The following is a 68379-nucleotide window of genomic DNA, read 5'->3' as shown; positions in this document are numbered from 1 at the left end:
AACCGCTTGTCCACAAACTAAAGAGCCAACGCCAGAACCTCGGAGGAATGATCCGGACATAAAACCAATTGAGCCGTCCTTGATCATGCAGAGTAAAGATGATAACATGGGAACTCACACACCGGCCGAGCGCGGTGAAGTGGACGACACACAATTAGATGAGCCGGTCGAGCAAAACAACGAAGCGCCTACGGACGTCACGTCATCTCCGAACCATGTCATACGGACGGAGCCGAACATCCTGGACATTTTGAACGACGAGTAGAGGGATGGGTCCGACATGCCATGGCACTGTCCCACATGCGTGTCAGGTGTTGTCCACCGGAATGGTAACCACCGGACCCAACGCTTAAACGAATAGAATATTATTAGAAGCGTTAAAGAAACGCATGTAACGGCTCACACAAGGAGCGTAACAGACTAAAAAACTTGTGTATATAAAGGGCGGAAATCCTCTATAAAACGGAGCGTGTATTTTGAGAGCTACCTTCTGTAATACAATACTATCTTCTCTGATTTCCTTGTCTATGCAAGTCATCTACTGATTTAGTGTAGTACTTTGTTGGTAACTGTGGGCTAGTAAGCGTAGGGTAAGTGTGTATATGAGATCACGCACTGGTGAGATTTGGTTGTAGTCGTCTCCCTTCACGCACATACAGATCTATTCCTTGTACCGCAATCACCTTGAAGTTTACCTCGGAGGACTGAGAGTAGACAATGTTCCTAATATGTAACACTTCCGAATATCCGAAGGTGTCTCAAATTCGGCTTCCGCCAGAAATACAACTCATGTGCTGACACCTTGTCACCGATCCGGTTTTGGATGTAGACGACCATCCAGACCGCCTCAGCCCAGTAGAATTTGGGCATGCTCTTCTCCTCTAGCATTTCCCTTACCGCGTCAACAATCGACTGGTTCTTTCTCTCGGCCACACCGTTTTGTTCCGGTGTGTATCGGCAACTGAATTCTCTCCGAATTCCGTTCTGCTCCAGATAACGGTTTGTTGAGAATCAAGCTCAACCTAGTCTAGCGTGTGAACACACCCTTGAGAGTGTGCACTCAAAGGTCACACATTTACTATGTGTCATAGAATCATATTCTATGACACATTACTAATGAGTTTTCACATTCCCCATGATCCGTGAGCTTTGATAGTTAATGAAGAGAGAGAATGACTATATTAGTTCGGTTAATTTCCTTTGTAATATACATTGTCTTGAGTATTCTATTCTTGTTCAAATCTATCTATCTTGTGTTTCTTTGTCTCTCTCTCTCTCTCTCTCATACACACACACTCACAACACATATCTCTAGTCTATTCCGTTGCACAAGAATCACCATTGATTATTTACATGGTATCAGAGCGGTTTGGTAGCTTGATCTAGCCCATCCACATGTGTTGTGCTCCACGCCGACGTTCAAGAAGAACCGGCTCATCGCTATCGTAGTGCAGCTACATAGCTCGTATTCAAGAGAGAAGAAGAAGAAGAAAATCTACATCAAACACCATGAATACTCAAATGGGGAGCTCTCTCCCTAGTGAGAAGTTGGATCGAAACAACTTCGCATCTTGGGAGTACAAGATGCACCAATGCCTTGTTGGTCAAGGCTATTGGGGTTACATCAAGGGAGCACAAGAAAACCGACCCGGCCCGGAAGATGCCGACTACTCAACATGGGAGCAAGCGGCAAGTCGAGTAATGTGTTGCTTGGCGATATGTGTTCAAACACCGGGACATTTGAAACAGGTAATATGTTGCATTTTGAGAACTGTCCATCAAAAAATGACACAAGTTAGGGTGATTCACAAAAAGGGGTGCCGCATGCGTAAAGGAATTTTAAAAATGACCCAAAAATATATTGATTTTTAACATGTACGGAAATTTAGGTGTTCAAAAAAATGCCTAAATAATGGACATGCCAAACTTACAAATGAATGTCCAAAATGACTAACCCCAATATTTATAGAAATTCTGAATCCAAATCTTGATGTGCAATACAATATTTATAGTTAACATATCAGGACAATCATTTTTCAAGTTTATGTCATCATCTTCATACCCATTAGATGAACTAGTACGAGTTTATGAGGTCTCATCCTCATCATCAATGGCAACTAATGCATTGTGTTGATCCAATTGCAATCCAACCTCATCGACTTTATGAGTCATGCTTCTTGTTTGTCTTTGTGTTGTGTCTGAAGCCACATTCCAGATCCTCTTTTAGTATCTTCATTGTGGTCTGTCACAGATAACTTGTTTTGGTCAAAGATAAGTCATACACTAATATATAAACATTATCCAATGTAAGAGTAGATGTGCTTGATGCATCTTTCCTCCTCACTTTTTGGTTATGATATTTCATTATGTACTTTCCATTTACAAGATTAGATTATGTGAGAGAAGCTTTCTACCAAAATCATTAGAATCTAAAAAATGTCTTAAAGATGTTTTCCATTTTTCTTAGATTCTCATAGTAAGCCTTTGATGTCGTACAAAAATCTGATTCATTCCATCTAGATTTGACACAACATGTCGAATTTTACTCTATACATCTAGAATCGGATATAATGCATCAGATTCCTGTAAGTCTTGGAATTTTTTTAAAAATTTCCATTAAAAAAATACTCTTGCATTTTAATGCATTGCATTGAATTCTAGCTACATAGACTAAAATATGATACATTGCATGGATTTCCCGAAAATACATAAATAAATACAAATTGAAAAAATAAAACATTTTCCCATAAATAAATAAATAAACATTTTTTATTTTACTCATAAATAAATAAATAAAAATTGAAAAATTAGATTTCAATGGAAATCCAATTCCGTGCATCGGATTCAATTGAAAATCCAATTTCTCTTATTTTTTTGAAAATTTTCTTATTTTTTGAATTGTTTTTGAATTTGTTTTTATTTTTCCAAAAAAAAAATAAATAAAAATTGAAAAAATGGATTTTCAACGGAAATCCGATGCACTGCATCGGATTTTGGTTGAAAGTCCACTTTTACGTCTTTTTTTCCAAATTTACTTTTTTTTTTGAATTTTTTTGAATTTTTTCTATAAAAAATAAATAAATACTGAAAAACTAGATTTTCAATGGAAATCCACTTTTTCTTATTTTTTTCCAAATTTTTATAGTTTTTAGATTTTTTTTGGTATTTTGTTTGTCTATTTTCTCATAAATAACTATATAGAAATTGAAAAAATGAATTTTCAAAGGAAATCCGATGCATTGCATCGGATTTCTATTGAAAGTTCACTTTTTGCTATTTGTTACCAAATTTTCATATTTTAAAATAATTTTTTGTATTTTTTTAATTTTTTGTATTTTTTTCCCATAAATAAATAAATAAAAATTGCAAAAAATGGGTTTTCAACAGAAATCCGATGCACTACATCGGATTTCTATTGAAAATCCATTTTGTCTTATTTGTTTCCAATTTTTCAGATATTTTGAATTTGTTTTTGTATTTGTTTTGAATTGTTTTTGTTTTTATCATAAATAAATATATAGGAATTGAAAAAAATGGATTTTCAATGGAAATCCGATGCACTGCATCGGATTTCCATTGAAGGTCCACTTTTTCTTGTTTGTTTACAAATTTTCTTATTTGTTTATATTTTTCTCTAAAAAAGCGTTAAAAATAAACAAATTGTGATTTTCTCCATTTAAAATGATGTGTTTTCAACGGGAATCCGATGCACTGCATCGGATTCCCGTTGAAAACACATCATTTCAACAGGATTTTCAATGGAAATCCGATGCACTGCATCGGATTTCCGTTCAAAATCACTGAGTTTCAACAGAAATCCGATGCAGTGCATCGGATTTCCGTTGAAACTCCAATATTTTTCTTATGTTTTTTCATAAAACATTAATTTGCAATTGAAATCCGACTCAATGGTTCAGATTTTGTTGAAAATGTAATATTTTTTTATTATCTCATTGTTTTATGAAAAACCTAAAAGAAATTTGGATTTTTAATTGAAATTCAATGTAGTGCATTAGATTTTAGTTGGAAATCCACTTTTTTAATATAGTTTTATTTATTTTTTGAGAAAATGAAAAACAATTGAAAAGAAAGAGGATTGCCAGCTAAAATGTGATGCAATGCATCAATGTCTAGCTGTATAGACTACGATCTGATGTAGTGTATCGGATTTCAGTTGAAAAGCCGTTTATTATTATTTTATATGGAAAATAAATAAATAAATAACATTGGAAAAAGAAAAAAGAAAAATGGATTTTCGACTCTAATCCAACGCATTGCATTAGATTCTAGCTATATATACTAAAATATAATGTAGTGCATAGTAGTTTAGCTGAAAATCCATTTTTTATTTTTTAATGGAAATTTTTTTAAAAATTACAAAAAAAAAAACTTGGATTTTCAACTGAAATCTAGTGCATCGCATTGGATTCCAATTAAAAATCCAAGATTTTTTATTTTTTCAAATTTTATTGTTTCAAAATTTCAATGGGTTTTAGATTAGTTTTCTGACACAGGTATATAATATAAAACTTACATCAATTTAGATTAACGTTATATTCTATTCTTCAGTTTGATGTTACCTGTGCAATTTCATTCTACTGTCATGTACTACTAAAACATACGCCTTAAAGATTATCAGGAACTCTGTTGCATTAGAGAAGGACCTTGAGCAAGTTAATGTCATCAAAATGAGGATCCAAGGTATCTGGGGTTGTCCTGATCAAGACCAAGAAGTTGGGGCAAATCATATCAATAAAACTTAGATGTTCCAGATGACTTTTAGAAAACTTGTGGAACTATAGATGAAGACGCAGGGCAACTTGTTGAATTAGAAGACGTTTCAGAGTCTGAACATACTAACAATTCAACTTATTGTACTGACGAAGCCAATGAGGACAATCCTGATGAAAAAGCTAATCTTGAGTAGACGGCTTTACCAGACTTATTATTCGATTGAATGGTTATGGCTTATTGTAAATTTTGAACAATATGAATTGTTAAATTTTGACATAATATATAAGTTGAGCTTACTTATAATTTTCGTGTAACAATCATTGAACTTAGAAATTAAGTATACTTGTATGTGTACATGTTATCTAAACTCTCCTTTATCATTTGGGGTATATCGGAGATAAGTTTATACTCTATCATTTACTCGTATGATTGGAATGTTATTGTAGACTAGTTTATTTATACATTGACAGTGTCATGTATCACGTGTCAATGGAAATTCTCTCTTGACATAGTAGTATCTCTTAATTGCAAGGTTCACAATTTGCTTTAAGATGTATTATATTTAAATATACACACATAATTAGAAGAAGTCACTTATTCAATGGGGCATGCTTTTTAGAATATGCACAAGGACCCGTGTTACTATTATACTTGTGTTGACAAATACACCCCTGTCTAAGATTTGGACAAAAACATGGTAGATAGAATATACGTCGGATGATTTTGTTGACGTGATATTAGTTAGTTCTTTTTTTCGCTATGTTTTCATAAACCACATACACATGCGTCATGCCTTGTTGAAATTCTGCTTAAATAAGGCATTTTTTAACATCTCACTAAGATATGAAAAAGAGAATGCGACATATTACCTGTTTCAAATGACCTGGTGTTTTCATGATTACATGCTCGGCTACATTCAAGAAACCACGACACCAAAGGAAGCATGGGAGAATCTAAGGAAGATATTCGCCGCCAATACAACGGCACGAAAGCTTCAACTCCGCCAAGAGTTGAACAACATCCAACAACGGGATATGTCCATCACAAGGTACACCTTGAAGATCAAGGAGCTTTGTGATGCACTCGGCTCAATAAGCGTCAATGTGGAGGATGAAGAAATGGTGCAAATATGCCTCGGTGGCCTTGCACCACGGTTTGGCGCGATGCGGACCACCGTACTAGCACGAGAGAATCCACCCTCCTTCTTCGATCTTCAATCCATGTTGTTGGTCGAAGAAAATCATGTTCAAACAAGGAGCAATGCCTCGGAAGGCCACATGCTCTACACGCATTCAGACGGAGGAAGGGACGCGGTCGTGCAAGAAGAGGCCGATTCGGCCAAGGACGAGGCGGACGAGGCTCGACTTACGAAAACAACTCGCAATTTCAGCATCAAGACAGAAGCCATTGAGGAACCTTCGGAAGAATGGGGAGCTTCCATTCCGGTCCAAGCCAACAAACCTCGATCGAATGCGATTATTGCGGAAAAATCGGCCACCATGAAGAAGAGTGCCAAAAGAAGAAGCGCGAGTCGGCTTCCACAAGCCGACAACTCACCAATTACGCCACGAACTCCTACTATGAAGATCATGGCGGAATGTTTATAATGTGACATAGAGCAAATTCTATGTTGGTCTCTACTTCGACTAATGCCTCCAATCCGGAAGATGTATGGTTCGTTGACTCCGGTGCTTGGAACCATATGACGTCCCATCAAGAATGTTTCAAAGACCTTCGAGAGCCGGATCGACCCGGTTATGTCGAGACTGGAGACGACACCACTCATCCAATTCGGCATGTCGGCAATGTCCCATTTGGGAAAGAAGATGAACAAACTTGCATAAAAAATGTCTTACATGTACCCACCATAACGAAGAATTTGGTCTCGGTTGGCCAAATTGTAGAGCAAGGGATGCAAGTTCGATTCAACCAAGGAGGTTGCTTCATCGAGAAGGAAGGCCAACTAATTGCTCGTGGTCAAAGGGAAGGCCGAATGTTTATCCTCGAAACGAACAAGGTAAAATCGGTCATGCTTGCAAAGGGCCTCAAATTCAACACCGACATAGAGCTATGGCATAAAAGAATCGTCCATATCAATCTCAACAAACTCAAGGTGATGCAATCGAAAGGAGTTGTCATCGGGCTCCTGACCTTCAAAGAGAAAGAGATTGAAGGAGTATGTGAAGCATGCCAATTCGGCAAGCAACATCGGCACCCGTTCCTGAAGGAGAGGAACGTGAGCAAAGGCCTATTGGACGCAGTCCACTCGGATGTGTGGGGACTGGCACAAACAACTATGTTCGGAGGATGTCGGTACTATGTTAGCTTCATCGATGACTTCTCTAGGTACACATGGATCTTTCCCACGAGGATGAAGAGGAAGTATTTACACACTTCCAAAAATTCAAAAGTGAAGTCGAAAAGACAACTGGGCGTCATGAACGATGTCTTTGGTCAGACGGAGGAAATGAATACTTCTCCGATGCATTCACGGCATACCTTCGACAAGAAGGAATTCGGTGAGAATTCACTCGCTGACACACACCGCAACAGAACGGTGTAGCCGAACGCAAGAATCGGCACATCCTCGAAGTAGCAAGGGCCATACTAAATGAGAAGTGTTGAGCGGCAAGCTCAACCGGATCCAGATCGGCATCTAGACGGATGAGCCGGTGAGCAAGTGAGCTAGTGAGCTGGGGAGCCGGTTAGCTGAATCAAGCAGTAACCGGAAGCCAAGTAGCAGCTAGTCTACTAGGGAGTTAATATCTTGTAGTTAGTGTCAGGCGCTCGTGTGAGCATTGAAGTACACCGTACTTCTGTAAGTCCGGATGGACTTGTATAAAAGTGTTCACTGAACACATACGATGTACAGACTGAGTAGTTTTTTTGAATTGAGTTTCTGTGTGCTCTCTCTCTGTCTCTCCCGTGTACTGTTAAGCTCTCCATTAAACCTGTTTTCTATTTTCTATTTTCTATTGCTTCCGCATGCTATTTTTTTCTACAAGAAGCATGTGCCCAAGTCATATTGGGCAGAAGCTACAAATACCGCCGTCTACCTCATGAACCGGTGGACAACATCCGGAGTGCACGAGGTCACCCCGCACGAGAAATACTATGGGAAGAAGCCGGATCTATCCCATGTAAGGATATTCAGCTCCATTGCATGCGTACACATTCCCGATGAGAAGCGGCAGAAGCTTGATCCAAAATAAGAGAAGTGCATCCTCATGGGGTACTCACTAGAGCAAAAGGGGTACAAGTTCTTCAACCCCTCTACTCGGAAGACTCGTGTAAGTTGGGATGTTGTCTTTGACGAATCAACATTGTAAAGAATCAAGAGATGGATTCTTGTGAAGCAGAAGAGATATGAGTTATGTGTGTGTGTAAGAGAGAGAGAGAGAGAGAGTGAAACACAAAGAATATGCAAGGTAAAAGTATATTGACAAAGGAGAAAGACTCAACATTATACAAGGTGGGAGGAGGGTGCTTTATGTAGTCACCCTCTCTCTTCATTAACTACAAGCCTCATGGAGTATGGGGAATGTGAAAGCTCATAAGTTATGTGTCATAGAATATGATTCTATGACTCATACTAAATGCTAGAATACAAAGTGGTGACATAATGGTGACTCTTGACCGTTGGAGTGTCTCTTCACTCTCAAGGTGAGTTCGCACACTAGACCAAGTTGAGCTTGATTCTCAACACGCCCCCTCAAGCTCAAGTCGGGTCGGTTTCAGACGGTATCCGAAATCCGCTTCAACTCGCGTTCTGGAGTCTGTGTCGACTCGCGTCGGCTTGCTTTATGCGGAGTTGTGGAATCCATGCTCCAGCTTGCGTTGTGCGTAGTTACGAAGTCTGTGCTTCGGCTTGCGTGTGTAGTTGTGAAGTCTGTGCTTCGGCTTGCGTCTTTCTTCGCAGCTTTGCGCGGTAGATCGGCTCTTCGTTGCTTTGTTGCGTGGTTGCGGAATCCACACGTTATTGCGTAGTGTCTTCAGTACTCCCCCTCAAGCTTGGCAGGTCAGGGATCGTCAATCCGAGATCGGTCATGAATTGCCATAGCTTGTCGGCTCTTAAAGCTTTAGTGAAGATGTTGGTCGTTTGAAGATTGGTGCTAATGTGTTGTAGGTCGACATCGCCAGCCAGAATGCGCTCTCGGATGTGCTTTGTCTGCACGTGGAACACTGGGTTCCGAGCTAGATAGATACTGCTCATGTTGTCGCAGTAAAGGGAAGTCGGATCCTTGATGGGTACGCCCAAATCCTTCAAAATCCTCTTGAGCCATACAACTTCACATGCAGCTATGGTTGCACCCTTGTATTCCGCCTTCGTACTCGAAAGAGCGACGGTAGGATGCTTCTTGCTACTCCAGGATATTGCTCCACTGCCGAGGGAGAAAACAAATCCGGAGGTTGATCTTCTATCAGCTTTATGGCCGGCCCAATTGGCGTCTGTGTACCCCTCGAGTCGTATTGGCATCACGGTCATGTAGAGGATGCCGCAATCCATTGTGCCGCTCACATAGCGTAGAACTCGCTTGGCACAATCCAAGTGAGTATCACGTGGTGTTTGCATGAATTGGCTAAGGAGACCGACCGGATAATTGAGATCGGGTCGTGTGATCGTGAGGTAGATGAGAATCCCGATGAGTTGCTGATACTGAGTCGGCTCACACGCTTTGGTACCGGAGTTCGCATCTAGTTTGAGATTACGATCGAGTGGGGTTGCCACGGATTTGCACTAAGCCATCCCGAACTTGTATAACAAGTTGAGGATGTAGTGCCATTGAGAGATCATGATTCCGACCGGAGTCCGAATTACCTCGATGCCGAGGAAGTAGTGGAGCTCCTTCATGTATGTCATCTCGAACTTGTCGGAAAGGAGGGATTTGACCTTAGTGATTTCAACGAGATGCTCACCTCCAATGACTAGGTCATCCACATATAAGATGAGGACGATCAGACTTGCGGAATCGCTTCGTATGTAGAGGGAGTTGTCCGATTTAGACATACAGAAGCCGATTTGATGAAGATATTGTGTTATCTTCGAATGCCAAGCACGCGGTGCTTGCTTGAGGCCGTAGAGTGGCTTCTTGAGTCGGCATACGGCTTTTGGATGAGTGCTCGAGTTGAAGCCGGGTGGTTGGATCATGTACACCTCTTCTAATTCGCCTTGTAGAAAGGCGTTCTTGACGTCCATTTGATGGAGGTGCCACCCTTTCGCCGCGGAAATTGCAATTACAGTCCGCACCGTCGTCATCTTTGCTACCGGGGCAAAGGTCTCTTCGTAGTCGACACCATGTGTCTGAGCGTTGTCGTGAAGATCCGTCACTACACGCGGATCGTGAGGCGGAACCGCCGGGGTTCTGGACCGGAAGGATTCAAAGTCGGTACAAGCTTTGGCGCAAGCTTTAGCAAGAAAGTACTTAAGATAGATTGGGAAAGAGAGAAGTTGAGATTACACGATTGAGAGAGATTGATTGAACTTTTAACTTTAGATTTAAGAAACAAGTTACACGATCAATTTGATAACGAATTTCTTCTTCTTAATTTCATAAAAAAAATGCGTTTTTTCTCCTCCCCCTTCCTTCTTTTATAGATGCTCTCATGCATATGATGCATGTGAGGGTACAAGACATGCATAAAATGCATGCTTGCCATTTGGTGCTTATGTATTACATGTGGTGCATGATAACCATGTCACTCATTTTAGCTCTCATGTATGAGAATTTACACATAAAAGTACAATGATAGAAATATAAATTCAACTAAATGGCATGGCTTAATGGTAAGCCAATTGACTCTTAACTCGGAGGTGCAAGGTTCGAATCCTTACTTGCCCTCCTTGTATATGTATATATGTATATATATTTATATATTTATTTATCTAGTCACCGGATGCCGGTTACCGGTGCCTCGCCGGTTACCGTCGTCTCCATCGTCGGTCCGGTTTTGGTTGGCCAAAACCCTTTACAAGTAGCTAGCCCACCTCCACTCTTAGTTCAAGTTACCTTGAACTCTCTATGCTCCACACAAAGATAATATCTTTTGCTCTAACTTATGCGCAACGCTCGGCCACAACCGAGCTTAGGATCATACACAGAAAACGGGAAAGAAATGCACGACACGAAGAAGAGAAAGGTACGCAGGATGTTTACATGGAAAACCCAAACTAAGGGAAAAAACCACGGCAGCCCACAGGCTGCAAACTATCACTATGTTAGAATGTACAACTGTGAGTTCACGGAGGCAACGACCTCGTGCTCACGACCTTCGCCACAGGCGACGGTTACAACAGAGGCAACGACCTCTTCCTCTCTCTCTCTCTCTCTCTCTCTCTCTCTCTCTCTCTCTCTCTCTCTGTACACAGTTACGCGCTCTGATCTCGCGCAGACAAGAAATAACAACAACCACTAAAAGTTTGCCCTAAGTCATATTTATACTAATATTACTTTTCGGCTATTTACAAATATAGCCACGATGAACTCTCAGAAACATATTTACGAATTTGTCTCTTCATCCAGTGAGCACTTCTCACCGGGCCTGCACCATCCAGCTCTCCGTAGCCAAGTACTCCTCATCCGGTTCTTCACCGGGTATGCACCATCCGGCTCTCCGTAGTTGGGTACTCCTCATCTGGTTCTCACCGGGCCTGCACCATCCGGCTCTCCGTAGCCGGGTACTCCTCATCCGGTTCTTCACCGGGTCTGCACCATCTGGCTCTCCGTAGTCGGGTACTCCTCATCCGGTTCTCACCGGGTCTGCACCATCCGGCTCTCCGTAGCCGGGTACTCCTCATCCGGTTCTTCACCGGGTCTGCACCATCTGGAGGGACCTGTCTCCCAACATAACCCTCAAACAAAGGAAGTACGTGTAAGCCGTGACGTCGTGTTCGACGAGTCCGCTTCGTGGTACTTGCCTTCACCTCCAATACCTCAAGACTCCATTCCGATTTCTAAAGAAGAGATCAGCGAGGCTGAAATGCCTCCGCATGATGAAATCGGAGCTCTGAGAGAGAGTCCGATCTCATTTCGGCTCTGTGGGCCAACTGAAGGGTTGAGCCGAAATGACCAACCTATTCAAGAGACGGCGAGTAGTGGAGACTCGGCCGTGATGTCCCCGCATAAAGAACCGAGGAGACGGTTTATGCGTAAAGAGAAGGGCAAGAAGAAAATGCCAGAATACGACTTCGGCAGCGCCGAGTCAGATCGGAGTGAGTCTGACTATGGGCAAACTGAAAAGGAACCTCCACAGAAGAGGTCGCCAGTAGCCGGAAAGGTCATGAAATCGGGGAATCACGAATTAGGCCGATCTACCCACCTCAAGAACCCCGTAAAGAGATACAGGTATAATGAGTACATGGCGCACCATTACGCGTACATGACACAAGTGGCAGAAGTGCGTGAGCCGGAGAGCTACGCAGAAGCGGCAAAGGACGCAAATTGACGTGCCGCAATGGAGGAAGAGATACGCGCCTTAATGCAGAATGAGACATGGGACCTGGTTGACGCACTGAAGGGTGTGAAGTCGATCAACTGTCGGTGGGTGTATAAAGTGAAACACAACACGAACGGCTCCGTCAACCACTACAAGGCCCGTTTAGTAGCAAAAGGCTACGCGCAGAAGCACGGCGTGGACTATGACGAGACCTTTGCGCTTGTCTCGAAGATGACTATCGTGCGAGTCTTGGTAGCCGTAGCAGCAGCAAAGGGGTGGCACTTACATCAGATGGATGTAAAGAATGAGTTCCTACAAGGTGATCTTAAGGAACAGGTGTACATGGTACAACCCCCCGGATTTCTATCCGAACAAAACACCTCGGCAGTTTGCCGATTGAAAAAATCCTTATATGGACTAAACCAAACCCTGCGAGCTTGGAACGCAAAGATTACGCAACAGTTGCGTAGGATGGGGTTTGCGTCATCGAAATCAGACTCTTCTCTATTTGTTCAGCACGGACAATATGGACCGGTCAGCCTGCTCTTGTACGTTGATGATTTAGTCATCGTCGGTGCCGACCTTGACGAAATCCGCCACGTGAAGTTTCAGCTTGTGGCATCGTTTGAAATGAAGGATCTCGGAGACCTTCATTACTTCCTCGGGATCGAAGTGATCCGTACCCCCAAAGGCATATTGATCAGCCAACGTCATTACGTGTTGAATATGCTCTTCAAGTTCGCGATGGAAAACTGTAAGCCCATCTCGACCCCTATGGATAGAAACGTAAAGCTTCGCCCAGATTCGGGAAAAGCGTGCGACCCGACACGGTTCCGACAGATTGTCGGAAGCCTCATCTATTTGACTATTACTCGGCCGAACCTCAATTACCCGGTTGGCATGATCAGTCAATTCATGTCACAGCCTACGGCTGAACACTTTCAATGAGCGCAAAGGATACTGCGTTATGTCAGCAGCACGAAAGACATGGGGTTGTTTTATCAGGCAAGCATAGCCAAACTGTTAGTCGGTGACACGGATGCCGATTGGGCCGGAAACGCCAGTGATCGTAGATCCACATCCGGATATGCCTTTTCATTAGGAAGTGCAGCGATTGCGTGGAGCAGCAAAAAGCAGCCGATAGTGGAACTGTCGAGCACGAAGGCCGAATATCGAGGGGTGACTGTCGCTACGAGCGAAGTCATTTGGCTGAAACGGCTATTGCGGGATCTGCATGAAGAGGTGTCTGATTCGACGACAATCTATTGCGACAACCTCAGCAGTATCCACCTTGTGAAAAACCCCGTCTTCCACGCCCTGACCAAGCACATTGAGATGCATTACCATTTTGTCCACGAGCGGGTCCTTTCAGGTGAAGTCGAACTAGTGCATGTTCCGACTGTTCGGCAGGTTGCCGACATCTTCACCAAGCCTCTTGGTCTCGACAAGTTACGGCATTTCTCGGGTGAGCTTGGGTTGCGTCACCTCGACACGCCAAACTTGAGGGGGAGAAAGGAAGACAAACAAGAACAAGAGCGTGAAAGGAGCGGAGGTGGTCATCGCGACAGAAGTGACCGTGACGCGGAATCAGATGAAGAATTCAATTTCGAGCCAGCTGAAGAAGCCAAAGAAAAGAGCAAGGGCCATAACTGTAGGGAAGAGCCGAGGATAGCCGAATCAAGGGGAGATACAACCAATTCGAATGAGGGTGGAATTGAATCGGAAGTGTTTGATTCAATCAGAATGTTTGATTTGGATACGTCGAATCAACTGAAGGCCATGCGGAAAAAAGGCCAGCGAAGGACATGTCGACACTGCGACAGCATGGGAGCTGAGAAGGGCTGGATGAGCAGACAAGCCTACCGGAAGGGTCAAGGCGCACGGAATCGAACGGGCGAGGAGCGCGAGCGAGGCGTGAAGCCAGAAGGAACTGGAGCGTAGATCTGGAAGAGCGGACAGAACCTCAAGTTGAGCTTGAGGGAGAGTGTTGAGAGACAAGCTCAACATTCGATGCGTAATCGGGTGCGTAACCCAGTGCGTAAACTGGGTGCATACAACCATGCGCACAATAGGCCATAGCGGTGCGTAAACCATGAGGCCGTTGGAAAGATATTCCTCGAAAGGAATAATTTTGGGAGTGAGTGTAGCGGCTCATTTATGAGTGTCAAGTACTGTCAGTACTTGTGTCAGCCCGATTGTCAGGGCTTGTATAAAAGATGCTCACTAAGCACGGTGTATGTACAGAGAGTCATTATTGTGAATAGATCTGAGTTTTTTGTTGTCTGCTCTCTCTCTATCTCTATCTCTCCCTCTCCATCTCCATCACTGCATTTTCTGTGTTTTACCAAACTGTCTTATTCCTCTGAATTGTGTACTCTGTGTTTACGCACACACTTCCGCACAACGTATTCTTTTATAGAGGCCCAACAAACAATAGTGGCCAAAGCAAAGAAAGCAACGGCGTTGGCGGAAACGGAGATCAAGTGGCTCCGGTCAGAACTTCTAAAGTCCTCGGATCACGAGAAAGGTGTTCAGGCCACAACCCGGAAAAATGCGAAAACACTCTAGGACAAGCTTGACACGTTTATGATCACACACAATCGGACCCTCGCAACCCTAGACAAGCAAACAGTGGCTACCTCACACGCCGAACAGACGATCGCAGAACTTCGTGAGGCGAAGCCCAAGCAGAAGGAGTGGTATGAGGAGAAGATGGCAGTCAAACCCTACAAGTCCCTCCGAATGGGAAATGGAGCTCAAATCGAGGAAAAGAGAATAAAAATGAGTATTTCGGCCGATAGGCCTCAGTTGAAATCGGGAAACCATATATGTAAATAGTCTAAATGTGCCCCTTGTATGTATGTAAATAGCCAGAAAGTTGTATATGTATAAATACAACTAGCGCAAACTTAAAGGTTGAATCATTATAGTCGTAATAAGTTACACAATGGGTAGTTGCCTCTGTAACTAGACGTGAGTGTTAGTAGGAGAGAGTGAACAGAGTCGTAACTCTATAGCCATCTATTGACAAAGAAGAACTCGAGGTTGTTGCCTTCGAGTTTCTTATTCTACAATCCGCTTACCATATAGTGATTTAGTTCGGAGCTCGAGGACTCCTGTGGTTTTTCCATTACGGGTTTTCCACCTAAAACATCTGTTGTTCTCTGTGGCACTGTATTTTCTGTTTCCTGTTGTCTGTGCACTATTGAAAAGAGATATGATGATAGAAAAGAGAGAGAAGGAAGATATAGAAACCCAAATCTACAAAGATATATTAATAAGGAGTGATGATCATAGAAACAAGAGAAAGAAGATACATAAACTCAAGCCTACAAGGATCAATTGATCACTAGAAAAACGCACTACATGAATAGGCAAGAAAAACACCACAAGAAAAAAAACTCTCTTCACCACCTCACTCTTCTTGCTTTATATGATGTTCTCCTCTAGTAGATAAGTTTCGCTTGCTTTCTTTTCCACGCTTTTTTTAGAGCTTTTCCATCTCCTATTCTTAGTTATGACACAACGATCTTCTAATCGTCATATCTCCCTCATCCATGCTCCAAATTTAGAGTTTTAAAAAGCTACGGATAGCTCTCGTCATAAACTTTCTAACCCATATTTACACGTGATATTTGGGTGTCAAACGAGAGAGTTATGAGCGTTGGTTTCTGACTGCTTTTTGGTGGTCTGCTTTTTCCTTCTTTTACTTTTCTCCATCTTTCTTGTTTTTAGTTTGACTTATACTTGAAACCTTAGCTCGTGTTCTTGGCCTTCGGGTGTGAATGCTCCATACCTTATATTTTTGTAGACTTCAATACCTTGAATTCTAAAAACACTTTCACAACTATCATTTTCGTTTTTGCACCCGAACATACGTACAAGCAATTGGTTGTGGCCGGTTCCGATCCCAACATAAACTGGCAGAGGAAATTCAATCCTAGATACGGCACGAAATGGCTCAGATGGAGGAAATTTACATGAAGGAGTTAGACATCCTGCGGACGAATATGGACATCATCCAGGATAGGTATGCATTACAATCGGGACACGCTGCAAGCAAAATAACACAACTCGAAACCACCATCGAGCACATGCGAGCAAAGACTAAAATGTCGGAGAAATGAATCCAAACATGGCTCGATACGCAGAAAGAGAACGTTATCCAAATGATAGCCAACAGACTGCAATAAGGGTGGGACAATTGGGCCACACAAGCTGCCGAGCTCCAAATATATCAAGCGGGCCAGGAAAATAACAGGAAAGAAGGCCGAGGATTCTATAAGTCTATTAAGAGAGTTTCAGCACCGTTCTGACAGATCTCGCAGAGGACCACAAGGCGCTCACAGCACGACACTCCAGGGAAATAGTGCAACTTCTAGAAGAATTTGTCGAATATCAAATCGACTTCGCACTCGAAATGAAAGCATACGAGATCGAACGCGTGGAGGCGGAAAAGGAGCAGGACACTACAAAAGAGCTAGAAATCATTCCACTCCCCGACAATGGATCAGACGAACAATCGTTGAACGTCCTTCATCCCACCAAGCTCACACCAACACTCAATGTAGAAATTGGAGCAGCGGTTGGACGAAGAATTGTCGTAGATGACGATGCAACCGCCACAGCCTACACCCCCCCCCCCCCTCTGAGCCATAACCCTACGAACCCCTACCAGAAAATGAACAGAAGAAACACGTCGATGAGACGGATCTAACCCTAACCCCAAACCAACAATGCGAACCCGAATCGACACAAACAGAGCTGAGCATTTTGCACATTTTTTATGACGCCTGAGTGGCCCGTGGGTTCGATTGCGTATGCATTGTCCCACAGGTTTGCCATGTGTTGACCGGTTCGGACGACCAAGTGTAAAAAGAACGGATAATGGTTACGAATCAAAATAGGAATGGGTAGGGCTAAGCAATAAAGAAGTAGGAATTAGAGACTCGAAAAATAGTAAAGATATTGAATAGGGAGTAACAGTTCACGCACAGTCGTAACCATACATGAGCCCTATAAAAATGGCCATGGGAAGAATGTAAAATCTAATCGATCACTTTTATCTTTTTGCGTTGATAATAGATTTCTGCTTGCCCCTGATACTCTAAGTCTAAAATTGTGTCCTAATTTCCCTGTGTTGAGTCTCAACGTTCTGTGTAAATGTTGTGTTTTCGGTCGGTTGTAGCCGGCTCGTTCATCTCCACAGTCACACAACCTCAGTTCAAATCATCCGTAAACCCTTATAATTCGAAATCCTGAATGAGTTCAAAGCGAAAGGCACTCCCTTCCTTGAACACAAGACCTTGAGTCGAATACCCAAAGGACCGGATATTTGACACTGTGTTATCGTAGGCCGATAACAGTGGTGAATATTACATCAATCCGAATAGTGTTGAGCATAGCGGCCAACATGGATCTCGAAGTCGAGCAGCTAGATGTCAAGACTGCCTTCCTTCATGGAGATTTGGAGGAAGAGATTTACATGCACCAGCCAGAAGGATTCGTGGAGAAAGGTAAAGAAAACCTAGTATGTTGATTGAGAAAGAGCTTGTATGGGTTGAAGCAGGCACCTTGACAATGGTAACGAAAATTTGAATCCTCCATGGCAGATCAAGAGTACCACAAAACGCAGACTGATCACTCCGTGTTTGTGAAGAAGTTCAATAGAGGAGATTTCCTCATTCTCCTGCTATACGTGGACGACATGTTGATTGTCGAACGAGACCCAAAGAAAATTGAAAGCTTGAAGAAGGCCTTGAGTAGGTCATTCTCAATGAAGGATATGGGTCAAGCAAAGATAATCCTGGGAATGCACATTGTTCGGGACCGGACAAAGAAGCTATTGTGCTTGTCACAAGAGAAGTACGTGACAAAGGTGGTCTAAAGATTGGACATGGAAAGCGCGAAAACGGTCGGCTAGACACTGCCGACAAACTACAAGCTGAGCAAAAACCAATGTCCGAAAATGAAAATGGAGAAGGCTGAGATGAATAAGGTGCCCTATGCCTCAGCAGTCGGAAGCCTGATGTACGCGATGGTTTGTACCAGGCCTGACATTGGATACACAGTCGGAGTGGTTAGCCAATTCATGAGCAATCCCGGCAAGGAACATTAGACGACAATCAAATGGATACTTCAGTACCTAAGAGGCACTGGAGCGTGTGTCTTCGATTCGGCTCAAGTAACCCCACATTGGAAGGTTATACCAATTCGGACATGACGACTTATGCGGATACTAGCCGATCCACGTCCACATCAAGAACATTAGACTTATGGAAGGGGAGCTATTTTGTGGCAGTGGAGGTTGTAGAAGGTCGTGGCGCTGTCAACCACAGAAGCCGAGTACATGGCTACAACGGAAGTCGGCAAGGAAATAATATGGATGAAGGAGTTCATCGGAGAGTTGAGAATTCGGCAAGATGAATTCTGACTCTACTTCGACAACGAGAGTGCCATCCACCTTGCGAAGAACGTCGAGTACCACTTGAGGAGCAAGCACATCCAAAGGAGATACCATTGGCTCCAAGACAGAGTAGAAGAAAGGGAATTTTCTCTAGTAAAGGTGCACACAACAGAGAACGAGTTGGACATGCGTACGAAGTTGATGTCGGCCGAAAAGTTGGACGAGTGCCGAAAAAGGGTTGGATTGGTAAAGTAACCCATACCGGAGTGAAGGGGAGTTTGTTAGATAACAAGTCCCTCGAGATGGGAAGAGAACGAACTTGAATTGGGTGGAGTAAGTGGGTAATTGGCGGAGGCCGAAATCGAATAGTCGATTTTATGACGGATTCAGGAGACTATATTTGTAAATAGCCTAAATGTGCCCCTTGTGGGCTATATATGTAGATAGCCAAAAATTTGTATAAGTATAAATACAACTAGGGCAAACCTTATGGGTGAGATAAATCATTAGTAGTTGGTTATTGTTGTATAGTTGGAGAAGGTAGTTGCCTTTGTAACTAGATAGGAGTGAATGTGTGAGAGTGTGTAACTCTATCGCTGTCAGTCGACGAAGAAGAGTTCAAGGTCATTGCCTTTGAATCCTCTTGTTGTACTCCTGCCCTTATAATGATTGGTTTTGGTGTTTGTGAACTCCACGTGGTTTTTCCCATTTGGGTTTTCCACGTTAAAAATACTTGTGTCTCTATCTTTCGTTTTTCTCTTTGTCAACATATTGCCATTCATGTTCTTTGCACCCGAATATACAAGGGGGAGAAATTGGTTGTTGTCGGTCACGATCCTAACATATGTGCGCTTTCTGTACAGTTCTAGTAAAGACTACTAAGCATTGTTTGTGGAATTGTGGTTTTTAAATGGAAATATGTAAATGAATCATAACACTGTCAATACCAATATATCCTCGAGCAGTGTATACATGGGGATCGGTATTATAAGCAATGGTACAAGATAAACCTGTGGTATATGAACAAGAGGAGGTTGTTGATGCTATTGCTATGAGACATGGCCTAATGCAAAAAACATTGATACCTTTGAATCCACAAATAAAGACTGATAAACCTCAAATATGACAATTGGTAAGTAGTATCACAATTTGGTATATTTGGAAAGCTCGATGTTTGAAGATATTTCAAAATGTGATTGAAAGACCTAGCCAAATAATTTCTAGGATTTGAACAGAGATTGTACATAACCTCAGAAGTTCTTTGGATCACATAAAAGGTAATACGCAACAGATGAAGTTCAAGCGATTAGAGTTTCACGCCACCTAGGACAAAAGCATATTTTATAGACAGATTTGTGATAAGGTGGAGTGGTTTTACTCTACACCGAAGTATATATTAAATACCGAAGTATTTATTTAATATGACAGTTAGAATTTAGAAATAAGAGGCTCATTACTGAAAGGTACATCTTATAGGTATAGCCTTAGGATGTTTTCTTAATACTAATGTAGTTTGTTTTTAAGAATAAAAGGAAAAAGAAAAAGAAAAAGAAAGCTTATAAACAAGGACACTAGTTCGTTTTTTATATAATTCCATGGCCTTAGCAGCCTAAAACCCTTTAGTTTGATGATTTTATTCATTGGTCCATTTTTAGTATCATAGACTTCATCATGATGTTTGTGATATTGTTAGCATTGCTGTCCTCGTTGTCAAAGGCATAAACAATTTAAAACAAAAGTGTACATGCACATTTTTGTTGCTGTTGGTTGGTTGGTTGGTTGGTCGGCTGCTTGCTTGCTTTTGTTCATGAAGCCTGACCAAGATATTAAGTTTATCATAGCTTCTCATTCATCATTGGGAGTACTGGTTGTGGGAGTGGGTAGGAGATGGTGTTGATGATGTCTCTCTCATCAGAAGCTGACGCGGATACTCAATTGCAGTCAGATTAATATGGGGCATTGACAGGAGAATCTCTTCAACTGAGAAGGGTATGCTACCGTAATATGCACACAAAGAAATGAATAAACAGAAAAAATCTTAGTCATGTCTTTCTTTCTTTGCAAAAACTTGTAAAGCTGATTAGTCGAATGGATGAATAGGAAAACTGCATTCATATACAAAAAGAAGAAGAAAAACTGACTGAAAAAGAACAGTTGGCTGCCATACACACGAAGGTGACTGAGAATAATGTTTTTTTTTCTTCTCTTTCTTTCCTTGTTGCAAACCATTATAAGATGTTGTATGAATGAGTCAAACAAAGAATATATATGAATGGATTTGTTTGTGGTCTCTTACAACACATGATTAGCTGATGAATGAGTGGAATGATGGAAAAACACTTTGCTGCAATATACGCAGAGAAAAAATATGAGTAGATCAATTTGTTTTTATTTTCTTTACTTGAAAAATATTTTTAGCTTATGAGTCAATTAAAGAGAAATTTTGGTTTCTTTGCAAAGCATAGTAAGTTTTTTGTTTCTTTATTACGCTCCATGGCCAGAAATGTTTACCTCGAGTCATCATCGAGCAGAAATGAGCTTCCTGATGACTTCTTTGATTCTTCTGCCATGTGTTTCTTCATGCAAGCAATCACCTGATAAAAGGTATTCTTGTCTTTCATGCGAGAATAAAATTTGTGGAAGAAATATGTACCAGACTTGTTTTATTTCCTTCTTACTTACTTCGTAAGAGACACTGTGTGTGCCATATTTGTCATCCCAGTACATTGTGCTGATCCGATATAGCTGTTGTACACTCAAGCCCTGAAACAAATACAATTAAAATGTTGAGAAACATGTTTAATTAGCTAGAAAAGGATCAGAAAAATGGGTACATTATCTTGAAAATGATGGGAAAGAAGTGCTTAAAAGAATCAGATAAATATATAGGTTATCTTGAAAAGGATCTGAAAAATGATTAGATTATCTTGAAAAGGACTGGGAAGATTGCGTTGAAAGAAATGATTAGATTATCTTGAAAACGATTGGGCTTATGTGTAGAATATATTGCAATGGACTGGAAAAAATGTTTAGAATAATATCCTGAAAAGGATCCAGAAAATGTTTAGATTAGTTTGAAAAGGGCGGTCAGAAAAATGCTTAAGAGTATCTTAAGAAGCATCAAAAAATGTTTCAGATTAACCTTAAAAAGGATCAAATACATACTTCTATCATCTTAAAAAGGATTGGCAAAATATTCAGATTATCTTTGGGTTTGGAAGCTAAAACTATGGCTTTAGATAATCACCATACCGGGCATAGTTCTTGTCTTATTTCTCCAAACGTTCTTTGAGGTTTTTGATGTATAACCTGAAGCCAAGAAAATACAAGATGAATTTGTTAAGAGGGAAGAAATGAAATGTTAGGATAATGTCTTCAAAACGACAAAGTGACCTATTGGACCAAAAGTCATTTTGAATCTTATAGAAGTATGGAAAATTAAATCAAAATTAAATTGTACACTAAAATAAAGTGGCTGCCCTGTAATGTGAACAAAGTATAGTAAGGTAGGGACCATGCGTCAAAGAGATATGAAGGATATAATGTACAAAATAAATACACATCTGGGAGTGGATCAGCTCATGGACACTCAGAGGTGGATGCCATATGACATCAATGCCCTTCATTTGAGAGCTGCCTGGCGGGCTCATGCTCCACCTTGGGCAATGATGATATGTATCCTCCAATGGAGGCAATGTCTTTGATATGATGATAAGCAAATCCTAGGGCATCTAGAGTGAGCCAAATGAACAGATTGGTCAAGCAATATCTCTCTAAGTGGAGCTGATTGTGCTTTCCCTGAGGTCTCTTGGTAGGGTCTTCTGAAGAACTCAGACATTTAGCTTTATACATGGCCTACTGCCTGTCTACTTCTCACAAGTGACTCCTAAATATACAGATATCTAATAAGAGAAGCCCCAAACATCTCTGATCATGGAAGTCCATGACCTGAGAGAAGGGTCCGAATTCCTCCCTAAAGAGGTACTAGAAGTATGCCCTGGAGAAAAATGAAAGAAAGCTATATTAATGTCTTTTAAGAGACCAAAATGACCTATAAAATCAAACAAGAGATTATATCTTAAAATGTAGTCTCATCTTTGAGGGCGACAAATCAAAATAAATATAAGTAAACATAGGGAAATAAAGAATTTAGGTATCTAAGCATTAAAGATTCTGGAAGTCAGTTAGGCTCAAACTTATGCCCTCAAAACATATCCAAGATGGGCAGGTCCAGTATTTCGAATTATTCCTGCTTCTTTTGTATTACAGCCAAGTGGACTTATCAGTGTAGGTTTATTTCTTGCAAAGTAGTGTGATGCATATGATCTCTATTATCTCAGGTGTGATATTCTTTTGCTGGGGGAATCACGCATTCACACAATTCGCAAAGTGAAACTAGCAGGCCCAATGCAAAACTACGTGTTGGTTGTCTTCAAATTTCTGCATTTTTGAGGCGGTCAGCATAATTAGACTATCAGGGATATATTCATCTCTGAGTCCCATGTTTTAGTGCATGGTCATATCATCCATTTGACAGATTTTCTTCACTACCAGTTCAGATTTACTAAGGATGATTTTGGAGCGTTCAATTCAGTTTCTTCTTTTAGACATGTGATTGTTTCGTTTTTCGTTTCACGTAATAACTAAAAGCGAAACAAAATAACTGCATCTCTAACAAAGAAACCAAATATATGGCCCCATACGAAGGAACCAAATCATCATTCATAATTAGAATTGCATTGGGTACGTAGCAATTGATAAATTACATGATATGAAAAAAGAAGAAGAGTCCAACCAGAAAAGCAACTGCTTGCCTAATAAGTCGAAGTTCCTCCCATGAATCTCCAGCATACTGCAACGTTTTTAAGATTAGATATGATCACTTTCATGAATCTAATCGAGATTTGAGACAATTTAATGGCCATTTCCTCTTACAATTCCAGTTTGCAAGTGTTTTTACCTCCTGAGAAATTTTACAAATCCATGTTTCCAGCTCTGCTAGACCAGCTCTAAGATATTCACCATTGCTGAATGAACAGCATTCTCGCCTCAACAATAAACTGTCCAGTTAAGAAAATATATTTTTATTTTCCCAAGTAAAAACTCTTCCCTGACACAATGATTTTAAATGAAAAATACCTGTTGAATAGTTGAGCGTTGATGAAAGAGAATATTTGTGTGAAAATTTTGCAAACAAAGAAAGGAGGTACCTATATACAATGGCAACACTACACAATTAATTTCATGAAAATGCTTAAAAAGAATTTGAATCAAGGATGTTTAAAAAGGTTGAATGCATTGCTTACGTGGTTGGCATGTAGTTTGATGAAAAGTGAATTGAGGCAATCTGTAATCCGACTCCAATGAGTGGTTGCTAAGCTATGTGCCAAGGATGAGATGGTATATGGACCAAGTGGTTGCACTTTTAATTGCGACGCCCTTGGTGCCTAAATCAAACATGCTTTAAATAAGCAATGAAATTATTTTACTTCTCATATGAAGTTAATTTCACATTCACAGATGCATTTTGATGTTGCAATTGCACAATGAACACCCAGAAACATCTATGCATGCCCCAAATATATCTATAAATATTGATTATACATGATAGGTAATGGTGAGACACCGAAGAAAGGTTGTCTGTCATTAGCCCCATTTGACAATTTCATGAACAGCATACGCAAATCAGAAGACATGCAATGATGCATAAAAAAGGGCATGGCTCTGGTACCTCATATAAATAATATAAACATATTTACAATTCATGAGAATCATGCTATAGTCCCCTAAAAATTTGAACTTACAAAATTTACAGCATGTGATTCTGGGAACATTACCTGAATGCATGCTGTAAGCAGAGGAGAAATATCCTTTTTAAGATTGTCCCTAAGTAATCCGTACAGCTTTTCAACAAAAATAATCAGTTGCTGTTTAAAAACTACTGCTGGTGTCTTTATTTCAACTTGACGCAAACTATCCAAACTACTAAGTCCACGTTTCACATGAAAACGTTTGAAACGTGATGGTGACCTGAAGCTCTGTGGAAACATACTAAAATAGAATATTAAGACAGTGAAATCAAAGACAATTAAATAGCCGTTTTAGGTGTCTTACATTAGTCATTCTGCTTAACAGGCCAAGTCGACGTGGAGTATTCGGGGTTATCGGAGTGCTAGGAGCTTCACGTGGCTTCATATAATGATGCCCTAGGTGAAGTAAAGTGGATACATTGGACAACCAATATGATAAAACATCATTGCGTTCCTGAGCCTGTAAAAGGAGAAAACTATTGTGTGGAATAAGTAAAAAAATAGTAACTTCAACATGTTTTTCATTTTTCTCCAATGTATTAGGATTTCATTGAGGCTTGAAGTTGCTTCATACATCTTGAACCTAAATTACGTTCATGTAATAAGATATATGGATGATTGAGGATCCAGATAACTTTACCTCGATGCAAGCTCCAATAGTCTGTGCTAGACGATCAAATATGTTTGTCCTCTCAGACTGAAATGCGTTCCAGTGAGATAGACATTTGTAAATAGTACAGGCAACAATGGGAATCCCATTGCTAAAACCTACATCTTGTGTAATCCAATCCACAAGGATGTCTTGATTTTCCTGCATTTTTTCATGATATAGTTATAGTGCTACTTACATATAATGAAAAAAATTCTTAACCACTGACTTACTAGTCGATTTTCCGGAAACAATCTTTGTTGCCTATGCTCAGAATGTTGGATAACATGAGGTACAGTGCTGAAACTCTACATAAAATACAAATATATTAGAGTTATAGCCCTTGTTGGAACATTCTGGATTGCGTGAATGGAAGGACCAGTCACCTGTGCAGGACTTGTAAACAAAGATCTCTGATCCCCATTTGCAGCACATTGTCTCTCAGGAGTATCTTGCATGTAATTTGTGCCACAATATCTCTCTGGAGAAATCTGCAGGGGCTCTTTCCGTTTCAGCATATTTTCTGTTTATGAATGTTCTAAAACAAAGAAATGTATGTTCAAAGTGTATTCCTACCTTAATTATTAGTTGCTCATCTGCACTAATGGACTCGGAGTCAAAACTACGATTACTTCTTGTTCTCTGTAAATTACCAATGTATGGACAGAGAAATCTCTCATATAAGGTTATAATATACACACTAGGAAATGCAAGAATGTCGTGATAGGATTAGACTTTTTATTTCATATCATGAGTCAAGATATAAAACTACCTGGTGAAGAGGCATCACATGATCTTTACGGCCATTTGGAGAGAATACTTGTGCTTGTCTTCGAAGAGCTTGATTTTCTAACTCCATATATGCTATTTTCTCTTCCAACCTGCACAACCGTAAGTTTTTAGTGATTCTATACATGAAATGCATAGAGGGTAATGACACATGTTATTCGTCCAAATTTTCTTCTCTAAAGCTTGGTGCTTGCTAGCTTTTTCCTAAAAAAATAAGTTATATTTATCCATTCCTAAGATTTATTTATCATAGCTTTACATAATCATATTGATAAAAAACTTGAGAATGATGACATATGGTTTCTTTTCAAAAACTATTAAAGATCCTGTCTTTCACTTTTTCGAAAACATCTGTGCATCTTGTACAGATTTTGTATCACTTACCGACACCGTGACCCTAAAACATTACCTGAAAAACAATGCCTGTTAGTGTAATTCTGTGTCAGCCATAGTCAATAAACATCTGTTTGCTTTGTTGAAAGATATTATCTAATCAATTCTAAAAAAGTAATGGAATTTGGACCTGTCCAAAGTTTCCTGTACTTTATCCATTCTTGAATCAGCTTCATTGCTCCTTTGAACCTTGTGCTCACTGTCTTTTCTTGCATTAAGCAATTCTTTTTCAGCTTCTAGTAACTTATTTTCATGGATGTCTTTGAGTATCTATAAGTATATTGTATTATCAGCACCATCTATCAAGGGCACTTAAAAGAAAATGCATGCAAAAGAGAGGGAGATCATACTCTTAAATGCCCGTTCTCTTTTGCAAGCTGGTATGCTTTAGCTTCAGTGACTTCAAGCAATGGCCTTATTTTAATCAAACTGGCCAGTTGGATGGATAACATTTTATTTGTCTCACGTTCTTTTAGAATAAGGATGCCCATTGACTCTGCCTGTTGTTGCATTTCAAAAAGTGCATTTCGTAGCTGTGCTAGCTCTGCCTCCTTTTTCTCTTCTATGTCATGAATTGTGCTTTGCAGCCTTGCTAGTTCTGCACTGTGTGTTTCTTCCATTTGAAGGAATGCACTTTCCATCCTTGATATCTCTTCTCTTTTCAATTCTTCCATTTCAAGTAGTGCTGCCTGCAACTCTGCCACCGCTGCATCTTTTGATTCTTCCATGCGAAGGAGTGCAGCCTCCAGCCTTGCCACCTCTTCTCCTTTAGACTTTTCCATCTCAATAAGTGCACTCTGTAGCCTAGTGAGCTCTGCTCCTTTCGACTTTTCCATTTCAATAAGCGTGGCCTCCACCCCTGCGAGCTCTTTTTGTTTTGACTTTTCCATTTCAAATAACGCCAACTCTTGACATTCTGCTGTTTCTCTTGTTTTATCCTGTAGAAAGATGGGAAGATTATTTATAAATAAATTCTTACAATAAAGTGATCAATGGGTTAGCCTGCATGATTGGTGTAACCAAATTAGAAAAAGTATCCACGGAACTGAGGACTCTAAACTTTTAAAATCCTATGTCTGATTAATGCAAAGACACATACACACAAAGCATGAGGAGCCTTGCCAGCTCTGTTTGAAGAACTGCCATTTCCATCCTTCCCAATTCTGCTTCCTTGATATGAAGTTTACGTTGCAGCCTGGTTATCTCTGATATTTTTCGTTGTTCCATTTCAAGAAGTGCAGTCTGCAACATTTCCAATTCTGCTTTTTTGGATGCTTCCGCCTCAACTAGTTTATTCTGCAGCATTTTTAGCTCAATGTCTTTTGATTGTTCCATTTCAGTAAATGCATTCTGAAGCCTTTCTAGCTCTGCTCCTTTTGACTCTTCAATTTCAGTAAGTGCACCCTGCAGCCTTGCCAAATCTGCTTGTTTCGACTCTTTCATGTCAATAAGTGCGATCTGCAGTCCTTTGAGCTCTGCTCCTTTTGGCTTGTCCATTTCAGTAAGAGTTCTCTCCCTTGTTGCTAATTCTGCTTGCTTATACTTTTCAATTTTAAGGAAGTGATGTTGCAGCCCAGCTGTCTTAACTTCTTCTGATTCTGATTCTGCAGTTTTAACCTGTGGAAAAATACTTGTAATATCTACTTATGAACGGATAAAGTGAAGGGGCTAGCTCCCATTATTGCTGAAAGCAAGGAGAAATCCGCATCAATGCAATGACTGTTTTATGACTAGCTTGTATAATTCTGAGATGCATGAGACATACACACAATCTCACACTCATTGCATGAAGAGTTACGATCTCTCCTGCTCCCCGAGACAGTTTCAATTATTTTTTTATAAAAATAGTAAGAAATCACTAAAGACTATAAACCCCATAATCTAGAAGGAAACTTTTCTCCTAAATATTTTTGGTCAATCTATGACTTGGTTTCAGGTAAAATTAAAGATCAACAAGGATTCCTAGACAGCTATAGGTTTTGCCCAGTACTCAATCTCAGTTGTCTACGGTTCTGTCTCAGCTCAGGCAACCACAACTAGAATGTTGTGTGTATACAGGAAATCCAATGTATCATTGCCATGCCCTCACTGTCGTTTTATGCCCAACAGTGTGACCAGAATGTTGTCTATATACGGGATCCAACGCTGTGATAACTTGACATGGCATGAGTATAAATGCACTACCCCCGTTCCAATATAGCTTGGACTGTCCCCATCTCAATATGACCAAAGTGGAAAAGAATAGAGTGATCCGAACTGATATTATTAACTTAGAAAACAAGATAACATGGATCAGCCCCAAAATAGCACTTGGTACAAAGATGGCCCACTATAAGACACACTTCTTACATACATCGGAGGATGGATTTGTCATAAGGCCACCTTATATGGACATACATCTATCCTATGCGTTGCGTAGTGTGATAGGGCAGCTGCGAACCTCATCACATCAGCTACAGATTGAGGTGGGCAGATATACACGACTACCTCTAGAAGAGAGAATTTGCCAATTGTGTCATCAAGGAGTGGAATCTGAAGAACACTACGTTTGTCATTGTAGTGTCTTTTATGAAATCAGAGGGAGATACCATTGCCTCTTTAAACAAGGCTTTGGCCCACTACGCAAGGTAATGGATTATGAGGACCAAAGATGCCTAGGACTTTTCTTGCTCGAGCTCAAGAGACATCGGGAAAAGTTGTTGAAGAATATAGCCACACAAGCTCATCCACAAAGAACAATCACAACTTTCTTTAGCTCCATCACTCCTAATGCTAGAAATCAACCCCAGGATACAGAAATGGGATCCAAACCAGGATATAACAAAGGGGTTACGATTGATCGGGCAATGGCAATTTGTCGTGCACGTAGGCCCCGGCCCCATGGACCACGACCCCGACACCCTTGTCATCGACAAATAAAAGCCATTATCTCCCGCCATCGTAGGTGCTTCCCTCGCTTTGGAGACATTTCCATTCTAGATCGACCTATGATAGAGATCTTTCAGAGACAAAGGCTACAATACACCTAACTTGAGAATCTCGCATGTGCCAAAAACCAGATTCTCTTGTCTCTTTTCTCTTCATCTTATTTACTTTTATATTTATTGTGTAATATTTACTTTATTTTGATTTGTTCTCAAAGACGAGAAAATATTTAAGATGTAATCTCTTATTCGGTCTTATAGGCCATTTTGGCCTCTTAAAAGACGTTAATATATCTTTCTTTCTTTCTTTCTTTTCTTCAAAACATAACTTTGAGCACCCAGAGCAAGCCTTGTGCAGTACTGTATTATATACTTTCTTCATGTCAATATAATAAACACATTTCAATTTCCTAGTGGGCACTGTCTTACCAAAATTTATGAGCCATTCAAATATGTGTTGAAAAACCAAAGAGGGTCCAGACATGAATGTAAAAAGTGTTTGTAGAGCAGTCTTATGTCAGTGAGTACTCCTAGTCAAATGTTTAGAAAATGGGATTGGCAATATTCATTTTCACTGCTTCAAGTGTACAAAATCTATAAAATGAGTGTTGTGCAGGTATATCTTATGCAGTCCAATGTACACCGTGACACATGTCCCCTTGTCCTTTGTCTGAAAATATTAAAGGGGATCATTAACGTCACATGTTTTGATAGTAGGTACTGAGTTTCAGAAAGAAAGAGAGAAATGTGATAATTTGTTGGGATGTTCTTGATTTAGCAGGAATTACAAGGAGACGAATCATTTTAGCTCTCAGTGGGGAATCTAGCAGTGGGGAATCTAGCAGAAGGTATTTATTTGCACGGGTAACTTCCAAACCTCAGTCAAAGGCCAATGTCCTAAGACATGTTCACTATTATGTTCTTTGAAACATAGCAGATCAAATTTGCATTGGGACTGTTGCAAACATGTGCTTTTTTCAAAATAATACAAAGCTTCTTTGTACGAATCTTAGGGCAATGATGGTTTAGCAACAAAATCCAGGCCTTCCAAGGAATTTGAGAAAATAAATAGGTGGTGACAAATAGAATCAATCTTTCAAGTTTGTGAACGAAGTATTCGCTTCTTGGTCATTTGAACACCAAAAGATGATGTTTCCATCTCTTCAACACCTACTTGAAAAAGAAAAAGAAAAATAGAAAATTTTATGCTAAGAAGCATTGTGGTTATGTTATTAGGAAGTGTGTGAGGATAGAAAAGCATAACCAAAACACAGATGCCTATGAGACTAGAATTTGAAATATTCATCATATTGTTTTAAATATAGATATTAAGATCTATATATGAAAAGATCAGGATTGAGATTTAAGATATTGAATCAGATCATGATCCAAGATAGAAAATCAAGATCAGTGTTAAAATAAAAATTCCATAAACGAACTTCAGTTTTGCATTAAAGCTAATTCAAGTCCTTGGGAACCATTAAGCCATATACAAAGAAAAAGTTGGAAATGTTCATAGGATGCATGTGCATCACTATGCCTTGAAAATGTTTCACTTGAATTATGCTATCTATAAAACCATCTCACTGTAACGCTGGCATTTTGGGTCTACCACACACAACTAGAAAAAAACCCTAGATTGTCTATAGTGGTGTGTTGATCTACTTGGACTCTCAAAAAACAAATGTATATGCGGGTGTTCCACTTAGAATGTGTGATGAATTTCAATGGTGGCCAATCATACTCCACTGCCAAAGTAGAGATCCTGGCGTAGTGTATTTAAATTGTGATAATATAATGAAATATACCAACATGTTCGTCTTTGAAACTTTAACATAGATTGTATTTCACCTGCTCTTTTCAAAACGCTTATAAATACAGGCAAGATTCTACATCTTATATAATATAGATAGTGATATAGTGCAAAGATTCTATATCCAGATGATATTGTTCTTACGTCTGACCCATTGTTCATGCATTATAATGGAAAATTTAAGTTCATGAATTCTCATGCATCAAAGTAATGGTTATTGAAGAGCCATCTAGGTGATAATCTCATATTCCTATATATACTGAGGTTTCAGGAATAAGCACATTTTTAAATAACCATAGCTTGGTTTAAGGTTTGAAGTTTGAGCAAACCACACACATTCTCTTGCAGAAGAAGTATACTCTCAAAACAATAAAATACAGAAAAATTCACGAGACCATAAATAATAATCAAAATGCACCTGCATAGTTACTGCAGCGCTTGTTTTTAGGTAACTAATTCCCCGCTTTTGTTCTAGAAAGATGCGAGCATGCTTTTGAATCCTTATGGCTGCTCTGCATAAAGAGAGGTAGGTCTTTCGGGCAAGCCACATTCGCGCAAAGCATTGAATCAAGATAGTGGCAGCCTCCTTACGTTTAGCTTTATACACAATACGATCAAGATGTCCTGGATGTAACATGATATATAATGAACCTATAAAATACAAATGGTATATTAAAATTGAGAGTTTCAATCTTTACCCCTCCAATGTGCCTGTATACACAAAGTTGCACTCCGAATCAACAAGAACTTCTTCCTCAATAAGTAGCTCTTAGTTTTCTGTTGTATGATTTTAATAGCTTTACTCAGAGCTTCTGCTCGGTGAGCTTCTAAATCTGCCATCTGTCCTGTCCTCAGGAACACTTTTGTCATTCCCAACTATAACATAACCCAATTTCAAGTATAAATCATTATATACTGGGAGCATGTGTCAAATTTAAAGAATGGATGTGTTCATAAGAATGAGTTCAAATTTGCCAATATAAAAAGGTTACTATATTACTTACTCTATAATCAGTGATTTTCATATGCTCGAGCAGCTTCTCGGTTGCTGTTCTCCTATCAGCACTGTGTATTGTTCAATGATAAGTTAAACATCTTGTGATAACTCAACGAAATATCACCTAGACCTGTATATTAATGGTACTTACTATCCGCTGATTATATTTGAAGCCAGGAAACCAAACCGATTGAGAAATTCATTATATGGTGTTCGTGTCGGGTGTCCTGCACAACTTATTCGCACAGCCTCGAGCACTCCCTGCAGTTGCACTTAAATTAAGAATTGATGTATGCAAACAGTCTTTTGAATAAGAAAGCACTTACCGCACATTTCAGTTGATGGAGGACACTCTGATTCTCGAACTTTCCAGGTTTGTTGTCACTGTTTGGTTTCACACAGCGAATGTAATGTGGCTCTGATGAACTCAAAGTTTCCATGAGTAATTGAAGTTGTTGCTGAAGGTCATAGAAAAACCTCAATCCACAATTCTTTTGTTCTTTCATAAATAAAAATATGTGAAATAACTTATCTACTCTGATTATTTACACTTAACCTTGAAACGTGTTGCAACAGAAGAAAACTTGTATGAGGGCTTCATTTTATGATCTGTTCTGGATGTGAACAGTTCACACACAAAAGGATCTTTTGAAGATTCTAATAAAGCTTGATGCTCCACAATCACAAAATCTTTATTTTTATCAATAAACAAATCTGTTTGGTATATAACCTGTAAACAAATTGAATCTCTGCATCAATGCAACAAAATTTGAAAGTCTCACCACCATGAAAATCTGCATATATACCTCTCCAGCATAATGAGAAATAATAAAGTCTGTGGGAGATAGCTTTGGTTTTCTGAAGCGCTCATTGTTTTTGAAAGCATGGAACAATTTTGAAGCAAATGTTTCATTGGTTGATTTTGGGAACATACTGCAAATGATCATACTGAGAGTTATATGCATGGAATTATTGGTATAACGCATAAAGAAGACTCAGCCATGAATGCTTGCATGTGATACTCAGGTTGACTGTAGTGGTGCCAATAACTGGAATCAAGATTTGGCAAACTAATATCAGACGTAGACCATTAATTGGCATGAGTTGGATCATATTTTGAAGAATCTATGGGATAAATCCACTGGTTCTTCTAAGGTGGCTGGGGAATGAAGGTGGGAACTCCTCAAAACTTGAGAATGCTGTTACCTCTTCATGAATTTCAGTATCAATTACTAGGAAGTATGCACCACTACTATGGTTTATTTGTCATGGTATCTCTTGGTTACATAGTTAAAATTTCCTGCCTACAGCTGTTGTTTGTCTATTGTACTTCCATCAGAATTAGGAAATATGAAAATTTATAGCACATTATGGCGTTTTAGAGATGATAATCCCCCCTAAAGAAAAGCAACTATACAAAAAATGTGGAACATAATGTAATGGATTTAGCCGTATTTTAAAATCATCATTTTGAGAAAACCAAAGTGAAATCAAAGGAAATTACCATGCTTCATCCAAGAGTGCAATTATTCCCATTGGTCTCTGCAATGGAGAGTTTATGACGTTAATATATGAACATATCTATAAAAATGTTACATGCAAAGAAATGTGTGGGGTATATATACATAGGACCTTCCATGGCATGTCTTATAACATGTATCTTGTCTTCAAGAGGTATTTCCTTACCTTGCTGTTATTATATGTATGTGTGTCCATTGAATACTTGCTAGTTAAAAACATTCCTATTGACATATTCTGAAGCTACTTCTGAATCAATTAATATACCAATGGCTGTGTTCAAATTGACATAGTTATGATAGAGTGAAGTAGCAAGGAAAACATAAATCCATTTACTAATTTAAAACTTGAGTATGCAGCCATAAACACTCCTAAGGAAGATTGAGATCTAAATCAGGGGTTAGTTATCTATAATGGTAGATGTATAAATCAGGGTTCATTACCGCTACTGATAAATGTATTTATTTTAAGTAAATAACTGAAGTAGATAGGAGTTCATCCATTATAGCTATCGCTCAATCTATACCAAAATTAAAGGGAAATTTGGGAATCATTCATGTGGTGGATTTTTTAACAAGCCATTTGCATAAGGCATTACAACAAGCAGTCAGAGGATCAACAACACATACGTTTACTGCACACAGTTAACTAGTCACCTGAATTGTGTAAAAGCATTCATACAAAAATCTCTATTAGTATTGCTTGAGTGTGGGAGATGTGATCATGAACAGAATATGTATGTATTATTATAGCAATTTCTCACATTTTTCCTCATTTCATCTACACGGTTCAGGATTTATCACTTCCTCAAGATGTTGTCTCATAATTGTTCCTTGAAAACATTAACATCATGAATTTCTACCAACCAGTAAGTTGATATCTCTTTTCAAAACAATCGTAGTAAAAAAAACAATTATTTTCACCTTCTCAATCAGCTCCAAGACATCTTGATTATCAATATACTCGATGTAATTCCAATCGATACCTTCATTACTATACTCTTCTTGTTCCAGTTTTAATGCATGCTGCAGCAAGTTAACGTTATCTGTTATTAAATTTCAGTGATCATCATCATGACTTAAAAGTAAACTAATCATCTAATATTTAAATGTAAGGAGTAATACAATTCAGACTAGAGCTCACCTCGTTGAAATGTTGTTGCAGCTTCTCATTCGCCAAATTTATGCAAAATTGCTCAAAGCTGGGTATATTGCCATATCAGTGTCTTATTTATGGTATCATCAATAAACCAAGTCATAAAAAGCGTAAAAGTTGAAGCACATCGGGTTACCTGTTATTTGGAAAACTCTCAAAGCCATATATATCTAGAAGTCCAATTTGAGCTTGTGATTCCATGTCCTGACCAATCGACTTGTTGATTTTGTCAACTAGCCTACAAGATTAACAAATGAAATCTCTAGATCTCTAGCGTATATTAGAAAAATTTAGAAACACACTTCCCCATTTATGTAGGAGTTTTTGCAGCTTTAATGAATTTCTCAATAATAGACCTGGACATATTTCAGTAGCAATGTATCTTGGATAGAAGCTTAAACTGTGAAAATATGCAATCTTAGTGCTTTTTAACAAAGCTAGATGTTAGATGCAATGCATGCCCTGGAAACTCTTCTCACATAGATACATGACCCTTTGTATGCATTAGTTTTTTATTAATCAACCTACAATCCACCACCTCATATGCTAGAACCAATGGCTGGGATGCGTTCATTTGTATCATGTGCCAAATTTTTGTAGGTTATCTTGCATGCATAATACATTCATGTTCAGGCTGTTAAGCCTTTCTGGACAAGTCACAAGTCACAAAACAACATAGCTCCCTCATAGGAAGAGCCCTCATGTAATCTAAACAAACACATGTATGTGTGATGTGTAAAAGAATAGAATCAGTTCTAATACCAAGAAGAGTAGTCTCACCAGTCAAATAAATGAGAATATATTGTTTTTGACAATGCATCCCTGTTAGTTATAGCTGTCTCAGGATCCAACATTTTTTTTATCACTTCCCCATGAGCAATAATGACCCGTGTACATAAGGTATCCTTCAAGTTCTCAGCATTGCACCTGAATTTTGATCAAGAAGCATATTCATAAGTCAGGATGAATAAAAAGAAGCTTTTTAAGTTTTATGCCATCACAACTTGTTCTATTAAATATCTTTGCATTACGACCCACAAATAGCAGTCTTACACTTGATGAACATAATTCTCATTTCGTAAATAATACCTTTGACATGGGTTGTAGGAAAGGTGTAAACCAACAAACGGGAGACAGACATATACTAGATTGAATTGCTGCAGTAGATCAGAAGCATTTTTCTCAAGAACACAATCAAGATGAGAGTTTGGTGAATATCCTCCAATGCATGGCAATCATATGGATACTCTTAACCCATGCCACACAACCCTAGTGTGGATGGATCTAGAAAACTCTACATTTTCATTATTATAACCCATACACAGCCTACCTCAAACCTTGAAGTGAATAGAAGACAGTTTTCCTTAGATACAAAATCGATTTCCAAGGAGCCTGCATTATTCCATTGACTACTCACAGAGTGGAAGCCATTGTGCCTGACAATCACTATAAGCTCAATTTGCGAAGCTGCATGATTGCTGTGCAACATTTTCATTTTCTTTGCATTAGATACCAGGAAGCATTTTCTAGAGTATAGTGGCATCCATCAGAAAATGCAATGGCCAGCTTGATCCCTTTGACATTTTGTAGCATGAGAGATGGTCTAAGGTACTGTCCTGAAATATTAGGCTAAAAAGGGCTGACCTGAATTGTAAAGTTCGTATGTAAATTCTTTTTTAAATTCTTCAGGTCTTCATTGTGCACCTATAAATATATATATATATATATATATTATCATATGTGTGTCCAATTTGAATTCCTTAACTTGTATAGCATTGTAATATGCTACAGAAATTTCAAAAAACTCTGGTAGAAATTATAAGGGGATATAGGAGAAGCATAATAATGCTATTCTTCAGTTTTTCATGAACCTAAGGTCTCCTAAGAACCATAAGTCTCCCTCTGTAAGCATGGAATGAATAGCACAGACACAGGGAGGAAGATATTTTTCATTATATGTCAATCATGCTATAGAATGCAATCATCTACATATGCTTTTGTGACACATAAATCGAAATGCAGAAATGCAGGTAGTGAAGTAAGGTATGTAGTTGTTACAAACATTAGTAATTCAGCCGCCGTTTGTAAATGGAAGTACGATTGATCATGCTTTGGTAATGATGAATCATGCTCTTTTCCAGGTTCAAAATCGATATTTCCCAAATGCAGTATTGCAGCCAATATTCTGAAGATGGCATCCTAGAAAAAAGTCAATCAAAAATTATGTCCAAATTAGTAAAAAAACAAGAGTCATATATACATGAATCATATATTTTACACAACCTGCTCTTCTGAACTTATTCCAACTATGGTCATAGCTCTTCTTGTTCTAGTGTACTCCAATCCATCATCCACACCACTTAGAAAAAAGCATTTGCTTTGATTCAAATAGTGAAATTTTCTTGGATCAATAAGCTTGTACTTTTTAGCATCCTGTGCAGTCGATAAATATATAAACCAATTATGTATATGATACAAATCATTGAAGTAAAAAAATAGATGTGCTTACTATAGCTGATGAGCAGAGTTGGTAAAAGCAATGGTAGTTCCTCTCTTCATTGTTTAATTTTACAACTCGAGATCTCTCAAGCAGATAAGTTCTGATGGCTGCACCAGAAATCCTTCCGATGGAATTGAATTGGATTTCAACAAATTTGCCAAATCGGCTGTGTAAATATAAGATTGAAACTTAACCACAGAAATGACGCTTGAAAGTAAAAGCAGAATATACATTTTCTGATCCAAATACAAGCGTAGATTTCTCAATATTTATATAAAAGGAAAATCTGTCTGTACAATTAAACATATCTGTCTGTACACATCTATGTATAAGATTAGGGAGAAACTAAGGCACGAATAATAACAATAGATTACGATGTAAAATCCAATGATAAAAGAGAAGAGGATACGTGGTAAAATAAAAAAATAGCATCACACTCAGGCCAAGGATACAGCACGAGCAATATTTTACATGTTTGCAGTTTGTTATTATTCGTTACTGAGTTTGAGCATGCAGTGTGCAGTGTGGATAGTGACAACCATTTTTCATTTATGATTAGATTATAGTGTAGTTACATTTATGATGGCTGGTTGAGAAGCATTGAAGATAATGTGCTTATTGTTATCATAGAAGTACACCATTGGCTATCCTACAGCCTAGGGAGGTGGGCACTGTATCCTTTAGGACACATACATATCCTAATAACAATGATTTGAACATGAAATGGTGAAATGCAGCCAGGGGAACATGAGAAAAAAAACTCAGATCAGTAGTGTTTGTGCCTCAGAATGGAAAATATTCCACTTTATCTTGTCCAATATGGAATTTCTTCATAACATCACTACTATTATGGAATCCATAGACCATTTACATGAAAATTGTAGGTCCGCTGGACGTTGACATTTATAAGGAGGTGAAGACTGCGCGCCAAAACAAAAACAAAATTGCATGATGCAGCTACTCAGCAGGCAAAAATGTCTTTCCCATATAAATTAGATCTCTTTTCCGTTATTTATAAGAAACATTCGTGAGGTACCCAAACAGGACTAGCGATAATGGCTTTTTATTTATTCCATCAGGTTCTACCTGGAACTGTGCTAGAAGACAAATCGTGAAATTTTAGGGTCTTTCTTTGTGGTGGGGTCAGGAAGAGTGTTAGCTTAAAACTTGCAAGCAATAAGGGGAATGCACACCTGTTCCAGCTCACCTCGAATTATCATTCCGAACTGTTTTAGCATTGCCAAATGCTTCAAGAAGAGGATTTGACTGATTCGTAGCCAACGCATAGAAGCAATCAAACACAAATCATTATATGAGATGTGCTTATATTTAGAAAGGTGAATCTATAACCATGCTTTCCTGCCTATACTCAATCCTTTGAAGAAACGAACTAACTCCTGACCTCAAGGACTTGTTGTTCCACTGTTCTTCCATCGTTGCCAGGTCTACCAGCTCTCCCACCCACAAAAGCTAGATATCGCATGATTAGTTTTGTCGTCTCTGTCTTTCCAGCTCCACTTTCACCACTTACAAGGATCACTTGATTCTGATTCTTATAAATCATAGCTCTATAAATTTAAAAATGAAATCAGACAATTGATTCAGAAAAAGTAATAACGTAGTACAAATCATAGTACCTGTACGCAGAATCAGCAATAGCAAAAACATGAGGACTCAATTCTCCAAATATAGCCCCCCTATATTGGTCCATCATATGTAAATCATACAAGTGCGGTAGCTTCATGAATGGGTTCACTGCAATTAAAATATTTCCTGTGTATGTCTAGAAAATAGTATAAAAAAAATTTAAGAAATTAAAAAAGAGATATAAAAAAGTCTACAATTAGAAATAAAATCAAAATATTTATAAGTGAATGAATAAACAAGAAAGAGATTATAACACTTGATCACTACTTCATGGGAGGGGATATTATGACGTGTGTGTTAGAAACCAATGAAGAATAGAACAAATGTGGACCCATTAGATATTGATCTATTGGCAACATCTAGTCTTTTGGACTGGGATGTTAAGCATTCCTTCATTTCTCAATTTAACCACATGGAAAGTTTGGGGATGGTCAGAGTCCAAGATATGGTCTTCCATACTCACGAGAGGAAAATGGCTAACCTGTTTGGAAGGGAGCAGCTTCAAGGACTTTGCTACCTTGTCCTTCCCCTATCTACTTGCACATCAGAGGTAGCATTGGTGGATTAGTCTTTTCTAGGCAGAAGAGTAGAAAAATGCTTGTCTCGAGTGGGAACACATAATGTTTATCATACATAATTAATTTGGAGCCTGCTTGACTACATGGAAAACTGTGCAAAGTAGTAAATAAGTTTCAGATATTTCAAGATGTATCAAAATTCTTCAATGTCATTGCTAGAAAATTGCAGGTTTGACAATATTGTCGATGCCCATCTAAAGTAATCATTAAGGAGGTTACTCACTACTATGAACGAGACAAATGCACCACCACCATAGGCCAAAAGTAAGCTTAAGATTAATCTCGGCCATTGAATTGAGTAAGGTTATTTTTAGGAATAAACACTTACATTTAAAAAGAGCATGCCAATCAGCTGCTAGAATTTTAATGAGCAACTTTGAATCGCATCACAATATACCAACTGACAGTTTTTATTTTAGTTTTTAAACTCATGATGACACATCAGCAGCTGGAATTGTGATGACTTATTCCTACGGTAGTCACATTCAGGATTTGTAGTTTTCATTCTCTGTATTTGTTTATCTGCCTTTTCTTGATTGCAGTTTATATATCTATTGTGAGATCTGGCCTAAACAGCTTAGTTTCAGGTTCTCATGATAGAACCACATCATCCATAGGCCACTGGAAACCAACAAAAGTATGGTGACCTCAAAAACATGTGCACAACAAGAAAATATACACTGTTTTGCTTTGAGAAAAGATATTTCCACTAATTAAATTAGTTCTAAGGAGAATATAGAACTTGCACATCTAGTTTCAAGTCGAGCAGGGTACATCCACCCAGAAAGACTGGGTGAAGAGATAATGAAGTCAAGTGATCTATGAACACAAGATACTACAAGATTTTGTTTTCTTGTTCAAGAATTAGACGCAATCCCAACATCCTTAGTCATGTGAGTTAAATTTACACATCTGCTAATATATAGAATATCAATGCTTAAAAACAATACCAAGAGAGAAAGATATGTTAGCTTACTTTAAAAGGCCAAACAGATTACAAAAATATTATATTACTGTGTTTTAATCTATGTTTAAAGAAATATATCTTGGTGTGTTTTAGGAGAGCAAACAAGAAATGACAAAGAGAGCATATTAGTGTGCTTTGATCTATCTTTACGAAATATAAGTTGGCGTGTTTAAGGAGACCAAACAAGTGATGACAAAGAGAGTATATTAACACAATTACTCACATAGATTTCATTCAACTCATAACGACTTGCAAGGTTATACAGAACCCCTGGCTCATGCAAGTAAGCTAATTTCGTCATATCATCTTGGCCTCTAGGAGAAACGTTCACATCCCTTAGATATACTCTAGAAATTGGTACAAAGACCTGCAACAAAATTGGAGTACATTCTCAAGTATGGTTCACATAAATTTTCAGCAAAATCTAAACATTACCATTGTTTTCCCCTTCTCAGTTCTAGCTATCACATGTTGGTTTTGGATATCCACTGCTTCAGCTGCAACCCATGCTAATTGTTCATCCTCGACCCATATCTTAGATCCTCGGCCAACATTTATGACAGCAGAAGGCTGCAAATATTTTTAACAAAATCGAAGTTGGATAAACAGAAACTCAGATAGTGTTAGAGATTGTGGAAGTCATCTATCATACAATATGCACAAAGGGTTATATTTTTTCAAATTTCTGTTTGTTTGTTAGACATTGATAGTTTCCATTGTTGTTGATATATCATTGTCTTCAATTCATCTTATTCAAATGTCATCCTGTTCAGCCTCAGAAATATATTAAAAGTCTGGATTAGCTCTTGAATATTTACCTTTTCTTTGACAAATGTGTAGAGAAAATTACAGGTAGTTTTAATCTATCTCAATCATAATGGCAGATATACTGTTTCATAAACTCTATGGCAAGAACATTCCATATTTTTAGTTAGTAAAGATTACACAAACAAGTGTATCATGTGCACACATTAACACACGTTGAACATACCAATGCCAGGATATCAAAAAATATGTACCATGACTTACTTAATTGTAAAATGTGTAGCCTTGAATCTACAGTACAGCACCCATCAGTTTGACAAGTCGTGTTCGTGGTTGAACTTTGAGGATAACATTGTTCGAATCATCAATGTTCTAATTCGAACCGCCACATTTTTACTATACTATACACATAATTATAGCCTGATGTTTCTTTGATTTGGTAATTTTAGAGTCACAGAGCAGGGGACTGATGACACCAAAGGCTGTATATTGCAAGTGAAGTTTAAGACAACTGTACATTCTTTGTGATGGAACTACAACACATCACGCAACTCATCTTTGAAGATGCATGCATTAACAGGTTCCCTTGCTACAGCAACACATTTGTTGGGATTATCAGCCGAAAGAATGAATGCATAATCCCTCATTGCCATTGCCAAGATACGGTTGGGTTGGGAAGGTCTTGGGATGTCTTGCCGCATATTAGCCATCAATAATCCAATCCACGAGGCAGTGGAAGACCATCATCTTCATCCACTGCCTTCACAATCAACATTTTACATTTCCACAAAATATTTGACTGATGATTTGATGTTCCGGTCATCATGTCATAACTACATCCTCTACGTACCCATGGCTAATTTTGGGGGTTTTTTTGGTTTCTTTCTTTCCCAATTTGGGGTTCAATAGGTCTCACTCACACACACACACATACACACAAAGAGAGCTTGCTCCCCGGATTTGTGCCCCTGTATTTAACTCTTTATTCTGAATATCATAGCTTTTACCAAAAAACAGAAATATAGATTTGCACGATTCGTCGCCGATAAAAAGGAGAACAATGTTGAGTAATTGAGTACTCCAATGGAACAGAAGAGGTGTGTGTGCATGGTGTGAAGCTTTGTCCCAGTTTATATAGAAACATGCTATCTATTTCGACTTACCAATAACTAGTCGATTGAGAGATTTTATTACTCAAGACATCTAGTAGATTGAATATTTACTTTGTTGTATTGAATTGAGTTATTCTAATGCATTTTTATCATCATAATGAGATTGGTAAGAAGTCAAAATCTCTCCCATTGAACAACATATTAACAGAACATGGCATTTCGTAGTTAGTCCTATTTTGAGTATTTGTCGAAATTTCTTGAGAAAATGAAAATCGGTGGCATTATTATTTGCATTGAGATACACTTATAAAGTAGTGAAGCCTTGAAGCTTTTGCCTTATACAATGATGTTGTCTATGTAGTAGATGCTTAAATCTCTTATATTATCTAGGTTTCTTGCTACACTACTCAAACCCATGGTGTCATGTGTGTGAATACATAACATGGGGTGTATTAATGTTAAAGTTTGTTCCATTACAAAGTTTCGAATCCATTTAGATTCTTTTAATGCTTCAATCATGGTTGTCTCTTGTTTTTGAAGAGAGCGCACCATTTGCAATCTTAAAAACACGTTGTATAGATATACTTATGGTTAAACCTAATGGCATAGGCTTCCAATTGTTCCATTATTATAAATCCCTCAATTGTTTATAAGCAATAGAAGTCTTTATAGTATGTCAAAGGTGATGGAGTGTTTTATTTGGATTATTAGTGTGTATTTCTTTAGTGTTATGCATAAAACTCTACAAACTCTTGAATGTAAAAGTTGGATCGCATCTCTCATACATGGAAACCAAGAATCATACACATGCAAGCATGCTTCAATGCTCATCTATCATTAAGGTATTTACCTATTTTTACAATCTTCTATTTCTTTCGCAAGTACCATCCTCAACATAGGGTGCCAAGTCTATGAAATTTTCTACAAAGGTAATCAATGTCATTGCAAACCAGATTTGACAATAAAGGAATTGAAAGGAGAATTTCATTTGTGCATATAGGAATTCTATTAAGAGTAGGTAGATCTTTTAAGATTATGTGTAAGATCACGATGTTCTCAACTCACAAGTGTAGAGGTTGTTGTACACCAATGTCCTATTTATGAGCAACATTAAGAAATTTGATTGGCTGTGAAATTCAAGTTGATGTTGCTTCGAGTCTTATACAATTGCAAAGCTAAAATAACCCTCAAAGATGGGAGACTAAGAGTCGGAGAGGAAGTGATAACGTAGTTGGAACCAGGTTGTTAGAAAACTATAGATGTTATGTGAGATTTATACCTTATTGGGGTTCCAAGTACACTTGGTTTCTTCAAGAACCCACTTATAAGAGATTATTCAGTTTGAGTGTAAGTCGAGGAATTAATGTACAAGTGCCATTTGTTTGAAGTGAGGTAAAATCTTGCATATGCAAAGAATAGTGGTATAAACCCTTCGTTATTGAATATCATTGTAATATCTTCATTTCTTGGATGTGAGGGTGTCTTTGTAATGTTATTTTAGCGTTTCATCAATTGTCATGTTTGTCGAAACGACAACGTGTAATTGTATCCAACATAGTTGGAATGTAACTCCCAAGAAAGAAAACATCACTCCTTGTTTGTATACAACATTCAAATTTGTTTGGCCATCAAATTTGACTTTGATTGTCAAGTATTTATTATGGAATTCTATGGCGGAACTATTTTGTGTCACCTCAATTGCCTATATAAGGTTCTTGGCAAGAACATGAATGTAATAACATTGAATACTTTTGTCATTGCCCCAATGAGTGGTTTCAACTTCAACTTTCAAGCATATCCCCAAGCCCAAACACCATCATCTCTAAGTTAAAATTCCATGTGGATAATTAAGGGCAATGATTGTCTAGAGTCTCAAAATGGAAATACATCATATTCCAGAATTTTAGATATATTCTCTTGGTGTCATGGTCTTTGAATGATCTTTGTGTCCTTTGTTTAGTGTGATACTCTAGTTCTAATTCTCCTTAATGTTAGTAGAAATTGCAAGTTAGGCACATGATCAAAGGATATAATGTCGAAAAAACCTCAATTATTATTTGTTGGTATATTAGTTAAAAAGATGCAAAACACATGGAAAAGAGAATGCATCACTAGATGAGCCCACTAGAGGCATTTCATCGCCTTCTAGAAATGATAGGAAACTCGAATGCATTACTAGATGAATCCCCTAGAGACATTTCATTAACTTTTAGAAATGATAGCCATTCTGAATTCAACTTATAGAAATGATAGGAAAAGATAATGCAACACTAGGTGAGCCCGCTAGAGACATTTCATCAACTTCTAGAAATGATAGGAAAAGATAATGCAACACTAGGTGAGCCCACTAGAGACATTTCATCAACTTCTAGAAAATGATAACAATCTAGGAGTTGCTATGTAGTTCTTCGTCTTTGTGAATTAATGGCGTAAACTCATTGATAGTAGGACTTGGATTACTAGAATGGGTCGTAATTTTATTGGTACCAATTTCCAAATATCAAGCAGTACAACAAGTAAGGTAGCCACTTGAATTACTTTAGGAAAAATGACATTTTCTACTAGCAAATTGGAAAGATGAGAACTATTTCAATTGAAGGAAAAAATCCAATTAATAGTTTTAGGAGAGCTCATACTATAGATGTTTGTGGACATTTTTGTTTGAGCATACTTTACATGTTTTGCACCGTTTAGATTGGGGAACTAATTACACATGTTGTCACCAAGATGTGGCAAGTTTTCAATAAGTGTCTATAGCATTTCATTGTTCCAGCATCGATGTTGACTTGATTCATGGGAGGTCCAATAGGTTATCCTCAAAACACATTGATTGTTACAAGAACTTGTCTCATTTTGGTCCCATCAATGATACCAAGATTTCATGCTTTCTTAAGAATCATCAAATAATTTAAAATTCATGGTATGTATTATTTCCAATTCACTTTTTTATTTTATTTTTGTATTTAGAAGGTAAATATGTTGACTTGTCTAGCTTAGTTGCTTGTCCAAACTAATGTCAAAATGTGTGTGACATTAAGGTTGACGTTAGCGTTGATTTTTTGCTTTCGGTGATGACTTAAAATGATGCCAAATGTGAATGGCCATAATAGATTCCATAGCTACAAGATTGTTAACCATTAAGGTTGATGTTAGTGTTAACTTTTTGCCTTTGGTGATGACCTAAAATGATACCAAATGTGAATGACCATAATAGCTTACATAACCACAAGATTGTTAATCTTCATTTAACAATTATTAATTATTAATCATTGCCCCTTGTAAATTGAAGTTTAATGTTGTTGAATTTAATTTAATTATTTTAATGCATTGTTATTAATGGAATGAGCTAAATTTTAGAAGTGATCGCCTTATGTTATATTTTGAGGAAGAAAAGGAAGGAATGAAAAGTAAACCTCAACTCATAATGATTACAATTATGTTATATATGGAATGAACTAACTTTAGAAAATATGTTGCCATATTTGCACCAATATGCATCATTCATTTTCCAACGTAATTTTGTCGTTTATGCTAAATAGAAGCAGCATAAAACACTTTAGAAATCCATGAAATGTTTTCTCAAGTGTAATACATATCGTCGTAGTTTATAATGATGCCAAGCTCATATGGATAGCTTATAATTATGTCAAATTCATGTGTCCTTCCATCTCAAAGGCTTCCCTCTTATTTCTTATATCAAGTGGTTTGAGGATGGTCACTCATTAACATGATCTTAAGTGAAGTTATAAAGATTATTGTCATGCAACCTCTTGTAAACTGTCAATCCATTAGAGAGAAAATCCATATTGTACCTCGGTATACCTATTTCTCACATGAATGAAGAATGTTTCTCACAAGAGAAACAAGTCTTAAATGTTTTTATAGGTTGATTTTGAGTAATATATGTGATTGCAATAAGTGATGAAGGAAACCTAGATTGTGGCTTGAGTTAGGATAATTTTAGACTCAATCTTGGGCCATTTCAAATGTTTTTCTCTTGGGATTGTTTTTTATAAAAGGTTATACCTTTCACATGACAACTCCAAACCAAGCAATCCTTGGTCTTCTTTAATCCTCTCATAAAGAATTTTCTTGTTATAGTCATGTGATAGGGTTTTAGTTACATCTACATGAACCTTTAGTCGCATTAATGCACAAGTATATTGATGACGTTAAATTCCATACTAGGCCTAATTTTAAGTCCAAAATTTCTATCACTATATGAATCTAAACAGAAATGTTGTTGAGATGCCATAAAAATGAGGTTAATTTTCTAATGAAGATATCAATTCGTCTATAGACGAACAATATTAGAGAGAGAGAGAGAGAGAGAGAGAGAGAGAGAGAGAGAGAGAGAGAGAGAGAGATGATGATGATATTTAATGGGCCTCGAGAGGTCAAAAACATGACCTACGTGGTCGCCCAAAAAGAATGTTACAAGAGAATGTCCCCTTTTAGTTGAGATGTCACCAATTGTTGCTCATGTAGCACAACTAGATATTACATTCTCTTTCTTTGCATACTTTGCATGGATAGGGGGCAACAACATGATACTCCCCTTAGATATGACAATGGCTTCATGCTAATATCCACCACACATTTTAGAACTTTTTACATCAAACCTATTGCTAGTAGATATTACTTACTGATTAGTTTAATACTGTCAATGGAAAATTGTTCATGGATGATTATCAATATGAACTTAGATAGCTCTTGCTACGCATGATCCCAAGCACTAAAGAAGGTCTCCCCATATATTGGGCAACCGGAGGATGCCGGTGAGGAGCCGGATAGGGACGTGATCTGGTAACTGCGACAAGCACAAGAAGCCCTAGAGTGGGAGATGGCGGTATCACAACAGGTGAAAGCATCACAATTGGAAGAAGTGAATTTGGGAACCGACGAAGAAGCAAGACCGGTGCATGTGGCCAAAGAAATGCCACCAAAGGAGAAATTGGCAATGGTCACATTATTGAAAGAATTCCAGGATGTATTTGCGTGGTCATATGAAGACATGCGGGGATTGGACCTGCAATTATATCAACACCAGATTCATTTAAGCAAGGCTGCGAAACCGGTAGCGCAGAGACGTTACCGGATGAATCCGAATTACGCGGCTAAAGTAAAAGAGGAGATTGACAAGAATGGAGACCGGGAGGTCATGGGTTCAACCCCTACATTCCACAGTTGCATCTAGTGAATTAAAAGAGATATGTAAGATGAAGTATCTAATAGAGAGGTGAGATAACTGGGTTTCGAACCCAGGACATAATGCTTGTGCCCAGATGGATGTAGCTCAGTTGGTAAGGTTGCCCAATGGAGACCAGGAGGTCATGGGTTCAACCCCTACATTTCACAGTTGCATCTAGTGAATTAAAAGAGATATGTAAGATGAAGCACCTAATAGAGAGGTGAGATAATTGGGTTTTGAACCCAAGACATAATGCTTGTGCCCATATGGATGTAGCTCAGTTGGTAAGGTTGCCCAATGGAACCCAAGATTGATGAAGTATCTAATAGAGAGGTGAGATAATTGGGTTTCGAACCCAAGACATAATGCTTGTGCCTAGATGGATGTAGCTTAGTTGGTAAGGTTGTAGTGTAAAAACTTACCACTAGGGTAAGGTACTTATGAAGAGAGATATCTTTTGTAGCGAAAGAAGGATAAGATGGGGATTATATTTGAACTTGATCGGAGGGAGATTCCCCGATCTATGTTTAAGCCTCCTTGTACAGTCTCTTTGTAATAATCCTACCGAACTAATGGGAAAGTAGCTTCATTTTGGAAAAGAAGAAGAAGATGGGGATTATATGGGCTCCATAGGATCCTTTGGCTACTCCTAGATGACGAGGTGTTGTTTTGAATTTAGATATGCATTTGATGGATTGAAAAATTCATTATTGATAGATGTGAACCATGGGTTTGGATGAAACATGGGGTGATGATGAGGTGTTGTTTTGAATTTAGATATGCATTTGATGGATTGAAAAATTCATTATTGATAGATGTGAACCATGGGTTTGGATGAAACATGGGGTGATGATGTGTTGTTTTGAATTTAGATATGCATTTGATGGATTGAAAAATTCATTATTGATAGATGTGAACCATGGGTTTGGATGAAACATGGGGTGATGACGAGGTGTTGTTTTGAATTTAGATATGCATTTGATGGATTGAAAAATTCATTATTGATAGACGTGAACCATGGGTTTGGATGAAACATGGGGTGATGACGAGGTGTTGTTTTGAATTTAGATATGCATTTGATGGCTAGAAAATTTCATTATTGATAGATGTGAACCATGGGTTTGGATGAAACATGGGGTGATGACGAGGTGTTGTTTTGAATTTAGATATGCATTTGATGGATTGAAAAATTCATTATTGATAGATGTGAACCATGGGTTTGGATGAAACATGGGGTGATGACGAGGTGTTGTTTTGAATTTAGATATGCATTTGATGGCTAGAAAATTTCATTATTGATAGATGTGTTGACAAGATGAACCATGGGGTGATAGAGTTAGGTGATGTGCCTAAATCTCAAAAGTTGTTAGAGTTTGAAGATGCTAAATGTTTGTTATTTGTCCCACAAAATATGGGTTTATTTGGGAAAAGTTGTAGAGCATAGCTTTATTGCATGGATTTTTATCAATCCTAAGATATATTATTCCTTGGGTGGATTGGTGCTTGTTACATGTCACAAGGATTATATTGTATCATCATTCCATGTTTTCATTTTTTTGGCTCTCGGATAAAAATAATATGGAGTGTAAGTCAGGGTGGTGGAAAAGTTATAATGTTCCATACAAACATATTTATTTGGAGAGTGATGGTTGGGGGCCTACCAATAAGTTCAGTCTTAAGCAAGAGAGGATTGGGATTTGGGACATGTTTCTTTTGGACAATTCCAATTGAAGATAGTGGATAGGTTTATTGAATGCCCTATTACTTATATCATTTTCAAAGTATTTATCGACAGATTTGGCAAGTTTTGACCCATTGTTATTTGAAGCCTATGTAATTGGTCTTTACTTAGTAATACGTATGTTCATAGTGGTTCAAATGATGAGATGTGAGATCATATTCCAATTCTTAGTTATATCAGGAGGGGTTACAACATAATTCGAATTTTCTTAAGGAAATCGTATTAGTAGCCTTTTAATCAATTATTGAACTTTCCTTTTTCCGTAGTCACCGTTTTCTATGTTTGACGGTAGGCATGGAGTTCAAGCATAATTCACATGGAGTTAAAGCATAATTCAGGATAGTATTCAAGGATATAATATATATAGATAAATAGATAGTTCTACTACTGTTTTCACAGGGAAAAAGATGAAGAGGAGATGTGATCTTCGATGTGCTCCTCCACGATGATAATTCACAACTCACTTTATGATAGAACAAACAAGAGGGGGAGGCATACCTGTTGAGAGATCTGGTGTTGTTTGATTTCGCAAGGATCCATGGAGGTAGCAGCCACAAAAAATAGGTTAAGGACAAGGTCTCTCAACACCTCTTCATGAGAAAAGAAAAAGAGAAACCATTTAATGACAGGTGATAAAAGTGGATAGGTGAGCAGTTGTGGAACCTTTGTATGGTTGAGTCAACAATATAATGGACAGCAAAAGGAAAAACTAGCATACCTGTTGAGGAATCAAACTGTTCTCTTTCTGAAAGAATTGGTGGCGATGGTAGCACCAGAATTAGCAGGTTAATAATAAGGACAAGCAAATCCACACTTCTGAAAGATAGGAGGTATGAAAAAGAGGCGTAAATTCCAAGTGCGAAAGGAGAAATGATGTATTCTCGATTAAAATTTGCCTTCGGAATCAAGAGGCTGCATTGCATCCCTGTTGATAAAATTTGTTGTTTTAGTTTTTTGCAAGAATTGATAGCAATATAGGAATTTAAGTGCAAGGCATCTACACGTGTGGTAAGAGAAATAAAGAGTGAATGAAAGATAGAAATTTGAGTGATTAATTGTTATTTTTGCAAGAAATCTGGCGATGGAAGCAATAAGGTATTCACACTTCCACATAAAGAAAGAACGAAATTGAATATAGTTTAGCTTAATGCAAAGGAACTCCGTTGAGAAATTGAACCAACATTGTGTGGTCGAGCAATATTTCTGTTGCTTTTCTTCTGCAAGTATCCATGCTGAATATGACTAGTAGAAGAAGTAGGAAGAACAGTACACAAAACCTCGAGTAGGGCCGATAATCAACAGAATGAAAAGGAGAAAGGAGCTACAATAACTGTTGAGGGATATGTTAGGTGCAGAAACTCTTTCCTAGCAAGGATTCATGGCGATGGATGCAAAAAATGCAGTTAGACCTCCAGCCCTACATTTTTCAGGAAGAGAAGTAATCAGACAACTTCTTAAACCTTGTGCACTGAGATCAATCAACGGAACGAATAATCCGTTGAAGAGGAAAGAAGAAGGTCTCCGGTATACTTAAATCTAGGGAAAGGAATCTACCGCTCTTAAAACCTTACGTACTTCATCAATCAGAAAATGGAGCAATGTGTGTGTGTGTGTGTGTGTGTGTGTGTGTGTGTGTGTGTTGAGTAACGTTCTTCTGCTGCTTCACTCCATTGCCATGAATTCTCTCAGAAAACAGCAACAGGTATATTGATCAAATGACAAAAGAAAAAGGAGGAATACATACCGGTTGGTTATATGGCCAATATCTTCTGCAAAAATCCATGGCAAATTATTTGGATGCAGTAGGGGAAAAGGAAGAGGAAGAACTAATTCTCTGCAAGAATTCATGGAAAATGAAATGGATATTGCAGAAGTTTCAGAGAGCAGAAAGAAGAAGGACGACTATTTTCTTCTGCAAGAATCCTCAGCGAAGGATATGGACATTGCGGAAGGATGGATAGATGGAACTTTGCAGGAGATCGATCGAAAGGAAGTGTGTGTGTATAGATATATGTATTTGGATGGGAAGAGGAAGGAAAAAAGAGAGGAAAGGAGGAGCAGCGCATCAGGAGGAGGAAGCAGCAGTGACAATCAAATCATGAGCCTTGGAAAAGCAAAAGGGTGGCAACAGTTAAAAGAAGAGGAAGAAGAAGAAAAGAGACTTTCTTTGGGAGGGGGGATGAGGTCATGGGGCCGGGTGTCCGTCAGTCTGTCCGCCCGTCCATCCATGCAAACCCACTATGTACTCAATATGCTCGCTTTGTCGGCCCGACCCATATTTCGATCGCCCGCTACTGTCCGCCCATCCATCCACGCAAACACACTACTATGTGCTCACCCTGCTCGCTCTGTCGGCCCAACCAACATTTCGGTTGCCCGATTATGCTCCTACACCTTTGTAGATGTATCGTGCCACGAAACATCAAAATGAGACTCCCGTCAGCTTAGAACGTCAAAGAGCTCCTTCGCACGTCTGTCCATATGCCAATCACATGAACCACTTTGAAACACTCGCTTTAAAGCTTACCTACATTGCGACTAACAACACCCACCACCACCACCTCCACAACAACAACAACAACAACAAACAAACAAACAACAAAGAAAATAACAAGTGCTTGCCTCGTGGAAGCTTGTGTGCAAGCAAGAAGTTAGCCCCTTGTCGAACTTAGTCAGCATCATCAACCATTCGTGAGCCTTTTACCCACCCTGAGGTTTCCCCACATAGTAAATGCTAAACCCCGACCCCCCATGTCAAGATGGTCGATAGTTTTCTCCCACCGCCAAGTTCTTTATAGCTCATTATGAAAGATTCCACCTCTGTAATCACTTGGGCACCCTTCCCTGGCTCTCTAATCCATTGCATTCATCTACACACATTGTTTCTATGTTGTGTGGATTTTGACTATTGGTACCTTGTGTTTATGAATGATCAAACTTGTTGAGGAAGACCATGCAGATTGTACCGGGCTTGTTTGCTACTTTTTGCTTTGCAATTCATAATTCTTTCAAGTTCTTTGAATCATAACATTGTCTCTTGGTCCACCACAAAATGTCATTGGCATGAAAAACTAGATTCTTGTAACATATGCAATCACATGGGAGTTCCTTGATTTCTAACATGTCCAAACATCTAGACATTGATTCATGTATGAATTCCATGCACTATGCATAACATGCGGCATCAACCTAAAGCATAAGCATGGTTGTCTACGTATCACCAAATGGCTTTTCTCTTTGAAGGATTTGAGAGCTTTTAGCCCGATGAAGGTTTCACAATGAAGTAAGGGGATTACAACCAATATTCCAAAAACATATGGTAATTGCTTAGAAATCCAAAGAGGCTAGCCCTACTTTTGTGAATTTGCTCAAGAGTTTTTAATGTGTAACCCTCGAGGACGATGCATCTCACAACCTTAACTAAAGTAGGCAAGATATCTATGCCCGCAGTAGTTGTTCCTACCGAGGGCTAAAACATATAGAATGAAGTGCTTTGAAATGTTTCTTTTTGCAAAATATGTAATAAAATTGCATGCCACCTTTCAAGAAAATTAACTCTACAAAAGTTTAGAGTTCAATGCAATGAAGTGATTTTAGTAAACTCATTTGCAAGGCCTCAAATAATTTCCATTCATAACTCTAAATAATTCTCTTCAAGGAGTCTTTGGAAGTGTCATTCAACTAGACAATTATGGCCTAATCCTAACATATTTAATACACTCTCAATTTCTCTTATGGTAGTACAAAACCAAGGGGTCATGTTTGGATAGAGAGCCAATATATGATCAATCAGTTTACTAAATTTTGTTTGTTACTTGGGATATTGCTTGCAAAGGGCAAATTATTTATAGATGCAGTTTATGTCTTGTTAAGAAGATTACTATAATTTTTTTACTTTCCCTTGGAAAAGTTTGGAAAAAAATGGGAGGGATGTCAACTTGGTAGTTGAGATATGAATTGTGCACATGAAGATCGGGACATGTTATGTGATATAATAAGAGTGGGTATAATATGACAAATGGAAGAAACACAAGGATCCGTGTGTAGGGACTAGAGAGATGTGCAAGCCATGTGCACTAATGTTGCAAAATTTTCTTCAATCTTCAATTATATCTTTTAAGTGTCACATATTGTTTCTCACAAAGAGACGAAGGGGTTTGTTTCGTTGTGAATATGTATTAAAACACAATTACAATTTACAAATTTTTCATTCCATTATATTGAGTTGGGTTCATGTCCTTTCATGGGAATGGTTATGTTTCTTCTATTGGTAGTGGCGTTTCGCAATTCCCCATCTTTTCAGAAGCGAAATGAGTTCAATTATTTTAAATGCTTTTGAGCTTTCTCTTTGACTTCATTGTCCACTTCCTTGTTTGTGCATGGTTGTCTTCTCAGGATTGGGGACATCTTTATTGGATTCTTGGACCATGACACTTTCTTTTATATACTACTTTAGCTTATGCCTCTCCTTCTCCGAGATTCCTTTTAGCAAGCTCATGCACATCTTTTCACGCGTAGAAGAGCACACTGCTTTTTTCATTCTTTTTGGATAATTAGAATTACTGTGCTTCATCTGAAACAAATCAATATTATTTGGTAGAACGTACAATGACATATGTTCCATGTTGTCTTTGTTTCTTCTCACAACATACAATTGTCCAACAATAATCATTTTGGTGTCGAGATTTGACACTCTCATTTATATATGGGGGCAAAGATGGAAATGTGGGCGTGCTTTGTGAATAAATGAATATTGGGATCACATATAGAGCATTGCTAGGACACATGTTCCACATTTGGATACAAAGGTAATGAATGCAACTACTTTTAGGATTTGCTTACGCATCACGAGGTTATGCATGTGTATTCATTTTAGCTATAAAAGCTCACAATGTCTTAGGAAACTAGCCTTATAACATTCAAATTAAATTCTGAGCAATTGAAAATTGAAGTCTATATAATCATGCTTCATTACTAGAGTTGACAATGTTCTATCAAATCTTTAAATTTGGATTGTTGATCACATTCTAGTTCATAACCATGTGAAGCGATGACATTTAGGGCTTCCGTGGATCGACTCCTATAACTTGGAGTAGATGATAATTCAAACAAGCCATACTTACACAAGGATTTAATTTTATATGATCACTCATCCAACTAACAAGTGTGAATCATGAATCATTCAATTATTTTGGAATTTATCTATTAAACAAAATTCTAGAAAATGTGAAAATGAATATTGGCACAAAACATAATCTCCATCCAAATAAATTGAAAACACACCTAGGGACATCTATCATTTTATTATGGAGAGCTTTCAAATTTGATGCTTGAATTTTCAAAATTAGGAAGTGGTTTAGCTAATCTTGCAATTTTGGGGGAACTAGACCTTTGGCTAGGGTGAAATGTGTACATTTAAATAATGACAAAAAGAGAAAATGGAATATGGCTTACTAATCAACATATCTCTCATATGTTGAATAAAAGCTCTACCAAAGTAGTGGGTTCCTTATGTGTTGAGAATCGAACTCAACTTTCCCAATGAAGTGCCTTCACACTAGCATTGGACACACTAGGCTAGTTTTGTAAATAATAGAAAGGGCAGTTGCCCTAGACTAGTTGGTATTTAAACCAACCTTTTGTAACTTAGTTACTGTTGGATGTAATTTCATTTTTCACTAATATAGCTTCTTGTTCTAAGCTATATAACTTCTCTCTCTCTCTCTAGATTTGCACATGTATGCATAAGCGATATGTTTAATGATGCATTGCAACATGGTATGCTGTACGATTGGACTACATATTGGATCTAACCTTTACATAAAGGTGGAGATGTAGATAATGCAAACAACTATCAAACCATCATGGTTGGCTCATTAATGGCAAAACTATTTGGATGTATAATGGAATCAAAGATAAGTGTATGGGCTGATAAAAATGGTAAGAGAGCTTATGGACAAGCTGGCTTTCGAAAACACCATAGCACCATTGATCACCTTGTCACCCTTCAAGTATTAATGGAGGAAAGTCGCCTTAGAGGTAAAGGTTTATATTGTTGCTTTGTAGACTTCAAGAAAGCTTTTGATATGGTACCTCTTGAGCATCCTTGGAGGTGAATGGAAGAACTTGAGGTGCCAAGTGAATATATGCTTGCAATTTCCCGAATTTATGAGTAGGTTATATGTTGTGTGCGTATGAGAGATAGACTTTCAGAGTTTTTCAAAAGCACTATTGGTGTTAAGCAAAGATGCCCACTCTCACCAACACTATTTGGTCTATGCATTGATGAATTGGAAGCAATGGTTACCAAGTTTTCAAAGGAAGAATGTGTTGAGGAAGTTGCCATTGGGAATGTTGTGATTATGCTTTTGCTATATGCAGATGATGTAATGCTTTTTGCAAATACTTTAGGAGATGCACAAAAACTTATGAAAGCATTGGAAAAAATTTGCATGCATACTAAATTAAGTGTCAAGGGGAGGATAATGTCACAATCATGTTAAGATTTGAACTCTTGACCTCTTGACACATATAGTCAAGTGTTGTATTCTAACCAACATATCGTCATGTTATGTATATCTTAGTAGATTATTAGTAGATTATCTATTTTAAGTTCTAGGAGTTTTTAGAAAGTTCTAGAACTAGAAGGTTCTAGAGGGTTCTAGAATATTCTCCAAAATATTCTAATGCATGTACTTCGACTCACAGTATAAATACTTGTAACCTCCTTGGTCCCTTTCAAGGGATTCAACACCAGTCATTGACACATCAATCTAGTATTCTCGTTTAGCCCCATCTTCTCTCCTTGATTTACATCTCTCTCTTTATGCTCTTGTATTGTTCCTAGAGTCTTAACTTCCTCATCTCGTCGCTCCCAACTTCCCGAGTTTCTATCCCCATCATGTCGAGTTCCACGTTTGTAACCTTATCGGTTGTAGCCTTGTCATCTGTGCTTTGTCATAGTCTTGTATTGGTGTGTCTGTGACAGAGGTGAAGTCGGCTATGTTTGCAAAAGGTCTCAATGTCAAAACTGACTTGAAATTGTGGCACAAAACAATTGGCCATATCAAACTCCAAAAGCTCAAAGGAATGCAATCAAAGGAGTCATCATCGAACTCCGGACTTTTACCGAAAAGGAGATGGTAGGTGTATGTGAAGCCTATAAGTTCGGCAAACAACATCGACAACTGTTTCCGAAAGATAGGAACGTGAAGAAAGGGATCCTGGATGTAGTACATTAAGATGTATGGGGACCAGCCCAGACTGCAACATTCGGTGGTTGACAATATTATGTCATGTTTATCGACGACTTCTGTAGGCATACCTAGATTTACCCTATGCGGCAAAAGAGTGAAGTGTTCAGACACTTCCAAAAGTTTAAAAACGAAGTCGAAAAAACCACAAGTCGGCATGTTTGATGCCTTCGATCGGATGGAGGCAATGAGTATTTCTCAAATGAATTTACAACGTATCTCCGAAAGGAAGGAATTGAACGAGAATTCTCATGCTGACACACACCTCAACAAAATGGAGTAGCCAAACTCAAGAATCGTCACATAGTAGAGGTGGCAAGGGAAATGATGAACAAGAAGAACCTACCAAAATCGTATTGGGCAAAAGCGGCTAACACAACCGTCTATCTCATGAACAGGTGTACAACCTCTGGGGTACATGACATAACCCTTGACGTGAAGTTCTTCGGAAAGAAGTTAGATTTATCCCACATTCGGATATTCGGCTCAATGGCCTATGGACATATTCCCGACGAGAAGCTACAAAAGCTTGATCCGAAGTTGGAGAAATGTATCCTCATAGGCTACTCACTCGAACAAAAGGGATACAAATGTTACAATCTATCCACCCGAAAATTTCGAGTGAGTCGAGATGTCGTTTTCAACAAGTTGGCATCCTGGTACGAACCAGAGACGCCTCCGATTCCGACAAAAATTGACCCGGATTAGGCCGACCAAGACAAAGGAGAGGAAGATTGAACCAGGTAGATGTTCGAAGAAAGTTCAGTTATGACAAGGCCGAGTGGACCACAAGAGCCCCCGAGTGACCAAAGCACATCTGAATCGAGTCCGAAGCTAGACAAAGGGAAGGCCAAAATGCCAAAATACAAAAATCCAATCGACAATGAGTCAACTCACTCCCTTGACTATGAGTTCGAAGGCCTTGACATCCCAATCATCCGGACGAATGGAGCAAAGAAATCCATAATCTCTGCAAACGAGAAGCTCTATCACTCTACCCAAGAGAAAAACCCGGTTAGCCGATTCGGTTACGATGAGTATATGGCATAACATTATACCTTTATGATGAAGGTGGCGATAATCCGAGAACTAGAAATTTTTTCCGAGGTAGCCAAGGATCCATGATGGATCGAAACTATGAACGAAGAAATGCAGGCTCTATGCAAAAACAAGACAATATAATGCCAACGACTCGGTCACTCGCTACAAGGCACAACTCGTAGCCAAAGGATATGCTCGAACACACGGAGTTGATTATGAGGGGACCTTTGCCCCGGTTGCAAAGATGACGACTGTTCATATAGTCATTGCACTCGCAACTGCAAAAGGGTGGCACCTCCACCAAATGAACGTAAAGAATGCCTTCCTACAAGGTGAATTAGAAGAGGAGGTTTTCATGATTCAACCACCTAGTTTCGAATTGACCAAACACTCGCCAACAATTTGCTAACTCAAGAAGCCGTTGTATGGACTCAAGCAAGCACCACATGCTTGGCACTCGAAGATCACTCGATATCTTCACCAAATCGGCTTCTAAATGTTGAATTCAAATAATTCCCTTGTTAAGCAAGCAAGCTCAACATGATCTGGATCGGCTGACTAAGCCAAGAGCCGGATCGGTGTCCGTATCTAAGTTTAACCGGTAGGCCGTTAGAGGCCTACGATCCTAGCCTAGTATGTAGGCATATTCTTAGGAGTTAGTGTCAGTCACTCAGTATGAGCATTGAAGTACTTGTTAGTACTTCTGTCACTCGTTTTAAGGACTTGTATAAAAGTGCTCACATAGCACATTGTGAAGAGAACAACGCGGAATATTGCTTGGCCACAACCGAGTCTTGGATCACTTCAATGAGAATGAAACACAGAAATGGGAAATAGGGAGTGAACGCACGTACACACGATTCAATAGAGAGTACACAGGATGTTTACGTCGAAAACCCTAATAGGGAAAAATCACAGGAGCCCACAAACTCCGAACTATCACTATATGAGAAAGGTACAATCAGAGACTCGGAGGCAACGACCTCGAGCTTTGTTTCTTTGCCAAGCGACGGTTACAACAGAAACCGTTATGTATATCCCTCTCTCTCTGTCACTCACTCTATACAACAATATGACTACAACCCTCACTCTTCTTTTCTAAAATGATTGCCCTAAGTCATATTTATACTTATATGAACTTAGGGCTATTTACAAATATAGCCTTAATAGGCTTATTCAAAACATATTTACAAATATGTCTACTCTTCCGGTTCTCATCGGGTCCATCCGATCCGGTTACCGGATCTCTTCCGATGCTCACCGGGTCCTCTTCATCCATAACTGAATCCCATCCAGAGGGACCAATTTGCCAACAATCTCCCCCTTCACTCCGGCATGGGGCGTCTCACCAGCCTGATCCGCTTTCGACACGAGTCCAGCTTGTCGGTTGTCAACACCTTGGTCAACATATCCGACTCGTTCTCCTCCGTGTGGAACTTCGTCAGCACGAACTCTTGATCTTCTACTCTCTCTCGGATCCAGTGGTACCTCCGTTGGATATGTTTCGTCTGGGAATGGTAGGCCGCGTTCTTTGCAAGGTGGATGGCACTTTGACTGTCGCAGTAGAGCTGGTATTCCTCATGTTGGATCCCTAGCTCTCCGATGAAGTCCTTAATCTAGATTATTTCCTTGTCGGCTTCCACAGCTGCCATGTACTCTGCCTCTGTGCTTGACAACGCAACCGTCTTTTGCAGCCTTGACTGCCACGAAACAACTCTCCCTGCATAAGTCATGACATGTCTAGATGTAGACCGGCTGGTATCCGCATTAGCCGACATATCCGAATTCGTGAATACGTCATGTTGGGGATTACCGGAGCCGAACCGGAGGCACATACTCGAGGTGCCTTTAAGATATCGGAGTATCCACTTGACCGCGTTCCAGTGCTCTTTTCCAGGATTGCTCATGAACCGCTCACCACTCCGACTGCATATCATATATTCGGTCGGGTACATACCATCGCGTACATCAAGCTTCCGACGGCAGAGGCATATGGTATCTTCATCATATCCGTCTTCTCCGCCTTTGTCCTCGAACTTTGTTTTCCGGATAGCTTGCAGTTTGCCGGAAGTGTCGATCCGACCGATTTCGCTTCCGACATGTTCAACCGTTGAAGCACCTTTGTCACGTACTTCTCATGTGACAACCACAACAGCTTCTTCGACCGGTTCCAGATTATGTGCATTCCCAATATCTGTCTTGCCGGACCCAAGTCTTTCATTGAGAAGGTCTAGTTCAGAGCCTTCCTCAGCATCCGAATCTTGCCTTGGTCTCCGTCAAATTTCTTCACAAACACGCAGTGCTCGGCCTGCGTCTTGTGTTACCCTTGGTCTGTCATGGAGTCGAACTTTCGGTACCATTGCCAAAGGGCTTTGCTTCAGTCCGTATAAGCTCTTCTTCAGCTGGCACACCAAGTGCTCCTTCCCTTTCTTCTCAAATCCTTCCGGTTGATGCATGTAGATTTATGCTTCGAGGTCGCGATGTAGGAGTGCTGTCTCGAAGCTTTCCGGTTCCACCTCATTGGTTAGCAACACATGCTCTGCATCCGGAAATCTCCGAGGGTCTCTTCTCTCTCGGAGAGGATATCTCTGTCCTTGGTTTCTGACTACCGGAGGAACCTCCGTTTGTTCCTCATCTTAATCCGATTTGGGATCTTTGTCCGATTCTGGTGTCTCCTTCTTCTTCGGTTGGTTCGGTTTCTTGTCTGTATCCAGCCGGTTTGTCGGAGTGTCATCCGGTTTTCAACCGGGTAAGTCCTTGTGTCCTCAAGCCCATTTTTCATTGGATGATCCGGAGTTCATCACCTTCTTCTCCAACTCCTAGTCGGCAATGGTCCTGTCTTCCATGAAGACTATGTTCCGACTTCGGAACACCTTCTTGTCGACCAGATCCCACACCCGGTAACCGAACTCATCATCGCCGTATCCAAGGAATATGCATGGTCGGGACTTCGTGTCATGATATGACAAGACTCGAACCCATGACGTTATGTTAGATGGGTCGAGCTCTTGACCATTACACTACCTATTGTAATACGTAGGATATTAATTTTATTTAAGTTTTACTATAGAAAATTAATGTATATTCCAGATTTCTCTGGAACTTCTAGAAGCTTCAGGGTTACTCCTGAGAACACTATAAAAGGAGGCACAAGGCATTATTTCAAACCAAATTGGTTCAATGCCAGTCTTAAGCCTCCCAGCCTTCCTTGTGTATTCTTCTCACATAATATATTGTTGTCATCATCATTTTCTCTCCCTCGATCTCTCTCTCTCTCTCTCTCACACACACACACACACACACACACACACACTCTCTCTCTCTCTCCTTCTCTCGAGTGTTCTACACCCTCTATTCCTCTTAGTAGTAATATTCCTCTCTTAGTACTAATTTCTTCTCTGTCTCAGTACTATTCTTGACAGTTTGAACCGATTTTCCCTCCTTCCGTCTCCTCCTTTCCTCCTCTTCCTTTTATCTTCTTACATATCCCCTTTTTTCCGGCCTTCTTTCCGGTTTCCCTCATCTTGTTGCCCCTTTTTTCCCTTCATACTAATCTTGTTATCCTCCCTAGTAAAATGGAAACTGTTAGCGCTCAGGAATACCAATATGTTTTCTCAGATTGAAAATCACCGTTTGTTGGGGGGTCTTCAACCAATAGTGTTGGAAAAACAACAACAACATGGGGAGCTGACGTTACATGTACAACAACTTGAAGCGACTATTATATCACTACAACAACAAGGATCAAGCACTCAAGGGATTCACAAAGAACCCAAGATTGGTTTTCCTACAAAATTTGATGCGACCCGATCACAGTTTAGAGTTTTTCTTAATCAGGTACGTTTAGTGATTCAAATGCATCCTTCTCGATATCCCACTGATGCATCACGAGTGGGACTAGTAGGCACTCTACTTAGTGGCTCAACATTGGCATGGTTCGCTCCGTTGTTAGAAAAGGAATCTCCATTACTAAACAATTTTGAAGAATTTATAAGTGAATTTAAAGCTTGTTTTGGAGATACTAACAACATAAGGACAACAATCAACAAAATCCGACGATTATGCCAAGGTGATCGTCCAACCTCCGTATACCCTGCAGATTTCCGCCTACTCGCCACCGATATCCCTTGGGATGATCAAGCATTGATGGAGCAAATTTGTTATGGTTTACGCAACGATGTCAAGGATTTACTCTTGACCTTCCCCGAAGAAGCAAAGTTATTAACAGAAGTAATCAGTCGCGCGGTGAGATGCGACAACTGCCTTTTCGAATGACGTTCGGAACGACAATTCCAGATGCCGAGGGCAAGATCAGAGCCCACCTACGCCTCAGTGGTAGCGAAACCTTTTCCGAGGGAGTCATATAATGCGTCTCCAGTGAATACTCCGAGTGTCATGATATGACAATACTCGAACCCATGACCTTATGTTATATGGGTCGAGCTCTTGATCATTATACCACCTTTTGTAATACGTAGGATATTATTTTCATTTAAGTTTTATTATAGGAAATTAATGTATATTCCAAATTTCTCTGGAACATTCTAGAAGCTTCAAGATTACTCCTGAGAACACTATAAAAGAAGGCACTAGGCATTACGTTGAACCAAATTGGTTCAACGCCAGTCTTAAGCCTCATAGCCATCTTGTACTCACTCTTCCTATAATATATCATCTGTTATCATCATCTCTCTCTCTCTCTCTTCTCTTCTCTTTCCTCCCTCTCGGGAGTCTTACACAATCCCTTCCTCTTAGTACTAATAGTACTTCCCTTCTCCAGTACTAATTCTCTCTCTGTTTTAGTACTATTCCTGACAGTTTGAACCAATTTCCTCTCTAGTCTTTCTTTTGGTTTCCCTCATCCTCTTATCCTTTTTCTATACAATGGCTTCTATTAGCGCCCAAGAATACCAATCCATTTTCTCTAAGCTACAATGTCTAAAAGAAAAATTTGTTGCCTTGGAACAAGAAAACCAACGGTTGTATAGGGGATCTTCAACAAATCTCCCTAGAAAAACAGCAAACGAAGCAACAACATGGGGAGTTAGCGTTACGTGTGCAACAACTCGAAGCAGCATTGCAACAACAAGGATCAAGTCCCCACGGATTTCATAAAGAGCCCAAGATTGGACTTCCTGTGAAATTTGATGGAACGCGATCGCAATTTAGGGGATTCCTGAATCAGGTACGCTTAGTCATTCAAATGCATCCATCTCGATACCCCACTGATGCATCCCGAATCAACTTAATAGGCACGTTGCTTAGCGGCTCAACCTTCGCATGGTTTGCTTCGCTTCTGGAAAAACAATCGCCCTTAATAACTTTGAAGACTTTATTAGTGAGTTTAAAGCTTGCTTTGGAGATACATACAACATCCAGACGACGATCAACAAAATCCGACGATTGCGTCAAGGCGATCATCCAGCCTTTGCCTACGCGACGGATTTCCGTCTACTCGCTTTAGATATCCCCTGGGATGATCAGGCACTAATGGAGCAGTTTCGCTATGGCCTGCAAAACGATGTCAAAGATCTACTTCCAACATTACCCGAAGAACCAAAGTCTCTTACGGAGGCAATCAGTCGAGCGGTCCGATGTGACAACCGCCTTTTCGAACGACGTTCGGAACGTCAATTACAAATACCACGCTCTAGGCCGAAGCCCAATTACGGCTCAGTCGCGGCTAAACCGTTTGCACGAGACATACGTCAAGCAAATACTCCGACACCGATGGAGATTGACACCATGCGTCGACGTGGCCCATTATCGGAAGAAGAAAAGCAACGACAACGTGCAAATCGATTATGTCTTTATTGCGGTGGACCAGGTCATATCGCAATCAATTGTCCCCATAGGCCAAGAAGACAGGTAAATCAAATCATAGCCTGTACTAAACCCGAGTCAATTCTTCCCTTAGGAGTGTCTGATAGTATTAATAGTACTAATAGAGTGTTTGATAGTATTAATTGTACTAATAGCCCAAGTATCTCAAACAAATTTGAAATCCTTAGTCAATTAGATGAAGAGTTTAACGATTGAGTCTAGCCAAAATAGGATCCATTTGGTTGGACAACCCTAGATCTGTACAACCCATTAGTGGTTCCATTCCCTCCAAACAAGTTAGCAATGTGTTCCTAGCCCAAGTCATGGTTAGTACTAAAAGTACTCCCCTAGTACATGCCCTAGCACTTCTAGATTCTGGAGCTAATTCTTGTTTCATGGATCGAAATTTTGCCCAAGCTTCTCAGATATCCTTAAGAAAACTTCCTTGCCCCGCATTTGTAATAGTCATTGATGGTCGTCCCATTGCTTCCGGGAATATTGTAGAAGAGTCAGAACCCATTCAAGTTGTCCTAGGTAGTTTTGTGTGTGTAGTAGCATTTAATATAATTAGTAGTCCAGAGCATCCCATTGGGATTACCTTGGTTTGAATTACATAATCCAGACATAGATTGGAGAACAAGAGAAGTCTGACATCGACAACCCCAAGAATCTACTCATCGAGTTTCGACCATTTCACTACGTCAATTACGCGAAGAAGGACACAAGGAGGCAATGTTCCTATTTGCAATATCAGTACATCCTTCTAACACTATTAAGGAGGAATCCTTAGTGCAACTTCCGGCGAAATATCATCCTTATGCCGATGTATTTGACAAGGTAAAAGCCGTTACTCTTCCTCATCATCGTCCCTATGATTGTCCCATCGATTTACAACCGGGAGCAGAGCCACCATGGGGACCAATTTACAACTTGTCCCCCACCGAGTTAGAAGTCCCCGATTGCTCCTATCGCCTTTGAATTGTCCAAAATTGTCATGACACCCATACGACGGGACATTTCGGTAGTACTAAGACGTTGGATCTCGTTCAACGATCTTTTTGGTGGCCCCATATGTGACGTTTTATCGACGACTACGTTCGGACTTGTGATGTTTGCTGTCGAGCAAAGATGCCCCGACACCATCCATATGGATTGTTGGAACCCTTACCGATTCCAAGTAAGCCTTGGCAGTCTATTTGTCTTGATTTTATCACAGATCTACCGGTCTCGAAGGGGTTTGATGCTATCTTAACCATCGTCGATTGATATACCAAGATGACACATTTTGTGCCGTGTACTAAGGCCATCACTAGCGAGGAAACTGTCGCCCTTGTCATGCGTGAGGTATTTCGGCATCATGGCCTCCCCAACAGTATCCTCAGTGATCGAGGACCTCAATTCGTCTCCAAATTTTGGCAGTATCTCTTCAAGATGCTCAAGGTCTCTTGCAACCTCTCCTCCGGCTACCATCCCCAGACTGATGGGCAGACAGAACGAACAAACCAAATGCTGGAACAATATCTCTGGTGTTTTCTGAGTTATCAACAGGACGATTGGGCCGAGATTCTCCACTTTGCGGAGTTTGCATATAATAATGTTGTTCACTCCTCGACTCGGGTCTCCCCATTTTACGCTTATACCGGTTCTCATCCTCGCTGGTTGTTACTCCTTAGGGCCGGACAATAGCCTAACACAGGGTGTCTACATAAGACACTTCACCAAAGGGTGTTACGGTGAAACAGAGATAAACTGATGATTAATCAGACCTTAATCAGTTACTTAAGCAACATATCCTTACTCTTAATACATGCGTAAGATAGAAAGTAATTAGAACAAAACGGTAATCAATACACATAAATAAGACAATAGGGCTTTATTAATTATCCGTCGTCATTTACAATGTAACTGGGCCTTTTTATAGATCACTGGTTCTGCCTACAAAACGGTGCCAACCGGCACACTAATATGAACCGATCCGGATCCGAATCGGCATACCGATTCTGGTCCGTCCATTCACTTCTCTAAAATCTACTTAATTACTTAATCCTAATAACAACCTGCGATTATTTCTGCCCTTTCATATTCTGGACTATCCTCCACTCCTTGCCGGTTGGCTAACACATGGCACGCCTATGGGACAGTACGTTGTACGTCGAATCCCACTATCCGGCCTTCAATCCTTGTCTAAAATGTCCAGAATGCTCTGATCGAGGGGCTCTAAGGGTTCTTCGGAAGGCTGATCGGATTGTTGTTGCTCCTCATGTTGTTGGTGCTCCTGCCATTGTTGTTCCTCCTGTGGTTGCTTCGTTAGCTGTGACCGTTGCTTCGCCTGCTGCTCCGTTCGCTGTTGCTGTGATTCCTGCTACTGTGCGGTCTCCAGTTCTTCTGGGCGTTGCTCCTCCAATGGCTGCTGCGCCGCTCTCGGTGCCGGTGGTTGTTGCGACGCTTCCTCCCTTGGCTCCTCCTCCTAAGTTACATCCGGTTGGCTTGTCCTGGCCTTGGCTCTGTCCGTCCCTTGCTCCGACGATGGCTCTTCATCACTAAGATTGATTGTTGCTATGCTCTTCGTCACCTCTTGCCGTAGCCTCTTCTTTTCGTAACTTTCAAATTGGATTTGGTTATCCAGCCGATCATCGTCTAGTTGTGCAACTAGTTGCCGGACCACCGTTATTTGTTCATCAGCCAACGCTACGAAGTCCTTCGCCAATTCATCTTTCAGGGCAACAAATTCTTCCTTTTCCAGCTTATAGAACTCATCGCCTTCTTTCTGCCGGTTTTTCCCGTCCGCCCTCAACAACTGTAGCTCGGCAACATGCTTTGCCCATTTTGACCACCATAATACTGAGTTGTTTTCAATCAAACGCTTCGTTCGATTCTTCCATGCATGTACAATGCACCGGATCCGCTCCAACCCCATCTTTGATTTGTCTTCAATAGCCTGCCGGTCATCTTTCAACTGTTTGATCAGGTTCGCCGTCACCACCTCCTGGTCCTTGTAGCGCACCAGTTGATTCTGATATGTTGTCCACACTCTTTGCAAGACCATGGTAGCGTGTTCCGTTTCCGCATGATGTTGCATCTAGAGTTCCATGCGTTCCTGCGCTGCTTTAGCTCGTATGGTTTCCTTCTCAGCCCATTCTTCCGCTAGTGCCGTCTCCGTCCGTTGCACTTCATTCTGGAGCTCGAAGATCTTCTCCTGCTGCCGGTCACTATCGGTGATGAGCTTCTTGTATTCCGACTCAACATGTTTATAATCCCAGTGCAGGCGGTCAAACTCTTCTGTTTTCTTCTTCAACTTTTGGTTGATCTGGCAGTGAGCTCGGTCTTCCCTATCCTTTTGTTGCCGAAGCTCTTCTTTGGGTCTCTCGATCTCCGTTATCGCCATCCTTCGGAGTTTATCCTTCTCTTGCAACACTTTTTCTTTCTCTTCCTTAAGCTGGTCATAGGCTTGATGTCCCTTACGCAAACTTTCTTCGGTTCGTCGGAGATTGTTAGTAGTCTTCCGTTGTTGCTCCTCCGCCACCATTTTTAATTCTCTTTCCCTGGCCCGCAATGCTTCCTGTGCGGCCAAGTCTTCTTTGAGAACAACTAGCTCTTGTGCTTGCGCTGTAATTATATTCGGGTTTGTTCCCGGTACCGGGGCCATATTACTATGTACAATTGCCGGTGTTTCATTATTCTGTACATGTACCGCGGAGCCAGCGGTTCCTGTTCCTGGGGTCCTGTGATGAACTTCTTAGCCAATTCTTCCTTTGGGTATTTCCACTTCTTGTTCCAAGCTCTGGATCTTGGTCGGGCCTTCTCTAGTTCTCTAGTTGTGGCTAGCAACTGGTCCACTTGTGCTTTCTCCTCTGCCTCCATATAATGTACCACTCCGGCTATTTGCTCACCGATCCACCGCAACCATTGGCTACCGGTGCCTTGTGGCCGTGGTGGCGCGGAGGGTTGGCCGATTTCTGCGCTTGCCAGTGTCCGATCTGGTCTGGTGGACATCTCTGGCTCTGGTTGAGTACCACTTGGTAGTACCGGCTCTGGTTGTGCCTGAGTCGGCCGTTCCAGCTCTAGTTGGTCCTGGTGTGCCAATGATGTAGACAACGGATTCACCGACTCTTGAATCACCAGTCTTGTCATGCTCTGACCCACCGGCGGAGCCTGCGGCGCAGGGACTTCTGTGACCGGTTCTGTTTGAACCGGTTCCGCTTCCACCCTTGGCTCTGGGCCCTCAGTGCGGGGTATCGGTGTCCTATCCTTTTCTGGACCCGATTGCCTCCTGGCATGGTCTGCAATGCTCTTCTTCTAGTGCCACTGGAGGTGCTCGCTGGGCTCCTCCGCCGTTTCCTCCTCCTGAGTCCCCAGATTGATTTTCATGGCCAAAGGATCTGGCTCCTGTTGACCCGGTCGGCGAAATGTAATTTTTATTGGCCGTGCCGGTGTTGCCTCCTGCATCTCCGCCTGGTTAGGCCGCTTGTTCGCCATTTTCTCAGTGTCAGCCTCCTTCCCCTTGGTTGCCTTAACAACCAATAACAACTGCCGGTTTGGAGGTTCCTTCGGCTGATCTTCCCAGCTTCCTTGCCGTGTTGCGCTCCACTGGTGGTGCTAATAGTGTGAGCCATTGCGCCATTGCCGACCATATTTTCCTTCCATCCTTCCCTCATACCGAGTCGATGGTCGCGCGCAGTTCGTCAGCGATCAGCACTGACCAGTCCACCTGTAGACCTTCATATGTGGCGATAATTAACCCGGCTCTATTCCTAGGCATTGCCGGGGGTCGAGGGTACACATGGCCATACTCGTGCAGTACACGAGCAATCTCACGAAATAAGCCATCGTCGCCGCCCTGTGTGCGATATGCCTTGCTAGCCAGAGAATACTCACCGAAGTATTTCGTGAGTTGCTCTGGGGTAGGGTTGTCGACAGTGAAGATGCCGCCCTTTGGTAGGCCCATCAGGGTGTAGATGGCCTCCTCTGTGATTACTTCTGTGTCGATGGCTTTGACAACCCTTTCCGCCTCTTTGTGTGGTGGTGCCTCCATGATCCTCAAGAATCCTTCCAATCCATGCTGCTTTAACCACTTCTTGGCTGCCTTAGAGAGTGTTATGCAGTCCATTTCTCCTTCAGAGTCGGTGGTTGCTGGCGAGG

The 68379-nt window shown here is 39.7% G+C and overlaps 1 protein-coding gene across 8 annotated transcripts; it reads right to left on the bottom strand.

The window, feature by feature from the left end:
- Positions 1 to 20148: 20148 nt before the first annotated feature.
- On the bottom strand, positions 20149 to 51022 carry LOC147857770 (myosin-11-like). Of its 8 annotated transcripts, XM_087326764.1 has the most exons (41): positions 50868 to 51017; positions 49842 to 50048; positions 49622 to 49713; positions 40750 to 40884; positions 40538 to 40681; positions 38760 to 38905; positions 38525 to 38690; positions 38330 to 38388; positions 37132 to 37288; positions 36906 to 37055; positions 36685 to 36821; positions 35403 to 35549; positions 34759 to 34860; positions 34611 to 34668; positions 34391 to 34492; positions 33454 to 33491; positions 32756 to 32882; positions 32506 to 32679; positions 32276 to 32407; positions 32101 to 32210; positions 31957 to 32017; positions 31651 to 31828; positions 31371 to 31576; positions 27338 to 27832; positions 26566 to 27153; positions 26346 to 26485; positions 25806 to 25914; positions 25610 to 25675; positions 25420 to 25524; positions 25267 to 25341; positions 25025 to 25195; positions 24689 to 24844; positions 24412 to 24612; positions 23881 to 24021; positions 23714 to 23784; positions 23535 to 23634; positions 23370 to 23426; positions 21827 to 21883; positions 21257 to 21337; positions 21086 to 21168; positions 20149 to 20568 (listed from the first exon to the last, which is right to left on the bottom strand). In XM_087326764.1, exons 2-41 carry the CDS (start codon positions 50044 to 50046, stop codon positions 20427 to 20429), a joined length of 5664 nt encoding a protein of 1887 aa, XP_087182890.1. In that variant the 5' UTR covers positions 50047 to 50048; positions 50868 to 51017; the 3' UTR covers positions 20149 to 20426. The 8 variants fall into 8 exon arrangements, 6 of the variants coding, with proteins under 6 accessions (XP_087182890.1, XP_087182892.1, XP_087182893.1 ...); XM_087326766.1 differs by lacking the exon at positions 21827 to 21883; XM_087326767.1 differs by lacking the exon at positions 27338 to 27832 and having other exon boundaries at positions 50868 to 51015.
- Between the last annotated feature and the right edge of the window lie 17357 nt (positions 51023 to 68379).

The sequence above is a fragment of the Azolla caroliniana genome, unplaced genomic scaffold, assembly GCF_043228905.1.
Source record: "Azolla caroliniana isolate FFs.n. ecotype wild unplaced genomic scaffold, voAzoCaro1.0.p SCAF_11, whole genome shotgun sequence".
Classification (NCBI taxonomy): Eukaryota; Viridiplantae; Streptophyta; class Polypodiopsida; order Salviniales; family Salviniaceae; genus Azolla; species Azolla caroliniana.
Note: the sequence above shows the minus strand (reverse complement) of the source record. Positions and strands in the feature narration are given on the sequence as shown.

Coding starts and splice junctions, on each gene's coding strand:
- LOC147857770 (XM_087326764.1), bottom strand. CDS start 50,046: ATGCAATGCAGCCTCTTGATTCCGAAGGCAAATTTTAATCGAGAATAC. Junction 25,196..25,266: donor TGTTTCCGGAAAATCGACTA/GTAAGTCAGTGG, acceptor GAAAAAATGCAG/GAAAATCAAGACATCCTTGT. Junction 24,845..25,024: donor CTATTGGAGCTTGCATCGAG/GTAAAGTTATCT, acceptor CTCCTTTTACAG/GCTCAGGAACGCAATGATGT.